At 38.4% G+C, this 72,089-nt stretch overlaps 2 protein-coding genes across 6 annotated transcripts; one reads left to right on the forward strand and one right to left on the reverse strand.

The window, feature by feature from the left end:
* Positions 1-1,672: 1,672 nt before the first annotated feature.
* Positions 1,673-18,971, reverse strand: GASK1B (golgi associated kinase 1B). Its single transcript, XM_009936928.2, has 5 exons — positions 18,813-18,971; positions 16,927-18,211; positions 10,198-10,412; positions 6,237-6,463; positions 1,673-5,964 (listed from the first exon to the last, which is right to left on the reverse strand). Exons 2-5 carry the CDS (start codon positions 17,921-17,923, stop codon positions 5,757-5,759), a joined length of 1,647 nt encoding a protein of 548 aa, XP_009935230.1. The 5' UTR covers positions 17,924-18,211; positions 18,813-18,971; the 3' UTR covers positions 1,673-5,756.
* A 4,947-nt stretch (positions 18,972-23,918) lies between these two features.
* On the forward strand, positions 23,919-43,417 carry TMEM144 (transmembrane protein 144). 5 transcript variants are annotated; one of them, XM_075421626.1, is made up of 13 exons: positions 23,919-24,006; positions 26,098-26,183; positions 27,334-27,530; positions 28,725-28,847; positions 29,247-29,346; positions 29,876-29,956; positions 31,826-31,907; positions 33,097-33,170; positions 34,078-34,196; positions 35,281-35,400; positions 35,890-35,987; positions 37,909-37,962; positions 39,085-43,417. In XM_075421626.1, exons 3-13 carry the CDS (start codon positions 27,392-27,394, stop codon positions 39,166-39,168), a joined length of 1,074 nt encoding a protein of 357 aa, XP_075277741.1. In that variant the 5' UTR covers positions 23,919-24,006; positions 26,098-26,183; positions 27,334-27,391; the 3' UTR covers positions 39,169-43,417. The 5 variants fall into 5 exon arrangements, with proteins under 5 accessions (XP_075277741.1, XP_075277740.1, XP_075277744.1 ...); XM_075421625.1 differs by having other exon boundaries at positions 23,925-24,006; positions 27,334-27,367; XM_075421628.1 differs by lacking the exon at positions 23,919-24,006 and adding an exon at positions 24,478-24,571 and having other exon boundaries at positions 27,334-27,367.
* The last annotated feature ends 28,672 nt before the right edge of the window (positions 43,418-72,089 follow it).

A 72,089-nucleotide genomic window follows, 5' to 3' on the forward strand; every position in this document is an offset into this window, starting at 1 on the left:
ACTGTTCACTGCATTCTCTGTGTCAGTGATGAAGATGATAAATCATATCAGTCCCAGCACTGATCGTTGGAGGACCCCATTGCTTGACTCTGTTCCATTCTAAGAAGCTTTACCTTTTGCTTGCCATCTTTCAACTAGATGTCACTCCACAAATAAAGCATTCTTCATATACCATGGAAAATTATTTTTATAACAATGTCATTCTGAAATACAGTTCATATGTTTCATGACAGATAAAAGAAGATACTGCTACACTGCTTATTTTATTTATTATTTGAAACATCTCTGTTTGGCTAGGTGAGAGCTTCCCATGGAAATACAGGTGGAACAGGCTGATAGTATTCAAAGAAAACTTGTAGATCCTGCTTGGAGCTCACAGATATTTGTTTAGAGAGCTTGCATGCCAAGTTCTATAACCTCGCTCTATCTCAGGCAACTCTCCTTCTTCTTTGTTTGTCACCCCTCCAAGGTCTCTGTTTGACCTTAGGGTTCAGTTCTCCAACCTCTGAGAATACGGATTAACCTAACTGACTTAAACTATTTTATCTGGAAATCGGATAATTCCGTGGATTTGTAATGAATTTACACAAATGTATCTAAGAGAATTTAGCCTGAAGTATGCAGTAATGTGCAAAAATAAATCATTTTTTTGATAAAATAAATCACATTACTTTGTGTGGAAAAGAGATTGTTTTAAAACATTTCAACATCTTGTTGCTTCCCATTAGTCTCTCTTGGATCACAGAAAAAATGTAAACTTCAGAGACCAAAAGCTCTTCAGCTACTTTAACTCTGTGTGAGTCTCTATTCCATGTGGATTTCAGTGTCTTTCTCTTGTTCCTGTACTTGCTCATGGTCTGTTATAAAGTTTACCAGTCATTGATCAATACTTCTGGCATCATAAATGGACATGGGCTTTTCTGCTCAATGTTTGTGTAAGCAGGCATTGTCAGAATGGCTAAAGAAGGCAGTAAATACCAACGCTGCAGTAACCAGAAGCTCCACAGCTGAAGGGAATCGGGTTAGCAGGAAAGAGTTACAAATCTCATGACTAAAGAGCTACAAAAAATTTCCAGAGGAAGAACTTCATAATCTGTCTTGGATCGTTTCTCTGAAGAAGCAGTTTCAAGGCCAAAGTTCTTTCTGAAAAGTATCTAATGATCCACATATTACATTAATGTGTCTTACGGTTTTTTTCTTGCAGTTTAAAGATCTGAAGTGAAAGTCTGACTAAGATGCTGGGTTTTTTGTATATTCCTAGACATTATATGGCAATAGGAGCAGAGATTTAAACAATTCATTACTTATGACAATGCTTTTGCTGTTACTAATAAAAGGACAAATAAATTGGCTTTCAAAATGCACAAATACCAAAAGAAAATGGAAATTCAATGTCTAATATAAAACTCAGTTAAAACATTTGAATTCATATCACTCTGTTGTCTGGCAGTTTAGCTCAGATAGATACAAACATATTGCTGGTTTTCTCTACACTTGTAAGTAGAAAACTTTTAACATTATATGTGTTAGCAAGGGGAGAGTTAATCCTCTGAGAACAAAAGTTTTATCCATAATAATGTTTTGTTTAAATTTCAGCTGGCATATACCCCAAATTGGACTTACATTCACAAATACAATTCTACATGTAAACAGCAAATTGTATAAACAACTCTTTATTAGCCAAACGGACCACGTTATAGAAACAAGCTGAGGTATCTATACATATACAAGTATGTTTGTATTTGCATACGCACACATGCATGAAAGTGTTCCCAGCATTGCTACTGGAAGCTTGTCCCTTAATGTACCCTAAATCTGTATTTGCTCTTTTGAAACCATGGAATTTATGTTTTTTTAATATAGTGCATTATGGAATACACATACACAAAAAAAAGGAGGAAACTGCTCTCACAGTGCTTCAAAAAAGTTTTCATGTCCTCGGCTTCTGAAATATTTAAGATTATTAACTTGCTGGCAGGCTCCCAAGGGATTTTAAGGCATCTGTGCCTGTGCTACTTATTTTAAGCTCTGTCTTCCAATGTTATGAAATCAGCAAACTCTCTCGACTTTCTTAGTAACTCCATTTCATGTGGTTCTGGCTTTCAGGCAGATTCAAGAATGACATAATCATATTTTCCCACTCACAGGTTTTGGATGTTTCCGTTGGTTACACCCTTCCGAGTAATGTGCAGCATGAATCTTTGCCTGATCCCATATGCCCATAAACGGAAGACAGTCCAGCAAAGATGGCTAAAACACAGTTTCTTGGCTTTCTGTCGATTACCACCACAGGTAGAGCAAGGCTTCTTTGGGTTCTTTTCCTACTGATTTTACTGAGGCTTCAGTGCAGGAATGTCAGTCCGACGTCACGCTGCTTTAAAAGGAAGTGAGCTGACTTGCCAAGAAACTTTCTTTCCATAAAGTTTACGGAGAATGCAGTAGCTGCGAATAAACAGGCTCTGCAAAGTGCTTCTTTTGTATTTTTTACTGGAGCATTTATGCAAATGCACTCAGAAAATACAGTATTCTTCACTTATGTAAAAAGCCTAGAACTTGGCTCGTATGTACTCATAAGCTCTATCACAATCGTACTTTGTACGATTAACAGTACTGGATTCAAGTACCAAGTTCTACAGCAACAGGATAAACATTACAGAGAAAAGGCACTTTCCAGAGTTTGTAATGGACATTAGAGAATTAAAAGCAGTTTAAACCCCAGTCCCACTGCCCTGTCTCACCAAGCTTCTCCTGACTTCCCTGAAGACTATGAGAGTGGTTTTATGTGTAAGACATATGGCATGTTAACACAGCACAGAAAGCAAGGCCTCTAGCTATGCATAGTGCAATGCTAAGGCACCATTGCAAGGTGAGGGCAGGATGCAAAACACCCTGTCTCGGACACAAATTCAGAGTTTCAGTGAAAGAAGTATCCCTTCACCCTTGGAAAGTGCAATGTGGGCAGCAATGGCACAGCTCAGCCTGCCTGGGCCGTTGGCTCTGGAGTCACTGGTGCCTGCAGCAGTTCTGAGCAGACAGTGCCTTCGTGTGCCTGCCTGGTCCACACCAGGTAGCACAGGGAGATAAGACTATCCTTCCCCTTGTTCCTTCTACCTACGTCTAAATATTCTTTCGCCCTGCAGATTAGCTCTAATGACAACTTGATCTGTACACCTCTGCCACCAGAAACCTCTAGTAAAAAACACCATTCATTTCCCAAGGCCGCTCATTTGCAGGATTTGTCTCCAGAAGCTCTACTCTTTACAGTTACGCCCCTTGTGCTCGGTTAAATTTTTAAGTGCTGCACAGCTTCATGGCTATTTGGTCCTCTTCAGCTCAGACTACTGAGAGGCATTGCTCCAGGTCAGCTTCAGGGCAACTAGTTGGCGATTACATCACTGCTTTAAGAGCTGCCACTGAACTGCCAGGCAAATAAAAAAGCATGTAACATGCTCCAGGAAGCACTAGTCCATATCAAGCAGAAATGGAGAAGAATGCATCAAGATATCACCATAAAAAAAAAATTACCTAACCTAAAAATATTTTAAAATCCTGACTTCTGATTTCTTTCTCTTCTTGGGCAATGAGACAATTCTGGAAAAAACAGCTCCTGGGCAATTGGAGGCAATGACTTGGCATCAGGGTGATCTGTCTAAAGATAGAAGAGGAGAAGCTGGAAGACAGAGTCCTCATGGGACTTTTTTTCATGATCAGGTACACGCTTACATCTCCTCTTGGCCCTCTTCTAAGTTCAGAGCAGCTGAGAGTCGTGCCTTTCTCTTACTCCCAGCAGCGTGTGACAATCCATCTGAACAGGTATCTAGCAGGAAGAAAATGGTGAGATAGGCTAGAAAATGAGACAAACTGATTGCGACGGTCACCAGAGTGGAATTTACCACAACGGGAATTCCATGGGAAATGGATCCAGAGGATTCTTTCTCTAGGCTCTGTTCGCAGTTTGACCTACAGTAATATTTTTGTTTCTGTGATAGAAATTACCTGGCTAACAAGTTGCAACAGTTTAAGAAAGGGCTAATATGAAAAAAAAATTCTACTTTGCTGCTATTAAAACTCCAAAGCACTCTAAAAAATGTCCTTTCAAGGCATTAGTTAAGTTCTAGAAAGTTTTTACAAATTTATCTGCCCTTTGCTGACAGAATAAAATAAAAGATTATTTAGATGGCCAAGCACTTAAAATTTTACTAAGTATCTTTAACTCTGCCTCTAATGAGATCTATTTCTTCTAGTAATACAATTATTGTTCATAGCTGTTCTGATACTAGGAAAGAAAATCTCTTTTAGCTGCAGTGGAATTGTAGCTATTTAAAACATTAAATTCACCCATACACATTAACATCAACACAAAACAGTTTAGTTTCTCATAACGACAAACAACACCATTACACAAGCACTTTTAAAAATATTTTAAAATCTTCTATACCCTAAATTTTTTTACTGTACATAAAGACAAGAGTAGCTATGATATGCCATTATCTCATGGCAAGAAGATAATTGATATTTCTCTGGAAAGATGGTAAGAGTCTTTCTAAACAGATAGGTAGAAAGTGTATCTCATGACAGACTATACTGGGTGATATTTTATTTCTGGAACAGATGAAGGCTAAGAATCCAAAGTGCTTATTCAACCTTCTCTAAGAATCTTAACTGTGAGAATACATGGGTCATCAGCGAGAATCATCACCTCTCAGTGGTTCAGTCTTAATGGAAAACCAGAGCCTGAATTGCTGGCTAGAGCTGAGCACGCAGCATAAACATTTTCTGTGCCTAGTTTAACAACACTCATGTCCTTAGTAGGTCTGCTTTTTGATAATGTTCTAAAACAATATTGTCAAGAACGTTGCAAAACCAAAACGTGTACACTTATTTAGCAACATATTCACATAAAGCTAAGACTGAATTTCTTTTTAAAAAATAGTGGTAATAAAGGTCAATTCTGTGAGTGAGACCCAGTTAATTAATAGACATAAAATATCAGATCATCCACCCACACATCAAAACAACCTATACTGAAAATAGTACAAGTGACTCATGACGAATTGTACTCCATGTACTGGACAGATAAAAACTGTATTTGTCAAATCAATTATTATTGTTAAAGCCATGTTCTCCTCACTCTGTTTTTAAATTTCCCTCATGTCCAGTGTAAACACCCCTGCATCTAGAAGAGCTGAATTTAGTACTCAGATTTCAAAAGATCAAAATAAAATAAAAAAAAATAAGCCCTTGGTAATGTTGGCATTTTAGTATTCATAATCAAAAAGACAAATTCATGTACCAGATATGTTTCAGCAGGTAGATGTGATGACAGTTTTCATCAATGTATTAAGTGCTTACAAATCCCTGTTCCCATTTAAATTCACAATAAAGTTCTACTGACTTGAAAGAGGGAAATAAGAATAATCCAGGCTAATGTACTGAAAATCCTGTTGCTAATTTTCAAACAGTTTAACAGAAGGACTGTTCACGGTGCCTACATATTACTACATTATTTATTGTACCATTTGGTTATTTTACATCTCATTTCACTGGTGACATAGAAAAGACTGTACTGTGTTAAGCCGCAGCTGACATTTAAATGATGTTTCTAAACCATGTAAGATTTCTTATTTAAAAATAAACTTGAAATGTTGAAGAGAATAAAAATTAAATAAGCCTATGAATTAAATCCATTTTACTGTCATTTTTTGCCTCATACACATTTTTTTAAAGACTATCTCTCAGATAGAAACAAGACTGCTTCATTCATTCATGGGCAATACTTTGGCTCCATGTGCATTTATATAAGTTAGAAGAATTTTGGACCTCCTTTCTATTACATCAATAAGCTTTTCAATTCCTTTTCTGCCTCCTTGGCTCTCCCAGTATATTTTGTCAAGGAACAAAGACTGAAGTAACTTCTCACGTAAACGCTGGCTCCTCAGCACTGAAACTGCGGATTCAGGGAATCTGGAAAAGCACAAAGAGATTCATCAGTTTTGCCATCACTCTGAATTGCAATATTTAAGTTGTGGTTTAGCAATCAATTCTATGAACATAGACCACAACTGCGCAACAGATGCTAACAGTGTCTTTTACAGCAGTGGGATTACTCATAGATTTTTAGACACATCCTGTAAATGTCTTGGGCTAATGATATCTATTCCAGTAACTTAGCGTCTCATGCTCGAACTGGGAAGAAATTATCGATCTTTTTGCTAAATTAATAACTTAAAACTTACTCATTGATTCCTTGTAGTATTTTGAAGTCAAGATTGTCCTCATTTCTGTCGAAGAAACCCTTATTGTCTATAAAGGCCAAGTGCCTTCGGTCGTGCCTTCTCTGAACTATGTGTGTCAGGTCAACAGCATCCTGATCACTACATTTCAGCTTCAGTCCTTGCTGCACACAGGAATCCTCCTTGAGAGGTTTGAATCCACAGCAGTTTCTGTCTAGTCGATTATAGATCTAAAACAAAGTACAGCAGAGTGCCAAGTGAAAACAATATCAAAGTATTTGGGGCAAAGTGTGACTGTAAGACATCGCTCACTAACACAGCTGACAGGAAGGCAAGTTCAGGACGAGTACAATTAAAGTCAGAGGTGAAATGGCATTGAAGACCTGGTCCCCATACTTCACGTACTGTTAGAAGCAATTCCCCAGACTGTGTATTTTATCCATTTTATAGCCGTCATTTGTTATGCCACTAGAAATTCTTTGAGAATAGTGGACCAATACCACTGTGTAACTGGAATAACAAGATGGTGAATACAATTCCATTTTTTTCAGAAGGCTGTGGGTTTTTTATATTTTCTCTGCTGGAGAACAATTGAAACAGCACAGCCTGACACACACAGAGGGTCTTCATTTTGTGGGACCTATTACACTAATAGTGCACAAAATAATTGAAAATATTAGTAGGGGGCGCAGCGAACCATCAGAAGCTGCAAAACACAAGAATGAAGACTGCATTTATAATCACTGAGCAGCCTCCCTGAGTTGCACTGTGGTATGTACTTTAACGACATGATGGTCTAGGCTATTTTTTCCCATGCGAACCCTCGCTTATTCATCTCATAGCACTTAGCTGGAAGGAATACATCTGGTCTAACTTTAGCGGTGTAAATGTTAAGCATCCCTTCTGACTTAGTGGTTTATGTTCCCTTTCATAAACAATGACAAGAATGAGGCACCTCCAGAGCAAAGGATGCCATTTTAGGATAACCGTCTAATATGGGAAGGATAAATCACTCCTTGAACGAGCTTCTACCCCTGCTGACTAGATGAGAGTAAACGCACAAGATTGCTAGGGCCCTGAGTGCACGAGAAGGCCTTAATTGCCCTAAGCACCCTCATCTGCAACCTTCACCCACAGCCCCTCTGCCCCTGGGGCCACGAGCCCCATTTAAGCTCAGGCATGGCCCCTCTGAACCCTCCTGGGGTGGGGGGGTGTATCTGCTGCTTGTCCTGCTGGTTGGCCACCTCATCTGTGCCTGATGCTCGCTGGGCTATCAATGGGCCCTCTGGTTGTTAGAATCATAGAATCATTAAGGTTGGAAAAGATTTCTAAGACCATGAAGTCCAACCATCAAGCCAGCACCACCATGCCTGCTAAAAGGCATGGTACCATCCTTCCTGCTGTCTGTCCTGCCCGCCCAGCCACAGAGCTGCCCTCGGTCCAGCATGCCTCCCCAGGGACCAGCCCTGCTCCTCCTGACATGTGCTGACAGAGTGGAGGTCGGGTCTGATGCACCTAAGGCTTCGTCAGCAGCTTAGCAAAGGTAAATCATTCTTTCTGCCCTTGTTTGTTGTACGCTGCTAACACTTCAAACCACTCTAAGCATAAAAGCATTAATGTTCACAAAAGCCTTCTAAAAATACAGTTTTATTTTTGTGACACTCTAGTCAAATGAACTGTTAGGACTCCTCCTGATGTAGAACCACATCACGTGTTGAAAAGGCCTCCTAATTTTGTTCATCAAATGAAAGTCTGAGAGTTGTTTTGGTTTTTCTTAAGTATGTATTACCGGTGCCACGGGTCTTGGCGGCAGTGTTTGTTCTCAGCTGTGAAAATCCTGAGGAAAGGAACAGATTTATCTTCTTTTTTTCTCTTTTCATGAGCAGCATTCAGCCTCTGCAGGCACTAGAGCCCCTCTTTCTTGCAGTGTTCTAGCTCCTGGGATCTCTCACTCAACTCATCCAAAGGCTTTGCCGAAAAATGGAGCGGAGGTCTTCCCAACAGGCTCCTCTGATGTATAGCCCTAATTTATCTGCACCACACTTCATTACAGGAATTAAATAGATGAGGGGATCATGCTCTTACGGACAGCCTCTTCATAATATCTTGCATCATTCCAGTGTTAGAATGATGAGACACTCTGGAACTAATGCCACACCCTTAATAGTTTAGCATTGTTTTTTGACATATACTAAAGTACACGAGGCCCAAACCCCCCAAATTAAAGAAGCCATTTTACATTTCATGTCCTTATTTTACTTGAGTTCTTGCAGAGGCAAGTGAAGGTCAGCTATAAGCATTTTTCAGCCTGCTCCTATGTTTTACAGCATTTGAAAACTGAGATTAGGAACATCTATTATGGGCACCAAACCCATTCTTCTGAGGGAAGTATACTTAACGGAGAATACTTTTCCTCATTATTCTTTATTTCTGAATGACTCATGCAGCACAGATTCCTTTCTTGGTATTTTTTGTTTCAGAGTCTTCATTTTCTGCTGTCAATAAACTTTAAAATCAAGTCTGAGAGCACTCAGATAAAATTCTAATCTTTAAGAATTCACTCACTTTCTGGCACATACATTCTTGTCTGGTAGGCAACTGGAGGTATAAAGGACTCTGATACCAGCTGATGTTATAAGAATAACTTGTTTCTTTATTTCATGTACAATTCAATCCTGTTGTATATTAGTTTAACTGACCTCTCCTTTGGGTAATAGGAGTTCTATTATGAAGATTAAAACCTTGTCTTAGAAGACCTTAAGATTGGAAATCAACACAGAACACATGAGAACTTGTAAACTCTTCAGCACTAAGACAATGGCATGAAAACACTAACTGTACTATTCCTATAGGGGCATTACTATGTTTAGCATCAGAATAATCCACATATGACTTTATACTAGTTTCTAAGAATTACTTGCTCGTAGTGGGACTAAAGACAGAGTTACTAGACAAGTGGCAATCTATTCTTAAAGATGAGTTGAATGCTCTGTTTAACATAACCAGTCCGCAAAAATGTAACTCAAAAATAATTGGAAACATCCATTTACCCTATAACAGGACTGAGAAGGACAAGCATAGGCTATGCATAAACCAAGTCATGATTTTTATAATTTAAGAAACATAACTCTATAAAAAGCTGAATTATATGGACAGTTAAACACAGTGCATAAAACTAGTGCTTGCTGCAGTTTTAAATAAACCAGTAAGTGCTACAGGAGGCTCAGTCACCCAAAGTGTCTGGCAGGCAAGGACCACTGGAAGTAATGCCATATCTCAGGAAGCCATAAAATTAGCTTCCAGCCAGGCGGTTCATTTCAGTCCTTGTTAATACAGGGAGTGTATTAATATGCTACTACACAATCGTTCTAACTGTAGCCACACTTTTTGATAACACTGGGCAGAGCCCTAGCTTGGTGTTATTTGGAGAGCTAATGATTATGTGCCGTACCTGAGGAACAGCAGCCACATCATTCATAAGTTGCTGCTCTACTCTTGCCTTACTGAGTCACTGGCTGGTTTTTAAAAAGAGGGAATATCAGTCACTACAACTGCTATCCTGATCCATATTTGAGTGGACCAAACCCACTTAAATCACCCCTGGGGGCTGGGGAGGTGCAGGAAGGACAACACAGTAAAAAAAAGTGTTTTACAGTTGTGAACATACTCAAGAACTATGTTTGGAGAAACAGTATGTCTGCCTCAAGGTGAAGTAAAAAAAAGTCTTAAGACAAAAGCCTTTGTTCCTCTTTTAAAAAATGAGTCAGTTAGACATCTTTCCTTGATTATAAGTTGTGTTTGAATATTTTAATTGTAAGAAACAACCAGAAACAAGTTCAAACTGTGCAAATACATCTCTTCCTCATTTTAAAAAAAGGAAATAAACTAAAATGACTTTTCCAGGAGTCCCATGTATGCTCACATGACTTTTGAGGCAGATAGTTGCATTCAGTGAGTGTTTTACCTGCAGCAGAAAATCAAAGAGTGCCATCTTGGACCACTCATGATGATGGATTTCGGTACAGCCCCACTCAGCTTTGGGAACTTTACCATTCTGCCAGCATTTCTGCTTTAACAGCTGCTGATATCGCCCCCAGGTTAATCTCACTGAAGAATGGGTATTATTATCTGTTGGACTCAGTGAGGAATCCCAGAGAATAACAGGACACGCTTGGCCATCTGAAAAAGGAAAAATAGATCATCGTTATAGTGCAATACTGTCAGACTTAATCATTCTTTAGGCATTGCCTAAGTATCAATAATAATACCATTTTACAGATGTGGTAGGAAAAACTACTGGGGACTAATAACTTGACATCCTTTGGTTGGTGTGGTCTTATTCCACATACCACAAACTGCTGGAATGGAAGAAGCACAGGCATTATAAATTCCTTCAGTTTACAGAAGGCTTTCTCTGTTTGAAGCAAGAGATTAATGTACAAAATCACACACTAAGACTATTCAAAGGTTTACAGGTAGATAAAGAGCCCACAATGCCACTGTGATTCAACCATGTGATTTCCCTCTGATTCCAGTGAACAGATGGCGATTTACAAGCGCTAAAAACTTAAAGTATTTTTTTCTGCATAATGGGCATAGAAACACTACAAATCCTATACTCAAAGTGGATTTATTTTGTTGTCTTTAGTATTTTAGGCCTATAATGTCTGAATTTACAGCTCTGAAATTATATATGAAAATACTATAGCCTACGAGCTTAGCATGAATAAACATCTTGACAAGTATGTTTTCACCCAGGTACAACACGAGATCTGTTTTGAATAGCAGCTATTTTTTCCAAATTCTTTAATTATTCTGTGTCAAGAATATTCTGCTCTTCGCTAAAACTAAGTCAAGCGCCTTAGCTTTGGTGAATTCAAGTGTTCAGAGTTCTTGGTGGAAAGAAACCTCAGCAAGGAGTTTAAAAAGGGCTTTCCTATTATAAGAACTGGTAAATATTTCACACAATATCAAATAATAGGCATATCTAACTTCTTAGGCAAGTGGAACTCCTTTTCATTGGTGATGCAACGCTGCTGCTGTCTTAAACTGTCAAGGACCCAGCACTTGACTGTGGCTTGTATACACATTGGAACAAAGAAATCCTTTTTACTTTTGGGTGTAGACAGAAGACCGAAATATGATGTCTCAGTACAGAAAGGGGGAATCCTTTAACTGCAAAGCTGCTATTTACTAAATAGCTATTGTTGGAACATGTGTAAAGCTTTAAAATTTATTTATATTCATCTTGAAGGCCTATGAACTTAAAGCCCACACTACTGCACAATTTATCGCATAGTTAAATGCAACCTAAACTGTTTCTTTGTCTTCCACACACGCATGGAGCCAGAGATGCATCTGAAAAGAAGCTTTCAGAAACTCACTTGAAGGCAATGAGATTCATGGCATCTTCTTCTCCAGAGGCAAACCAGACACAGAATAGCACACAGAAAACAGGTATCAGTGCCGATGTCAAGGTAAAAGCTCAAAGTGAATCATCTCGTTTTCGCCAGAGCGGGATGGGCCCCACATGCAATCAAGCTGAAGAGAAAAACCAAACTCCTCTCCAAAACCAGAATGTACTCGATCTTCCTGCCACGGCTTGCACATAGAAGGTAGTCCTTAATTCAGCCCAATGTGCAGCTCCACCACCTCTTTAACTTCCCTCCCAGTTGTCCAGTGTTTCCTTAGGAATACAGAAAGTGTCCATCCACTAGGAACATCAATCTCTCTCTTTCACTAGGATCAGTACTATCTTCATCAGCACCATGCTCCACGCTCTTTCCTCTGCTGGAAAAAGCACTGAGCGCTCCTTAAAATCGGGCTTCTACTGAGGTGCCTGAATAAGAGTTTAGGATTTGTAAAATCCAGGCCATTTCCCCATCTCTCTTGCTTTGACTCTATCACCTACATTGTAGACCACTTTGGCCAAGTCAGGTCAACTATTGGCTAAGCCTCTTTTCCAAGCCAGCTGGAGAAAGTCTATATAAAGCGTTGGGAATTGTCACTAAAAAAGGACAGCTTTTTCTTCAGAACTAAGTCTGCTCTATTATTTTTGTATCTCCAGTAACAGCTCATGTAACTATTCAGGAATTCTTCCACAAACCAAACACATAAATGGTCTTCTAACAAAACAAACATCTGTCTACCCAAAAAGGATATGATAAACAATAGTAACATAAATACTTGAAAAATATGAATAATATCTTGCCAGTTTCCATTATGATACAAAAACATTTTTAAAAGACCAAGGCTAACTACAGGAAATGTTTGTATTTCAGGGGAAATGGGAGCAGAAAAGATGAGCCAAAATAAAATCTTTCAACTCTGTAATATAAATTGAATTACAGGAATATGACACAGCAGCTTCGGTAAAGAGCAGTGACTTACATTTTTGACACTTGCAGGAAAAACATGAAGATGCTGAATTAAAGCAGATAAGGGGTCTGATTCATAGCTGTGTGAATTGGTGTGATCCCACTGAAATCTGTGGAGCTCTTCCAATTCAAACCTTGTGAGGATGGGGCTGAAGTTAACTGAATGGTGAAAAGTAAGGCCTGGCTAAGAATCAGAGCTTCCAGTTTGATACAGCCAAAACTGAGGGGATTGACCACATTTCAGAAGTCGTCCAGTGTGTTCTGCATGCACTTCTTTTTCTATTCTGCTTTATATATTAATACAAAGGGTTACTGCTTTTCTGTTGCTGTGGCTCCATTGCACTGAATCTTGCCCAAAATTGACTTAATTTCCTTTCCATCTGCCACTTTAGATCAATATATTTATTTGACTATCTGAAGCTGATCTGCAAAATTGTATGGGGAAGATTTTTCAAAACTTGTGTTGGAACCAACTTCCTAGTAATTCATATAAATTTTTAAACATTGAAATATTTCTAAAAATCTCTTAGGCCCTTTGGAGCTATTGGCTCAGGATATCCCAAACCAAATAAGCTAACACAGGTGAAACCTCAGACTGCAGAGATCAGGCTACCTCAAGGTACTGGGACTCCTTCATGAGCAGTTAGGTAATGTATCACTGTACGGCTTCTTCAACATAGGCATCATCTTAAGATATCCACACAACACATTGCTTTGGAAATAGTCTGTGTGCTTCTTAACCACAAAGATGCTCTTGCAAAAGTTACTCTTCTACCTCGTGCTCTAGCTTGTGTCTGCAGCATTTTTTCTAACTTCCTTGAAAGAAAATATTTTCAAACATACCCATGAAAGCATCACTAAAAAGAGCAAATATTTCAGGGGGTAGTTAAAGCCCTTTCTCAAACTCCTCTTTGTTCACTGTAAAGCACTACAGCTTACCACTGCCACACTTGAAAGAAACAGTTTAGTTGCCCACGTACTAACAGGAGAGGGTAATTTAGTGTGGAAAGATGAGAGACTGACATACAGAACATTACTTGAATTTTAGAGTTTAAAATTAAGTTCTGAGAGAAAATACGAGGGACAGAAGCAGAAATCAGACAGAAGTTATGCCATTTATTTTTCTTTTTTCCCTCTGCACCTTATTCGCAGTGTTTCTGTTCTGTACTCATAAGGACATCAGAACTAAGGAATTCATGAAACATGCATCAGCTGCTCTCTAGGCTACAGACTGCATTATTGCTTATACATGAACTTCTCTACCAAACAGAATATTGGGAATACACCACTGGTACCCTTCTGAGAAGTACAATACTGTGGTGTAAGTTGTTTGGGTTTTTAGACAGAAAACAGGGCAGATAAATTGAAGCACTTTAGAGCATTCTGAATGCATAAGGCAGTGTTAAGTTTTTCGTATTCTTTGCCCTGACCTTACTGATTCATAACATCTTTGCCTGATTTTGCATAGCTTTTGGTGGGATGGCAAGGGCAGGCTGATAGTGCACGGTATAACATGGAAAGACTTATGGCTCCATATATCATCGTGCAGAGGCCAGTAAAGCAAAATGACAAGCACAACCAGTGAAGCTATCTATCGAATGTCATTCATCTATCTGCACTAAGCCAGCCATGAAAGGTGTTACTCAAAGGAAGAGTTTCTTGCCTATTTTAGGAAAAACTGGTTCTGGGCAAGTGGCAGGTTCAGTCTTCAGCTAAAAGAAAGCCCAAATGAACTGCACACACCTGTGCTTATTCTCAGCACAGGATAAAACATATTTAGCCAAACTTATATCAGAAAAGAGGGGTGGTAGTCAGCATACAGTAGTTCAGGCCCTCAGCCAGTGGCGCAGCAAAACTGCACAGCAATAGCTGAGTATTTTGTACCAAAAGTTGAGTAAAGAGCTCAGCCTTCTTGCTATGATCCAAGAGCCAGAGTCCTACTCCTGCTTGCGTATGCCCAGAATCATGTTCTCTTAGCCTGTAACACTGAACTCAAAAGGGCTTTGCCCACCTGTACTCCCCAGGTTTTTTACATTTGGCCAATTCATCACAAAAATATGAAGGAAAGTGTTATACCTGATTTTTCCGTCCATGATGGAAAAATGAGATAAAACATTTAAAAGAAAAACACAGTTAACACTTAAAAGTGTTTGCAATTAACTAGGGAAGGCAAGGGCAGCAGATAGAGGACTTGCATACAGTATTTCGTGGGACTTGGGAAAAAAAAAAAAATCAGTGAGGGATTTGTGGGAATAGGGGAAACAGAACCTGTCCAGGGATTTACTAAACAGTTCTTTGAAACTGCTTTTGACAAAATAAATGACAGTTTTGAAAAGCCCTTTTTTAAGATTTTAATGCTACATCAAACATGTCTTGTTAGATCACATCACAACTAAGGGACGCTAAAGGGATGTGTCATGGAGAGAGATATGTCAGCCCAGAAGTTGTGTACATTCACACACACATGCACAGTCTCTAATCCTGCATTGCTTGCTTTCCCATATGAATAACCATGACACACACAAGCCACCCTGGAACTTTGCAGTGCCCACCTCATCTTAACTTGAATGCATATGGGTTATAGAAATGAGCTCACTAATTGTTCACATCATTTTTTAAGAATATATTTTTGCTCATTTTCTTAACACAGATGTTTTCCAGATTATGCCAAACACAAGCATGTAAATAGTAATGAGCTCAAGTAGATATTAGGCATCTGAGCTCCAGCATATTTCCAGGGTAAAGAAATGGAGAAAGACAAGGTACGGTAACTATTCCAAATGCTCTGTTCACCCTTTAACTGGAAAAAATGAAGTGAGACCAAAATAATGTTATTTCTCCTCTCATCACTTAGCAACACTCTTCTTGCTATAGGAACATAGCCAGTTATGAGGAAAAGAAAATTAAAGAGGGCAGAATGACACTGTCCCAGACAGTCCAAACCATAGTGTAAAGTGACAGACACTGAGCAACACCATGCACAATTAGCCTAATAGCAGTTTTCAGAGGCTTGCAGTCTGTCATCTCTGCAGGCACACTGTGCAGTTGCTCCAACTGAACTACCTTAATTCCTTATGACAGCTTTATAGCAATAAATCTTGTTCCTAAAAATAAACTAGGCATAATGTATCTTCCATGCTCTGCAAGTATGAATAATATTCAGAAGCCTTCAAACTGATGTTCCTCAAGAATCATTCACATTGTTGTGCAGGCTGCCAAAAGGAAGGTTTACAAAGCAGGAAGAAATCAGATCACTGAGTCCTCTTCCTCCTGTCAGACTTTCAAAAGTCATTCTTGCATTACTTTTTTTCAGAAATGCAGACTGATATAAAAATATTATGTATAAGCTAATTTCAGCAGCAAGAAAGGAACAGCAAAAACATAGCTAGCCACTTTAGCAATGATTCATTAAAATGCAACATAGTCCTTTTTGGTTTGTGATTTGTGACTGTACAAAAATAGCAGTTAGGCTGCAGACATATTAAACAAGATAACAATGTTAGAAGTAGACTCACTTCTAACACACATTACATGCCTGAAATATAGCTTTAATTTCACCAAAGGACAAAAATCAAATTTTTAATTGAAAATTTTATACCAACCATGTAACAGGCATATTGAGATATTTACTGTGTATATTTCTTTTTCTGCATAATACATAGATGTGTGTAATGAACCTCAAAATGTATGGCAGAATTTACTTAAATGTAGGAGTGGCTTTCAGTTACCAGGGGAGACAGAAGCACTTTTTAAAAATTTTTCACTTCCCAGAGGTATTAGTACCATGAAAGCAGCATCAAACTTCTGCAAGAAGTTCCCCTGCCTCTGAGTAGGTTATCTGAAAAACCCCCTTTCCTACCATCTGTTTGAGAGGTGAATTCTTGTGCTCACTTTCCACAACATTTCACTAAAGTCAAATCTAAAAGATGAGAAAACCTTAAACTCAGAAATATCCATTGAATCACAGGGTATTCTAGAATTTCTTACGCCAGTTTCACTTCAGGCAGTCTGTAAAACATCATGCAATCTACGGATAACTTTTTTTCCTCATTCCAGACTCTCGTGGAAGAGAAATTGTTACTACCCTCAGCAGCTCAATGGTATTTGATTTAAACTTTGAGACACTGTGTCCTTCGAACAGGATAATTGCACTGCAGAAACCACACACGGATACCAGCTTTACTTCCCTGTGATGATGGGGTTAGTTTCTCAGGCTCACAGGAGTTAAAGGTGGCTGCTGCCTTGTGGTTAACACAGGAGGGGGAACGAAACCTCACCACCCCACCTGCAAGCTGAAAGACATAGGAATGTATTACCTGGGAAGAGCTCGGATCTCCTGCTTACGGAAGGTAAGGTCCTGTTCAGCCCCAAGATCCTATCCAAATGAAAGGCAAACACCTCGCTCATGTCGAGGGGTCTTTTGACGATGCCACAGTGCCCCTGATTACAAGCAGTTCCTGCGGTGTGGGGACTTCTCGCAAATACTACCAGGACTGCTTTGTGAGAGGGTACTTCTTGGATGCTCTCTATCCGAGAATCTGCCAGCATGCGCATGTTTAGGATGTCATCTTTGCTCAGCCAAGAGGGAGAGCTCTCGCTGTAAATCCTGATATTGCTTTCCTCAGGCTGGGGCTGTGCCTTTATAGCTCCAGAAATCCCCCCAGGTCTCTGGTTACCCCTCTCCCTGATTGCCATTCCTTTGTGCCTGTGTTCGTCCAGACGGTGCTTTCTCGCCTCCAGAGCCACTGCTGCTCCCATTGTGCCTGCAGCACGCGTGGCCCTTCCCGGCTGTTGGGCAAAGGCCTCTTCCCGGCCCATAAAAGCGGCTTTTGGAAAGTGCTGCCCATAGGACAAAGTAGTTGCATGCTTCTTCCTGCGCTTTGGTTTCACTGTGCCTCTGATATTGGCAGGCTTGCTGCGCTTGGACCGCAGCGTGATATAAACTACATTGGGTGGCAGCAAGGTCCCATTGCTACCAAGCTGGGGTTCCTGCAAATTGGGTGATGACAGGGTGCCATCCAGTGGGATGCCTAGAAGAGGAGTTTGGGCTGCATCCTGGAGACTTCTGGCACTGATCTTTTGGTGTCCTCCTTTGTGCTGGGGTAAAACATGCCCCACTTGACTGACAAGGAATCCCAGGTAGACCACGCAGGCAGTGCCCACTAGCAGATTCCTCCTTGTCCTTGGGCGCCTGCAAGTCCAGAGCCTCAGCACCCGTGGGGGGCACAGGCAGCAAATAAATAAGTTTTTGATTTTATTTGGCTGATCAAAGGTGGTCATTTCTCTAGTGAATCCACATGATGAAAACAGCATAAAGTCTTCTGTACATTCCAGCCAGGATGATGATGCATGATTTCCCTTCCCCAATTTCTGTTTCTCCTTTTCCAAATAGCTTCCAGCATGGGTGATGAACAGAGGCTATTGATATGCCTGGGAACGTGTTTAGCACTAAGGATGCTGACACTCCACCTTCTCAAGCCGTTAAATTCTTATCAGCCACCACAGGGGAACTGATTGGCTTCAGAGAATGAATGGAGCCAGCTACGTAAGCAAAGTTTACTGACTTGTAGTCTAAAATATCTGAAGTATCTCCTTTGAAAACTGCAAAAAGAAAAGAGTGGTAGCATTTCATTTTGTTACTCGCATATGGTATCTGTGGTATCTGTGGTTCTGTATTTTTGAGAGGTAAAAGCTCTAAATGAGACAGTATGCATCTAGAAATTTTTCAGGATACATCTTTCACTTTCTCATTGCAGTATAAATCGAACACAAAAATCATGAAATACAGGCTCAATTTGCAATCTCTGCTAGCTGTATTCCAGCATTAGAAGTTTGTCAAACTCCGATAATTATCCTCTTATTTTTATGAGACAGTCTTCACTAAACCACATGTTATGGAAGTGCTGTAAATTATACAATATTAAGCACCAGTAAATGTAACAGTTCTATGCACATATTCACCAGCAGAAAAATATACTAGCAGTGCCAAATTTCCTTAGCTGAATAAGAACACAGTTCACATTAATAAACACAGATTAAAGATGAAAGATGGTTAATTCTTTTCACTCTTGTGAAGCCATAAATAGGATCTAGCTATAGTTTTTTCAAATAAAATGAGATGTTTATATATCCTTTCAAAGAAACAAAGATAGAATAAGTGCACATTGTATATATATTGCTATAAAAATCCAAAATCTCTTACCTATTCAGCTTGATACATCCTTTGTTCTGGTAAAAACTCCTTAGGTTAATAAAAGTAACTTAGCAGAAGCTGACATTCTTAAAGTATCCTAGCACATATTTCAGTTTTAAGTATGGTTCACATTTAGGTATTTCATTGCAAGCTAAATACTGTTTGGAAGCTAACTGGCACTGAGAGGTGGTTTGCTTACGAACTGCTATAAACTTACATGAACCTCACATTATAAAAAAAAAAAAAGCAGCAGCAACTTCTATTTTAAATTCTGTAATGAAAAGTCCTGTGAAGTATGTGCCTTCCAAAAGTGCATTCCATCCATTTCTAACTCCTGAGGGCCCTCTAGTGCACTGCATGCAAATATACTGAAGAAATTCCCACTTTCCAATTTTTTTTTAATTTAGAGTAAAAAAGACCCTGTGAATTTTAAAACATTTGGGAATCATATGTTCCTTTGAGGAATACAAAACAGACAGTGGCTTTTAAAGTGCTGTTAATATGCTGTTAAAGAGCTCAGGAGTGTTTCCTATCTGTGCTTTCCAAAGCGAGGCACAGCATAGTCACTACACAGATGGAAAAGTTGAGGCAGAGAGAAGCAAAGGGCTTGCGCAGAGTTAAGTGAGACACTGGCAAAGCTCTGACTTCTGACTCCGCACCTAGTCTAAATACAAAATAATAAAATGTACATGTTCACTGTAATTCAAGCTAATGGAGATATTATCTTCTCTGTAATTAATACCAAGGAGAATGGACAGTTAAGGAATTGGTTTATGTTTCAGATGGGCCCAATTTGAATTTATAAAACTTTGTGAGGGGATTTGAGAGCAGCCCTGTGGAGAAGGCCTTGGGGGTACTGGTGGATGAAAAGCTGGACATGACCCAGCAATGTGTGCTCACAGCCTGGAAGGCCAACCGTGCCCTGGGCTGCATCAAGAGAATCGTGGCCAGCAGGTTGAGGGGGGTGATTCTACCCCTCTGCTGTGCTCTGGTGAGACCCCACCTGGAGGCCTGCATCCAGCTCTGGAGCCTCCAGCACAGGAAAGACACAGACTTGTTGGAGCGGGTCCAGAGGAGACCCACAACAATGATCAGAAGGATGGAACACCTCTCCTATGAGGAAAGGCTGAGAGAGTTGGGGCTGTCCAGCCTGGAGAAGAGAAGGCTGTGGGGAGACCTTATTGCAGCTTTCCAGTACCTAAAAAGGGCTTCTAAGAAAGATGGCGAAAGGCTTTTTAGTTGGGCCTCTTGCGATAGGACAAGGGGTAATGGTTTTACACTAATGGAGGGTAGATTTAGGCTGGATATAAGGAATAAATTTTTTACCATGAGGGTGGTGAAACGCTGGAGCACGTTGCCCAGAGAGGTGGCAGCTGCCCCGTCCCTGGAAACATTCACGGTCAGGTTGGATGAGGCTCTGAGCAACCTGGCCTAGTGGAAGATGTCCCTGGTCATTGCAGGGGGGTTGAACTAGGTGACTTTTAGAGGCCCCTTCCAACCCAAAGTATTCTATGATTCTATAACATTTCTCTCAAAGCTTGGAACCTATGTAATTTTTCTACTGCAACTCTAAAGATTATCTGGAGGAAATTATAAAAGGGTATGGAGGATCATTCTTCATTCCTCATTTCGTTTGTAGCCTTGACATCAAAATGTGGTGTACCCACCGACGTAGTGTTGACTGCTGAGGTTTTTTGAGGCTTTCAAAATGTGATGACAGGAACAATATTTCCTTTATTTTTCATGTTCAGAAAGGAGAACTCAGTCTTTACATGTTGCACCATTGTATTCTTTGGAATACATGGTGGTAAGAATTCAACTAGCTAGGATTCAATATCCTGTTAATCTAGCAGATATTTTCACCTAGTTTTTGTTCCTTAAAACACAACATGTCAAGACACATTCTTTTTTTCATCTCTTGTTGCGTACATCTCCAGTGCCCTACTAGATTTCACAAAATAATTAAGGCTGGAATGGCTATGGACTCTTTTTGAAAAACAAACATTTGTGTTTCAGGAAAGACAAAGAAAATGCTTGTTGTTCTGGTGAGTAGTATTATTCTCTCTGGAATCACTACTAACTAAAAGCTGCAGCAGAGCACTAAAAGGCATCGCTGAGCTGAAAAGGTACTTCCCCTGTGGTCATAAGATATTGAAGATGGATTTTCTCAAAGAATACACTGAACTACTTTAGCTGTCTGACCAAATTCTGGCCTAGGTTACTGCACTTTGCCTAACTATATTTAGCCTGTAATGTCAGTTAGAGTCTGCATTTATTTCTTGCTCTAGACTATATTTCTGGTATTGCCAACTGCATACGTTAAACTCTATTTCTGGTATTGCCATCTGCATACGTTAACCTCAACTTCTCATGTCATTTCTTTATATACCCATATTCCATAGTCAGCATTATCCCTTCCTAAGTTTAGGCATACAGGAATATCAAAACTAATATTGTAGAACAGCAATGAATGGAAGACGGGAATTTAAGTGGTATTTTCTAGTCCTTGTCCTCCCTTAGATATAGCTGAATTACAGATGTGCAATTATTTTCTTACTTTTTTCTTTTTTTTGCTGTTGTTTAACAGAAATTCATCTCCACCTGTACCTGCATTTGTAGAAGAAACCAGATCAACTTGTATTTGCAGGAAGGACTGCTACCCAGGGTGCTGCTGACGGTGCTGGACAAGCTACAGGCTCTGGAGCAGCTGGTGGGCAGCACTGCTGCCAGCCTCCCTAGCAGACAGTCTCCGGCCAGCCTGTGGGCAGTGCAAGCAGGACGAGCAGCATCCCTGACCAGCAGCAGCAGCATCCTTCTGCAGGAGATGGCTGGACTGAGCCAACGACCACCAGCCACAAGCTCCTGCGTCCTGACTCATGTGCAGGAAACCTCAGAAAGCACCATCCCGTTATTTAAATGCTCTGATCTATTTTCAAATCTCTGAAGGTGGGAAGGCAGTAGTAACCCACTTTTTAGGAAACAACAAAAATTCACTAATTCACAAGAAAGTTCTCAAAACCTCCTGGTCGCAGAGTTTATACGTAAATCATCCTCTCCTATGCAATCTCCTATAGCCTTTCACATTCGCATCCTTCTTAAATCCTACCAAGTACAGCGTCTTCCTTCTTATCTGAATTATTATTCATACTTGTTTTCTACAACTTCTTTCATAGGTCATCTTCCTTCTTTCATCTAGACTAAGTACAGCCTTTTGGGACAGTGAATACTACATCTGGAGAACTAAAGAAAAACACAGAGAAAACCATTTGTAACAATACAGTGATACAATATTATTATTAATACAAAAAGCTACCTATCAGCTAGTATGTTTCTCTCCAAAATGTAAGATTGGGTGTCAATTTTTACAAGTAACGGTGTTGTATTTTTAAGCAATACGTGTCCTATTTCTTCATCTAACCCTTCCTCCTTGCTCCACTCAGTCATTTCAGTATTCAGAGATACAGGATTTACAGACACTTACTTTTTTTCTTTTTCCAAGATGTCCCAGTTTGGTTCTTCCCACTGTAGTTACAACTGCAAAAGTTGCTGGGATTCAGCAAAGAGCAAAATATTTTTTGTGGTGGCTTGTAAAGCATTTTGCAACAAAAGATGCTCTTTAAGTGGACATGTTATATTCATAGAAGGCTCTGAAATTTGAAATATGAATGTTGCCAATTTTAGTAAACACTGCACATTGATGGACTGCCTTTCCCATATACTTTTCATCTCCAACAACCTATGGTTTCAGTGAAGTCAAACAGCACAAATCAATGAATTAGAATCTGCCTATATTTGACGTGTTTCATATGTACCATCAGTGCTGTTTCAACTACTGTGTTAATGAGAAAAACAATGCTCCAGAACAAGCATAGTCTGAAGAAATAATGAGGAATAGATGAAACAGTGAGGAATAGCCGAGCGTCAGTTCAGGTGGGACAGAGACAGTAATTAGAAGTGATTTCTGATGAATTCTCTGAGACCCATCCACTCCTCCAAATGAAACCAGAAGAGGAATTTTTGGCCAAAACGTTTTGTTCAATGTGAAGAGTCTTCTGAAGCCAAAACTCAACACCCCTCTTTATTCCTGGATGCTTGGGAGGGTGTAGTTTCAGGCTTGGCTCCTTGTTGTGTGCGCTCTTGCTTTTTACGTGCAGGCATTTCAATGTAAAAGATTAACATGTTTCTTAACGTACTTTTTTTTCTGAAATAGAATAATGTAACATGTAGACTCGCGATACCTTTAGCATAAAAAGCACTCTTTTTTTTTTCCAGGCTACACTTGTGATTATCTTACGGGACGTTGCTTCTCTCACATGCACTGCAGCTGAACTGTTTCCATAGAGACGTTGTGCAGTTCATCTCTCTGAATGTCACCCGGACAGACATTGATGTTAAAATGATTGATAAACGGCGCACTCCTAGCTCTACTGGGCCCATGGGACTGAGAACTTATGTGCCAGAGGGAAAAAAAGTATGTCTTTATTATTGATAATACAATTTGCTTTGCAAACTATGAAGCATTACTTTAGGCGGCTTGTGCTGGGTTTGTAAGGAGCTCGATTTGGGCTGCCATCTGGAAACTACACTCCAGAGAGAAAATGTTTGCTTCGTGACTAAACACGCTGACTAACAGCCTGTGCTTCAACCGGTCTGGATCAAGTCCTTACAGGGAAATCCACAAAAATCTCGACATATTTTTCCGCATTCGCTTCTGGTTGTGGAACAGCGCAGGAGTTTGGAAAGCCAAAGGCGGTCATTTTTGTGCTCAGAGGAAAACAAACCCCACCGTGTGCCGGCTGCCCGGCCTGGGCGACCCGACCCGACCCGACCCGACCCGACCCGACCCGGCGGGGAGCTTTTCGCCTCACGGCCTCCCAATGTCGCCGCCTTCCCCGAGCACCCACTGCCCCTGCCCCCAGCTCGGCAAGGCGGTCGCGGGAGCGAGAGAGGAGCCGCGGCCGAGGCCGCCCTTTCCCCTCTGCTAGCGCTCCTGTCTCCAAAGCGTGCCCGGGAAGAACCCCGCCGCCGCCATGACGCCTGCAGGCCGCGGGGGAGATCGGGGCGGTGGTTCCGCTCGCCCTCCGCCCCTCGCCTCCGCCCGCCTCCTCCCCATCCGCCGGCCGGCGGATGGGGAGGAGGCGGGCGGAGGCGAGGGGCTGCGCAAGCCCGGGCGGGAGGCCGGAGCGGCGGGGGAGGCCTATGCGTGAGCGCTGAGGGGCGCGGGGCGGCGGGGGGAGGGGGGCTCGAGTTTCCCCTCAGGGCGCGTTGCCGGTCGGCGGGCGCTGCCTTCCGCGGTGGCCTAGGCCTCGGGCTGGGCCTTGCCCCGTCTGCGGGCCGGGAGGAGGCCTTTCCGAGGCGCTCGTCTCAGGGGAGTGGAGGAACCTTGCTCTGGGAGCTGGTCAGGGGCCGGGGTGTTCCCCGAGGACGTCACTCTGAGCGCCTCGCCGCTGACAGGAGTCCCCCGAAATAAGGGTGGAAGTATGACAGGGGAAACGTGCAAATAAGCAGTCGGTGTGGCATGCAGCCTCTCAAAATACCCGTTCTGTTAGTGCAGGCAGGTTCCTTTGGCTCTTGACCACGGCATGGATCTGCCCTGAGATGGAAGCTCTCAAGGGCAGGCTTCTTGGTTTCGTGCCTGTCTGCAGACACTGTAGCAATGTGTTGCATTAAGTGAGCATCATCATGTGTTGTGTCTCTGTGCGAAGGAGGAAAATGGCGGCATATTTCTGAGGAAACGGTGAAAATACAGAGCACAACCCTCCAGTGAGGTAAACCAGTGAGGTTACTAGGATCAGGGCGATGTGTGCCAACAAAATTTCATTGTATTTCGTCTACAGCTTGGGAACCCTGAAGTGCCCTTCAGTAAGGGCTGCTTAGTGAAAAAAGCCCTTCAATAACAGCAACAATTGTGATGTCTCTGCTTGTATTTAAGGTACAAGCACTATGTTCTGATATCTTAGCAGCTTCAGCAGGTGCTTCTGGTTTGATAAATTTGTTAGCTATAAACCTTTGGAGGCACTTATGCTGTTAAGTCCACCTGGCAATAACATAGGATTGTAGAGAACAGAAGAGGCTTTTAGTGAACTCTTTTATATGCAAAGTATGTGCAGGCATCTGCAAAAAACTATAGTCAGCACTGTCTACCAGTTCATTATGTGCTTGGGATCATACAGTCATAGAATAAATTAACTTGGAAGGGACCTCCTGGAGGTCATGTAGTTCAACTCCCTGCTTAAAGCAGTTCTGGCATCAAAGTTAGAGCAGGTTGCTCCAGGCCTTGTCTGGTTGAGCTTTCTCTTGAAGGCATTAAAATGGAGTTGAAAGTTGGGTTGGAAAGGTGTCCAAATTTGGGGACGAAGTGCCCCAAACATTGGAAAGTTACAGAGTTTTAAGCAGTCTGAATGAAGCGTACTCTTCCTTGGTTAACTGGAAGCTGTGTTTCCTTTCCATTTTTGGTATTATGATTCTGGTTCTCCAGTTGTGCAGCAGTCTTCAATGTGCACAATATAGAGATTATTGGATGATAAAAAGCAAGCAGAAAAGTATATTGCCCCGCAGCACACAGGTTTTCTCTTAGTAGATACAAACTGAAATATTTTTAAAGTAACATTTCTCTGTATATTAACAAAATCATAAAGGCTGATAAACCGCTTTAAATTTGTAAGGTGCTTAGTATTTCACCTGCATAATGACTTATTTATTATAAGGCTAAAGTACTGAGTCCTGCATTCATAGAGGTGCAGTGTAATCAGCTTTGTTTCTACGTCTTTAGCAGTATGAAGTTCTTCGTGTGCAAAAGCAAGCTCTTGTGCTTTACTTGTCCACTAAATGAATTAAATTTATTCACTCAGTGAGTCAGGTTTGATGGAATGAAGATAGATGATGTAAGCCTTCACCTATCTTAATCCATTCTTGTGGTGTCACAGAGTTTCTTAGCCTGTGAAGTCAGTCTTTGAAGAAATCCCAGCATTATTGTTTGAGCTGCTCAGTGTCTACAGGCCCCAGGTAAAACAGACTTTATAGAAGAGTCTTAAATACAGGGAAAACTTTCTGCACAAGCTTATGCTCTAAGTAGGCAAGAAAGATGAAGAGTGAAGGAGAAAAAAATAATAAGATAAATGGAAATACCGGTGCCATTGTACCTTCAGGGTGCATCTTCTAAATATCATCTGTGTTTTTACTAAGTACTCAAAAATATACTGACATCTTTTGAGGGAAAAAATATCGAAACTAAATAGTTGTATTAGTTGTGGGATTTAACTTTTCGCCTGCTAATTCAAATAATTAATTTCAGCCAACACTGATGGCCCTGCTGAAGCTGTGGATAAAATCACAACTTCAGCAGGCATGGTTCTCAGTGTCCTAAGGACCCCAGAGAAGGTAAGACTGGAGGGTAAAATAAGGTGAAAGAATGTGCAGCAGCTCAGCGCTTGCTTTTGTGTAGAGTGTGTAGTCACAGCACTTCTTACAAGACTTGGCAAAATTTCCACCATCCTATTTCAGCTTTTTTTCTTTCAGGCAGTAGCTAGTCCACCTGCACTGGGGAATGTCAAACTGCATTAGGATGTCATGTGAATCAGTATAAATAGTATTACTTCAACAACAGGATTGCATGCGTATCTCTAAAAATATGCTCCTTTATACTCACAGCATATTAAGTATCCTGTTGCCATTTGAAGTTAAATTTCTGAACGCTTTTCTTATTTGTAGTCTTTTAAGTGTGGTGTTACGATTATGTGTGTAAAGATCATGTTATTATAGTTGTTGTCAGAGTCATAATATCAAAAGTATGTGTGTGGTACTTCTGTTGAATGTAACATCAAGATGAATCTCCAGCTAAAAAAAAAAAAGGGGGAGGTATGGGATTAAAAAAAATCTTTGCCTTTCTTATTATAGTTATGTGGAATGAACGAAGAAACTTTAGAGGCAGCTTCTCCCTTTGTTCCCCACAGGATAAAATGAGCCTTTATTCATGTTTTGTATCAGATAGAACAATCCCTGTGTACCTTATGGTGCTATTTTGATCCCACTGTGGCATCTATAGAATCTCTGCACTTCTTCCTGACTTCTAGGCAGCAGGGCTGCAAATTGCTATAGCTTCTTCTGCCAGTTAAGATTTTGTCTAACCCCTGCTTTTTTACACACTCCAGTGTGACCCTGCTTTGACCATTGGAATAAGGAATATTCTGATAGAGCATCTTCCTAAAATGTCCGGGCTTCCCATAGGCCTCGCAGATTCAAGTACTGACAACCTTTAGGTGTATCTCTACATTCACATTGTTGTATGTTTTCAGATAGACTTTTCCGTGAGGCTGCTTATGAAACACACAATGATGATTTTTCTGTACATTTGTTCTTAAGTTACTTCATTCACGTTTTTTGGCAGATTTTCATGGGTTTCTACAGTGTACTTTGCAGTTCTTTCCAGCTTTTGAGAGATTGATAAGTAGGGTCCTCTAAGTTTCTGATTTCTGAACTACATTGGTATTGTTTAATACTCCGCACATTTAATTCCACTCTCTGATTGCAGAACCTGTCAGGACCCACAGCAAAACAACTGCACAGTAAGAGGCACCTTCAGAACAAAGATGGACATCGGGAAAGTTTACAGTGCCTTTAACATCAGCAATGGAACAGATCTAGCTATTGGCTTTACCTCTTCCACAGTAGCTGTCCTTCTATTTGGGACAAATTTTGTGCCTGTTAAGAAATTTGATACTGGTGATGGTAAACTTATTCGTATATTTTTGTTGGTTTTAGCATTTTTGCTAATAGGAATAGTATACCAGCGAATATGAGAGTTTCCATAGCTAGAGTTATAAATGTCATCACAGCCTATATCCATAGAGCATGTTTTAATTTTCTTTGCTATTGTTAGGGTATAAAGCAATAATGTATTGGTTCAGCATCTGGCAAATCTTTAAAGAGCCTTTTTATGTGTCATTGCGCACTTGAACAGTGTAGATGTGCATTTCATGAGCATTTCACAATGGAAAGTGAAATGTCCTTTCTTCTACCTTTGGGAGGATTCTCAAATACACACAATATTATTTATGCTCTAAAAGTTGTTGGGCTTTGGAGTATTGCCTTTCAGTTGTGAACCTAACATAAAAACAAATCAAAAATTAAAATTTTAATACTGTTACCTGGTGACTCAGTAAGAGGAAACAATGGCTTCTGTTTCCTACTTGGAATTTTATCACTTTATTGTACTAGGTTCATGTTGTATTTGCACATTTATATGAAGCATACTCAATTACCAGATCCCTGGATGAATAAATCTGCTATTATGTTACTGCAATAATAGTGTTTGCATTACAGGCTACATATAACCTCTCGCTTCTTTGTGCCAAATGTGGTCCTAACAAGACAAGGCTAGACTTTAAAGCAAAAGTCTTAGCTCAGCTGGCATAAAGTAAAACGAGTCTGCCTGGCTGACCCTTAGAGAATCTACAAAGGTAGAAGAGATCTGTCTGAAGTTTTTATCATCCTCAGTGTCCTGGATTAGTGAGAAAGCCTGAGCCCTGAGCTTTGAAGGAGTTTTCTCCTGTGCAGTCATCTGTGTCCACTGCTGCTAGAGTGGTGGGAGAAGTTTCCAGTAACTGAATATGCTCTTTGTCAGAAGCCTGTCAAAATTTTCATGTGATTGAGAATCAGGGCTTGTGTAAACTTTGTCCAGCAAAGAGTCTTTTGCAGCTGTGTATAAAGAATGCGTGCAAAGTGAAAGGCTGACAGAATTATAACACCCCACACTAAAACATATCTTTTGAATATACTGCAATGTGGTTCCCTGAAATTCACAAAGGAGGTGGCCACCTTTCAATTTTTTATGTACCATTTTACCTAAAACGTAGTATGTGAAGAGATTCACACATGCAATATGCTGTAGTTCTCTATTGTGTACATGTGATTTTTCCACAGGCATGTTCTTCCAGTGGATTCTCTGTGCCTCCATATGGGTAGTTTCTTTGGTGGTCAATTTAATCCAGAATTGCCCCCGGTTTTGGCCTCTGGCTATGGTTGGGGGTTTTTTGTGGGCTACAGGTAAGGATAAAGAGAGTCTGTTTCTTGAAACACAAAGTAATCCAAACTCTTAATAAAAAAAAACAGTGATAAAAGCTTTTCCATGTAAAAGGTAGTAGTTATTTGGTAGTTATTTGGCTTTTTAAAGTCTTGCTATTAATGGAGCTGTACCCTTGTAGCAAGTATTACTTTATTATGCTTATTTTATAAGCAGCAAATTCACACCAAAAATAACTTTTAGAGCAGTATTGAGGAAAAGTCTGTGCTTCATATATTTATTTTTAAAAAACACTATTTCCTACCACCTTGTAGTTGCCTAAATTTCTTTGCCTTCTGAGCAGTCATACAATCTAAAGCAAAAATATACAATATCACAGTCTAGGTTTTAACTGATTTTAATTTTGGTTTTTTGTATTTCAGGCAATGTTACAGTTGTCCCTATTGTTAAAACTATTGGTTTAGCTCTTGGTCTTTTGATATGGGCTTCTTTTAATTTGCTGACAGGCTGGGCAAGTTCACGGTGAGTATGTTTAAGTCATACATAATTAATGTTGCCAATTCTTCATTATAACTGCAGTGAAAACACTATCACAGATACAGAGCCTTTATCATATATATATAAGATCTTTTTCCCCTCTCAGTGGATAGTTCTCAGGTTAATTATTTTGTCTTCATGTGTTTCCTCTATTTCGATAGGAAGAAGAATGCCCAGTGATGTTCATTAACATAATTGAGTGAATAAATAATGTATTTGTTAATGTGAAACTAGTACACTGTTTGTATTTTTTCTTCTGCAGCATGAGATGATAAAATAATTTAAATCAACTTCAATTTTTAAATACTCAGATTAAAAAAAATCAGTGTAAATTAAATATTATTTTTGTAAAGTAGACATAGCTTTTTGCAAGCTAACTGAAGCACTGATCCAATATTGCAAATATAAACTTAAGCAGAATAATTTACATGAGTAAAGGTTTCCAAGACAAGGTTATAATTTAACTATTTATACGCAGTCAGTGTAACTAAGTGAAACCGGTTAAATATTCCAGGTTTGGTTGGTTTGGAATTGACCCAGAAGAGGTATCAAGACCAATCTTAAATTATATTGGAGCTGGACTTTCACTATTAAGGTAAAAATTTATTCTTAGAATAAATTTCTATAATGTCAAATATGTTTTTAATTACCACAGGGATGATTTAACTAGAGTATTTTTTGCAAATTGATTTACTGCAGAATTCATGAGCTATCCATACCTAGCTGGTCAGTGTTGTTTCAGAATAGAAACATACATGATACCCAATACAGTGGTGAAATGGTTATTGATAAACACAGAAGTATATTTTTATGCTGGCAGGCATGTTCAAGGCAAAGCAGTGATGCACTCATGTTGGTTATTCAAATAGTTCACTCTCCCCAAATTTTGTGATAGAGGAAAAACTGACTAGCAGAATCTTGGTGAGAAAACCTCTGTGAGATTTCCGATCTGACTTCACTCAGTCCAGGGTACAAATCCTTGCTCTTAACTGTAGAATATGCTACAGGACCCCTTCCCAGATCCTTCAGGGTCCATGAAAAGCCAGAGGCTTTGCATTATCTCCTGTCCTCAGTAGCTCCTAGAGTCTTGTAACTCTTAAGCCACACTTACAACAACTCCCAAACTGTAGCTTCTTTCGAAATCCGCAGCAGGACTTCTACTCTTATTTTTTGCTTGTTATTTGTATGAGTGTACATTTTGGTCCAAACACAGAGGAAAGGAGGTCTTTGCTACGTAGCAGTGTTCTTGCTTTCCAGCGGGGTATCTAGGAAGGTCTTTCTAGAAACAGAACAGTGGCCCTAAATCCCAGGTTTGCCATAAGCGTGCTAAACAGCAGATGGACCTAATGCCTCTAGGAAAGAACGGTGTTAAGGACATAGAGAGGATTGAGCTGTTCTTGATTGCTAGGAGAGAGCTGCTGCCTTAGATTTGTGAATTTTGCATTTACTCTTCCACTTTCCTAAGGCTCTGCCGCTTTTTACCCGTTGCCATTGCACGTAGCACATGATTTTGAGGTACTCACAACATAGTAGCAGTGTTGCTATTCCTGCCTGGTGAACTCATTCATCTCTGCACCTGCTTCCTGCCTGCTTCTGAGCTTTCACGAAGAAGTGATCAACAGGGAAAAAGATCCTGACCAAACAAGTTTTCCTGCCAAGCTGCACAAAGCCTGTGTACGTTGCTCTGCAGAGCTCAGAAGTGTGTATTTCATCTTATCCTCCTCTGTGGAACCTGTGCGTGTTTGCCTAGTCCCTCTGGAGGAAGCTGACAGCCTTTTGTATCTATCCTTATTCCTTCAGCAGGAGATGAATCACTCTTTAAATGGAGACATTCTGTTTACAGCTGTGGAAAGGAATTCCTAAATCATTAAAATATCTTGCATAAAAATAAAGAGCAGGTCCTGCTAGTTCTGGTTACATGTATTTACCTGATTTACTGGAGCTGGGGATACGAGTAGTAATGTTACCTTTTCTTCTTCGTTTTATTTGCTTAGTGCACTGGAGCACCACTGAGCCCTACCCCTTCTCCTTCCACATAGGCATGAGGCTCAGTAGGAGCAATATTCCCTCACTCGCATAGGATAGAAGACTAAAAACTGACAGTTTTCCTTGAGCACAGAGCCAGTTCTGTGCAGGTTTAAGATGTTCCGTACAGAATTTTCATGCGGATGTTCCATTGTATGTGTGGCTTAGTACAAAAGGACACTGTTAACTAAAGCAACTGTTAGCATGTGGTTGTAACTACACACTGTAAAAAGGAGACATTTCAATCCCATTACGTAGAAGAATGATCTATGAAGTGATACAAAGACTGATTTACTTACTTATGTCACAGTTAAGTGACTCTAGGGTGATAATGAAACTAAAGTAATATGCCTCCAGATAAAACTGCTGTCTCTGGACGCTAAATGTTATGTCCTTATGAGCTGACATGGAATTTATTCGTGTATTTTTCTCTTCTGAGTGCTGTCATATTTCTTTTTATAAAAACTGAAGTCCAGAGTTCTTCAGCTTCATTAGAAAGTACGCCTTTACTGAGAGAAAGTGTAAGTACTCTACAGTTGTTCTTTTACAGCAGTGAAAGTGCATATCCATTTAAAAAGAAAAAATTTTCTTAATGTTAACCAGATTTGCTAGGATTTGTGGTAAACTACATAAATATGCATTGATTGTATTTAACTTGTAGTTCTTGTATATCCAGTTGACTGTGAGCAACAAAAGTTTTTCCCAAGTGTTCTTTCTCTATTGTCAGCTTTAAATGGCTTAGAAATGCTTTTTCATTATGAGAGAGGTTATATAAAAGACCGTGTATTACTTTCCTACCTGAGAAGAGGAAGCAATTTTAATTAAAACTTAACAATAAAACTAGGAGGGTGCTTAGATGAGAGGCAACAGGGTGTATAACTCTTGTCCACCAGATTTTTGCCACGTTACAGAGCCAGAAGACTGTCGAGAGTCGACGATTCTCTGCGTCAGGTGTGGCACGGGTTGGAGGCCAAGGAGGGGTGCCAGATTGGCTGTTGCTCCTTCGGCAGCCCAAAGTATGCAACAAAAGCTGGAGAACAGTAGGCTCCTGCTACCGTTGTACCTTACTCTTGTAGGTCAGTGATGCATCAAAACTCAATTGCTCCCTGAACAGAGACCATCTCAGAGTTTTCTGGCTGTGCTCAATGCTTGCTAGAGGTTCCTGTCTGCCAGAGCAAATCACAGAAGATAATCTCATTGGAGGATTTGAATAAAAGGATGTTGCAGTTTCTCTGTGCTGCAGACAGGAGTGTTAATTTCCCTGTTTGCAAATAGTCCTGATATTCTGGTAGTAACACCAGAGATATCAACAGAAGGCAAAAACACATCATAAGTAAAATCTATAGATTAAATCAGTCATCAGTTTAAGGAAGGATGAGTTCTGAAAGTCAGATCTACTTGCATGCAGATTTAAGAAAAATGCTGTGCTCTAATATGTATATAATAAACACAAAATCCGTATCCAAACTTGTAGTGGTAAACTTGGAGGTAGGTAGATCATTTTATTATTTTGTTATTTTAAAAAATACATATTTCGCCTTTCTTCAGACTATTTCTGTAGAGTCCTTTTTTCTCCTTCCATTTTAATTTTCTTTTTTTAGACCAAGACTGTTCTGTTTAATACAATGTTTGAGATTTGAAAAAAAACCACACAGAAAAAAACAAAACCCAAAAAGACAAACCTGAGTGAAAACTCTTCATTTTTTGCAGTCTGTTAATGTTTCTGAAGATACTTCTGATGACTCATGGGTGAACAGACTTTCTCCAGCAAAAAGAAGACTCATGTAAGTTGTTAACAGTTCTTTTACTGGTGCAGGCCAAGAAGCCAGAGAAAGTAGCTGAACACAGAGGAAGAGCAGTATTTGTGTCCTGTGTTTTTCCTAGCACAGTTGTGCACTAACAGTTTTTGAAATGCTAGTCTTAGTGTGTGTATCCATATATAAATAGCTGCTCAATTTATTAGATTTTTTCCTTCACACTGTTAAGTGTGCTTTACCTGATCAAGTAAGTGTTAGTTACTACTACAAAAGAACAATATTTGCAAAGTAAATAGCAACTAAGTAATTACAGAGCTGTTTTTTATCACCTGGTTGATTAGCACTCCAGCATAGAAGGAGCCTATTCTATTAACATTCTTCCAGGTGTGGTTTCCAAGTGAATACATCTGGAGAAGGCATGTCAGCACAGTAAGGAGGCAGCAGAAGTGCTCCAAGGTAGAAGCGGCAGCTAGCAAGGGGCCAGTGTGGGGAGTGGAGACAGCCAAGAACACAACGATTTGGAGGCAGGGAATGGCACTGTGGAGGCAATGAACCTAGGAATAGTTATATAATATATAGATTGCAACAGTGAAGCTGATGATAGGAGCATTTTAGCTATATTTTGGTTGGTTTTCTCCTAGCTCTGCCTTTAGGAAATTCTAGTTAGTTGGTTTCTCTTCTCATTAATCTAGACTGTAGGCTCTTTGGGCAGGAATTGTCTGGGTTACCTGGCCACAAAGTACAGGAAAACTAATTTACTGTGTTGAACCATTTGCACACTAGAAAATAAAGATGTGCTGAAATGTATTATTTTTATAGTGTTGCTAGCAATTTTCATATGATACACAGTCTTTAACTGGACTTGTCTTAAGTGTATTATCTACTTCCCTAATTAAGGCTAGGCTGTTTTCTCTGATTTTTTGTCTATTTAAAGAGGATGTAGCCTGGCTGTAGTAGCTGGAATACTCTACGGTTCCAGTTTTGTACCAGTACTTTACATCAAGGACCATGGGAGAAGAAATGAAACTATATATAAAGGAGCAAGTCAATTTGGTAAAGGCTAATAGATCACTTCTTTATTTCATCAGTATATTGTGGTCTCCTGCTTTCATAAAGGCATAGAGTGAAATTCTTGGTACTCCTGGAAATACACTGTGACAACTTAGCAGTTCTGTAGTGTTATACGTTGTCATAATTATAGTACTAGTACTCCTTTTTTCCCAGAGGTCAATTACACCATGAAAAGAACAGTGAGAAACAGCCCAGAGGCTACCATACTTAACTCATAGTATTTAATACCTTCTGAAATACAGCTGGTATTCTCAAAATACAAACCTCATATGCCTGGAACATGAGGTAAACAAGGGCACAAGCTGTACCAATTGTCTAATTAGTGCGCTCGTAAAGGAAGAGGAGAAGCTTGATCATAATTGATGAGCAGAAGAGATATAGAACAATGTAAGTAATTAAAGCCTTGTAGTTTTTGAAATGGAAACCTTTTAATTTAAGGCTAATCACCATTTTCAAACATTTCCCCAGAAACATTTTCCTTAAGATTTAGTGTAGAGTCCTATTAGGTAGTGCCAGCAGCAGCTTAGTGCATACCATGTCCATAAAATATTTATTTTTGTTAATGATTATAGTGATCAAAATTGTGATACGTTCTTCAAGATTAAAAGAAAAGACAAAACTGTGCTGTGTTTAGCTTACACAGTACATGCAGTTGTCTTGCCCTTAAATGTACAGAAAAAAACCAAGGCTGTATTCAGGAATACAAATGTAGGTGGTCAGGAGAGGATGTAATTATGTAAAAACCCCACCCCAGTTTTGTTTTTAATAAATTAATTCAGTAGTTTGATTAACAGAGTTCTGAAAATAGCTTGCAGAAATGCATGAAAGCTTGTGATAAATTATAGGGTCAATGCAGCAGTTAATTCATGTTTAATATAAGTGTGGTTGACCAAATCTGTCCACAGTCAGAGCGGCAGCTGTAGTTGTCACAGTCACAATTGAATTTGAGTTGTTAGCAGTAGCTCCTGATGTGTTTTTGTCTATGTGAGTGCTATCAGTGAAATAAATTTGGTTAGAACTAATAACATGTTTTAAAACTAATACAGTTTGGTGATTTGTCTTTCAGATTTAGATTATGTTTTTGCACACTTCAGTGGAATATTTCTTACAAGTACTGTCTACTTTTTGATCTACTGTGTGGCCAGGAAAAATAAACCTAATGTTTATCCCCAAGCCATATTGCCAGGTATGACTGTTTTTTAAATTAGCAATTAATTTCAGTTATTTCTTCTGACCGTTTTGCAGTCATTAGTTCAAGCTATGTGTTAGAATTGTAGTTTGCCTTTCAAGTCTTCATTTGTCTTTTTGCATCTTTTGAAAGATCGCTCCTATTAGGTTAATTCATTAAGGTTAGGAAACAATGATAAATTTTCTTCTAATGTGAAGTTAGAACAAAATGATACTGCATATGGTGGATTTTCAAAAACTGACTCTGCTAGAATGGAGAGTACATTACCCAGAAAATCATGAACTTTAATTAATTTGCTACTTTAGTTGGAGTAGCTGATTTTATCCCTTGAGCTTTGGTTTGCATTATCAAAACCAGCTTGTTAAACTAGTTAACATACTAAAATACATGACTACAGTTTCTGTATTATACTATAAATATAAATGTTCCACAAATTGCTCTCTATACCTTGCTGTGCCTGTTTTTGATTGGGATTTATTTTTCTAGGGTTTGTTTCTGGTGTGCTTTGGGCAATAGCCAATTGTTGCTGGTTCATAGCCAATCACTATCTCAGTGCTGTGGTCAGCTTTCCAATAATTACTGCAGTAAGTATATAAAAAATTAAAATCTGTGATTAGAATTAAAAGTGAAGGGTTTCCCCCACACCACCTCATTTGTGGAATTAAGTCGAAATTATGACATGCACCATGTTGATAAATGCCAATCATAAAAAAACAGAGGAATTGAAAGTGTGAGTTTTTAGATTATGTAAAATCCAAAGCTCTGTAACCAGAGCTATATCAATATTAAATGGTAAACTTAAGTGATTAAAAGAAGAAATGTTTTGTGCTTTCATCCCAGCAAATACATTTTGTTCTGGATGTTTTCATTCATAATTTTTATCCTCTAGCAGTCATTTTGCTTAATTAAGTCACATAGTTTTTCTTTTTACAGTTCTTGAACATGCAGAACAGATTATGTATTGCTGAAAATAGTGTTCTTATGCAAATGAAGGAAAAATAGGTTGGCCCTTTTGTCTGTTTTATTCCTATTTATGATACTGTACCCTTAAAGCGCTGATAATTTCCAGAAGCTGCATAAATTGCATCACTAGGTAAAAATAAACTTTGCATTTATTCTCTTGCCAATCTACTAGATGGTGCTGCAAAGGTAGATAACTTACAGCAAATGAGCGTTCATAAATATTAAAACCAAAATTTTGCTGAACAACTGTATTTCAGGAGCAAACTAATGAAACAGTGTTAATAGGGATTAAACTTTGCGTCAAGATGCAGTAAATCAGAGTAAACTCTGCAGTATACAATGAAAAAAAGACTTAGGATCATTCTAATTAGAAATTAAAGGATTAATGGAAAGCAGCTTTAGTAACTCAGTTATCAGTATGCCTAAAGGGCAAGGATATAAAGTGACAAAATGAAAAATTTAAGGACAGCACTGATAAGAAACTGGCTGTCTGGACCACAGGTTTGCAACTGCTGCTGTACTTCATCCTAGAGAGAATTTCAGACAGCTATTCGTCACATCCCTTTAACAATTTGCTTCATTTTTAAAATGCATTCCTCTCACAGTGTACATTATCTAGAAAGTGGAAGAACACCTTAGCTATTATTCAAATAATAGTTAGCAATTTCACTAGAAAACAGCACCCACAAATACATTCAGCGTGAGACACTGTTTCCTGCTGGCCTAAATCTGTGCCCTTTAGCGGTACTGAAGATGGAGCGAGGAAGGTCACTGTCCAAACCCCTGTCAAGTGTATGAGAGCAGCTCTAAGGGGAAGCATTAACAGAGCCAGTTTTCGCTTCGTATTCAGATAATATTTTCTCATCAGTCATGAAAATTCAGATCATTGCTCCCACAGGGGAAAAACTGTATTACCAGGAGTGCCTGGAAATTACCGTTCTATATCACTGTTTGCTGTTAGTTAGGAAGTCTGTACAACAACATCACAGATAATCAGTAGTTTTTCTGACCTGGCTGGCTGGCTTTATGCTTTGTCCAGATGCCTGCTATACAGGAAAGACATTCATGTTCCAGTCTCTTGCTGTCCCACTGAGCAATAAAATCAAATTTTGTCTAACTAGTTAGTCATGCTAATAAAGGAAATGTTAGGAATATCCATGGTAGCTGCCAATAAACCTGAATAGTCCTCTGAAAGGTGGTAACGTTGTGGACTGTAGTTTAAAGTGAGTCATGTTATTTGGAGCCTAATAAAAGAATGTATAATAGCCAGTGCAGGATCCACAATGTAATATAGAAATAAATTCTGCCTTCTCTGGAAAAAAAAGTCTCTTGCCTCTTTAGCCCTTCTTGAATATGTTATTGTGTCTTACTTTGTGAAGATTTCAGTGATGTTTATGCTTTTGCCATGAGTGCTGTAATTATACAAAATAGAAAGGCCTAAATTGGTTATCCAGATAAAATTCAACCACCTTGAGAACAGTAGTGAGAAGGTGGCACATATTAATGAAATGTTGTAATGTACAAATGAATCTTATTCTTTAGGGTCCTGGCCTTGTTGCTGCAATGTGGGGAGTCCTTGTATTTAAAGAAATCAAGGTAATCTTGTTAGGTCTCTTACCTAATCTCTCTTGCTTGCCTCTAGCTCTAGGAACAGTAGGGCTTGTTATACAGCTGTATCTCTTAGATTTCACCTCCTTACAAGTATTGCGTTGTGAAGCTGAAAGTCATATCGTGCAATACTAAGTTTTCCAAGAAAGATGAAGAATTGTGAACAATTTTTACAGGAATGCACATTTGAATTCCATAACTGTATGAGCAGCAGTGGGATTAAATGAAGACTGTAGCAGGGCCAGGAGGCAGGATGCCAAGCACAGCCTGAAAACTTTATTTGAGCCAGTTCTTTCAGTGGGGGCAAGGGAATGAGCAGTTGCCCTAATAATCACACAGACAAATAGATTAGACTTTTAGGGTCAGATTCACCGAAGGACCAAAAAGGTGAGACAGAGGTTAGTGGCCCTTGCTAATTACAGTATAATGTAGAGATTCCTAAACTGATATGGCAGTGATTGCATAGAACAGGCTAATTTTCTCTACTGGATGTTAACATATATGGCAGAAATTATTTTGCTAGTGGAATTTGAAGCATTGAATGCTGGCAGTGTAATCCTCAGGTTCCCTTAGCTAGTCTGTCCATGATCTGTAGACACCCAATTTGCTATTAGAGATCATCTTTCTCAGTGTTTTTGGTGACTGTGAAATGCGTTAGGCATCCTTGGATCAGGAGGTAGCAGTTTTCTCTCTCCCACTGCAGATTAATGTTACACTACACTAGGAGACCATCATGTTCATTATCCAAATCTTTGTGACTCGCCAAATCTTTCATCCTTTTCATACATTTTACAATTGTCTCTGCACAAGTGCATACTGCTTAAGAATAATCTGAAAATAGACCTTTATAAATATTTTTTTAAATTGTTAAATTAATTTTGTATTTTACTAAGTGCATAACGTCATTGATAACTTGTATTAAACAGTTTTGAACAGCAAATATGATAAAAACATATGAAAAAATATGGTACAAAACTTATGATTTCATGTAATGGATTTATTAATTTTGTCATAAAAGGAAACCCTAGTTCATTATTTTACTTTTTTTTGTGAAGTGGTATCTATTATGACACATGGTATTTTTCTTTTTCTCCCCCTTTGCCTATCCAGGGACTGAAAAACTACGTGTTACTCTCAGTAGCGTTTTGCATCATTTTGTCTGGATCACTATCCACGGCTTTTTCTAAAGTTTGAAAGGATCTTCTGGACCAGTAGATGGTGCTACTGTTTAATATAATCAGAAAGGCAATATTGGTATATTGTAATACATAATAATTTTCAAAATGTATGTCCAGCACTTACCCTAATTTGCTTCAAGCAAGTGAAAAAGAAAGCCTTTGCTAAATGTTCCCATTTGGCATGAAAGAAAATTTGGAAATGTTTGGTTTGCATTTCTTGGAACATTAAGAATATCAAAGGATTTTACTAAACAAAGCTAAATGATTATATAGTTACTAATTCTTTTTTTCTGTTTCGGGTAGTAAACTTCATGCCATTATAAATTGCAGTTCACTGTTATGATGATGGATAAAGGGATTTTAATTCTTAGTCTGTAATACTGTGTGCATTTGCAAGCCTATTTGTTTTATTATATCATTCTGTCTTACTGACTTGGGTATAAAATATGTCTTGGAATATTTTTTATGGAACTGTACACATGAAGATGTGAAGCATTTTTTATTTAGAGGCATTATTCTTTAGTCATCAGTTTACATGAAAGCTTTATCTTCCAATCACTTCAGAATTTTGAAGAAAATACAGAAAAAAAAGGATCCTGTAAAATAAATTATTTGTGTTTGCTGCTAACCTATTTGTTTAGTTGCAAGAACATTATGTAGAAATTATGATCAGTATACAAATAGTTGGGGAAGTTTGGGGTTTTTTATTTCAGTTGTATGGAACTTTGCAAGTAAACATTACATTTCTGCCACTTGTGTTGCAGTATGAGCTAAGTATGTGGTTCAAAGTTCGTTTCTGAATAACTCTGGGCATTTTCTTAATAGTTACTTTTTCTTCTATGTATGGCAATATTTATTAACTGAAGCATCATGCTAAAACTACCCAATCATTGTTCTACCCAAAGCAAAGCCATCTATATGTAAATCACTCTGACAGTTATTGTTGAACTTGTTTCTTTAAAAGAAATGAATAAAAGAAGTAGATTTCACAACCTTTTTAGGCAAACTAACCAGCTTCTAACTACCTGTCCTGCTAGAAAGCCTTAATATCCAAAGGAAATTCCCTAGGAGGAGTATTATATTCACTGTTCCATGACCGCCACTAATGTGGAGAACTGTTTATTTTCTTATTCACGGCAGCTGACCTTTATATGTGCAAAGCATGTTGTATGAACCTCCCCTTAGTCTTTTCTTCAGTGGATTAGACAATCGCAGCTCCTGCAGTCTTCCCTGTTTGTAGTGTGCTCATTTTTCTCTTTCCAGAACTCTCACTAAGTGGACTAGATCTGTCTAGAAAAACTAGACGTGGCAGTCACGCTACAGTCTTACAAAAAACAAGAACAGCAGCAGGATTTTTTTTCATCCGATTTGCAAGCTCTGTTCATAGTTACATGTCACAGTATGACACTTTTTGCCACCATGGTTTGATATGGTAACATGTTCAGATTGCAATCAGAAGTTCTACTTTTTCCATTCCACCCTTCTTTGTCTGCTGTTTATCAGATTTGATCTTAGAACTGTTACTTAGCCCACTTTTTCCCTGTCCTGTATTGTTTTTCCTACCCAAGTGTCAGAACTTGGTATCTAACAGGTTTTTTCCCCCTTAAGGCATTTCTGTATTTTGCTCTGTATGTTAACGCTGTCCTCCACCAAGCTGGAAGAATTTTCCAGCCAGATGTCATCTGCAAATGTAATAAACATACTCTCTAATTATTGGAAATCGTTTATGAAAATGCCATACGATACTGGCCTTTACTTACATTTTGGAATCTAATACAATATTTCTTTGCACTCTGACAGAGAACAGTCGATTACTCTTTTGAGTACAATTTCATTCTGTCTTACAGTGGTTTTTCTTTAGACTGGATTCTCCCAGCTTTTATGTAACATCTGATACAGTTGTTCAAGTCAAGATACATGATGTGTACCACCCTAATACCTGATATTGAAAGAAAACTGACCTGTTTTCTTTCTAATAGCTGGGTCCAGTTTCTTCTTGACAGGTGCTTGACTGTTACTTACCTAGCCCTTACTCTGTTGACTCAGACAAGGAAGAGTAATTTGTTCACATTTTTGAAATAACTTGAATTAAATTGGACGTTTATAATTTCCCTGGATCAATTTCCCTTCTTCTTAAAGATCACGAGAATTTCTATGTTCCTGGAATATACCCCATGCCAGAAAATTGCTGAAAAGCAAAGAATTGGCAAAATCAAAATACGGTGTTCTCAAGTTCCTCTGCTTCACAGATAAGCTTTAATATGTCAGTTCTTTCCCAGTCAGTATTAGTTGTTATTCCTATGTCAGTGTTCACAGTTGTCTTAACACTGACTGTAATCTGTTTAAGTAAGACTGAGGGAATAAGGGTACTCTGCGCTTCAGTTTATAATGTCATTGCTGAATAGTGGCAGATTATCTCTTATGTCCACACAGTTACTGACAAAAATACTGGTCTTGTAACTCACTGCTGAAATAATTACAATGCAATACAGTATTTATAGAGAAAGTGTGATTAGAGCACCAGTCCGCTTTGACATACCAATGCAATTGCTCAGGAAGAATGATCTGATTAGTTTGCTACTACCTGTAGGCCACCTTCCACATTCAGTTAAGGTCTGCGAGTACAGTTTACACTATTCAGTGAGGTATACTCCTCATTGGTTTACGTTAAGTGAATTACGAATGCCTCAGTCTGGAAAAAATGATTGGAAAATACTCAACCAGAACTCTCGGGGAGAAGAACTGTGTCTGTGTGGGCTTGGAAAGGGAGCTAGCCAGCTCACATGACTGCTTCCAGGGCAGAACTAGCTTTTAAGGAGGGTGTTAAGGCCCATATTGCACAACCAGTCTCCTAGGCCCCAGAGATCCCTAGAGAACCTTCAAGGGAGCATAGGAGCAAGCAGAAACAAAGGTCAGAGAATCAAGAGATGCAAGAATGCATGGCGTGATTAAAAACCAAGCTGAGCATCAGGAAATTGAAGATGCCTTTTTTTAGCACAGCAAAACTCTGGGAGGAAAAAGAAGCCAGAGAGCAGATGAAGCTGTGTGAAGATGTTACCAGGTTAGGTGCATCGCAGAGCAGAAGCAGAGCATGGTGTTTCCTGGTTGTTTTTCTTCTGCAGCTGGGCAAGCCACAGTACTCACTGCAGGGTCACTGCAGAGGGGCCATCGTGCAATTGGTGGTGGGCCTGCGCCAGCTCTGCCAGCATCCCCAGCTGTGCGACAGATTGCTGTGGGGCCTAGTTTATCCCTAACCGTGGTCACCAGTTTCCTATCCTACACTACAGAGAGTGCAACAGGCCTTGTGTGCTACTGCAGTACCCTGAAGCTTTGTTTTGTCAGGTGCTGTGACTATCCCGAGTGAACACGTTTTGGGTTTTTCAGATTTTTAGCCCAGAAGCTTAGTGACAGGACAAGCTGGCTACTAGTGCTGTACTGGAAGTGTTTTGACAGGTTAGCAAGCAGTGGAGAAATTTTTCCTGGCAGTGCCTGGTTTTACTTTCCTCAGTTCAGATTCTGTTTTGCTCGCTGTATTTGTTATTTGTTGTGATTTAAGATAAATCTGAAAATGGACAATGAGACTGAATCTGCTTCTTCCATCCCATATTAGAGGATTGGCTCTGTCTCGTGCTGGTTGTGCAAGAGAATGAAGCTGGCTTATACCTTGGCAGTTGGGAAGCATTTAGGTTTAGGTTTTGGGTTTAAGCTGTTACCGTATGCTTCAGTTTGCTTAAACTGAAGAGCCTGCTCTAATGTTATCTTATTTCAACTATCTCTCTTGAGTGATGCTCTTAAGTTAATCTCTGGTATGAGCCCAGCGTCCGTCTGCTGGATGCGATTAGCGGGAGCAGCAGAGTCTTCCAGGGCAGGAGCACCTTCACATTTCCTGCTCTCTGTACGAGGTCGTTGGCTTTCTGAAACGAACAAAAAACCTGAACTCGCGACTGTAGCAATTGCCATCTAAATGCGTGTAGGTCGGTGCAGTTGTCCAGTCTATATTGTAAAGCTATCAGATGTGCAAACTTAATTGCTGGCTGCTATGGCATTAATTAAAATTCTCGTTTGTGAGGACTCAGGTATGACCTTTACTAAATGCTGTCTTAGCAGCTATCCTATTGGATTTGTGTTGCCAACAGCAAAAAAAGAAAAATCCACCTCTTGCAGCTCTTTTCTGTGAAAAATTCCTTGTGGTAATTCATCAGGATTTATGGTTTAAATATGTATTTGTTCCAAAATATTTTCTTATGAAGTTCACTTGGAATGTATGGGATAAATATTCCACTCATTTCTGAGATTTTCTTGTTCTTGAAGTTTCAGCTTTGAAGTAACACTGGTACTTCTTTCGTGTTAAATTGCTGGATTAACAGATATCTGTTTATAGAGCTGTTTATACAAAACAGTCTGGCAGCAACTGATTTAATAAGAGAAAATTCTACAGCTAATATAAATTACCATGGCTCTGTTTATATCAGCATGTTTTTATATCACTGTAAGAACTGACCCAGCATGTTTCTAATTTACTTTTTAGGGGCTGGTGGTTTTTTTAAATTTTTTGTGTATATAGCTAAAGGAAAAAACAGAAGTAGAACCAAAGTGGGAGAATCAAATTTCTTGGAGAAAATTATATGTTCATGTATTGGTTTGTGCCTGTTTAATAACTTCTCAGAAAATATTTGATCTTCCTTGAAGAATTTTTCTCTGATAATGCTTAAAGGTAATCTAGTCTTTAAAATATAGGTAGACTGGGAGTTTCCAAGTAAGATTTTTGCGCAGTGTTGGGAACCAGGGAACTCAATGTCACCTTTTTTAGATTTCCCTTACCTGTTTATTCTTTTCCCTATGTTTATTATCAAGTAATTTTCTGAGACTCACTGGCCTTCTTCCAGAGTTTTATTCCCTCATATTCTTAGTAAAAATGATTGTTACCTGGAAAAGTAACTTAATTACATCAAGTCCTATGTCTTCAAATGTAAACAGTGAAAATGCATTTTTAAATCTCTTTATATATTTCTCTATTTTATCTGTATCATAATTTTCTTTTTAACCAATATTTAAGGTTGATTGAATGCTAATTCAACAGTCTGACCTAATCCTTGAGCTTTCTTGCATCTGACTGAAGTGTTAATGCTGTACTCCATAATTACTGAATGACTTACAGATTCCACTTTCCTTTAGCTATATACAAAGTTGATAGATAACGACTGTGGAACATTGTATTTTAGCTGATACAGCTGAAGTGGTGGTTCTTACATTTTTCGTGCTTATCACGCTTAGGGAAGTGATCGTGCCCCTGTAGTCGGCACTGGTGAGGCTGCAACTCGAATACTGTGTTCAGTTTTGGGTCTCTCACTACAAAAAGGACTCTGAGGTGCTGGAGCCTGTCCAGAGAAGGGCAACGAGGCTGGTGAGGGGTCTGGAGAACAAGTCTTATGAGGAGCGGCTGAGGGATCTGGGGTTGTTTAGTCTGGAGAAGAGGGGGCTGAGGGGAGACGTTATCGCTCTCTACAACTACCTGAAAGGAGGCTGTAGCGAGGTGGCTGTTGGTCTCTTCTCCCAAGTAACAAGTGATAGAATGAGAGGAAATGGCCTTGAGTTGCTTCAGGGGAGGTTTAGATTGGATATTAGGAAAAATTTCTTTACTGAAAGAGTAGTCAGGCCTTGGAGCAGGCTGCCCAAGGAAGTGGTGGAGTCACCATCCCTGGAGATGTTCATAAAATGTGTAGACGTGGCACTTCAGGACATGGTTTAGGAGGCATGGTGGTGTTGGGTTGACGGTTGGAGTTAATGATCTTAGAGGTCTTTTCAAACCTGAAAGATTCTATGACTCTTATGATTTTTTAAATATCTAAAATATATTTTCTCTTTAAAGTAAACACTAAACATTTCTTGTGCCTCTTATTGCACCAAAGGACCTGTCTGAGAGTCTAACCTGAGAGAGGAAATAAGACTCAAAGGAAATGGGACCTGCATTGGTCCTGCTGGTATCAGTGATTCAGGCAGTCTAACACCACCGCACGTTTTCAGATTGTGTAACTTCTAATGATCTTAGGGTTTGCTATTTAATAGGAAGCAATATGCTAGTAATAAAATAAATTACACATAGAGGTACATTAGTTATTTCCCATATTCTAGCATTTTTCATGCTGTGACTCTCTAATAACATTTTCTGTAGAACTGGGAGACAAACCATGCTGTTTGAAGGGCCAAAGCAGGGGTGGAGAGGGAGACAGTCTTCATCTCACTAGCTAATGAAATGGGAGAACTGGTGGCATTAATGTTTCTGTGCCCTTTGGTTTGCTAGTGAAGGAAATAGCTGTGTCCCAATACTCTAAGCTACTCTAACTGAGTCCATAGGCAAGCCTTAAAGGACGTTGTTTATTGTTACCGTTCATGGATCAGAGAAAAAATTACAGCCTCTAACTGGTGAGTCATTTTTCCTTTGTATTGTTTGCGGATGGAGGCTGGGGAGAGGAGCACTTGTTCAGGAGTTGCAGAATGATAGCTGCTCCCACCTGTATTTACATATCTGACATTTAATCCTAGCTGAGGAAGAGCCTCAGGAAAGCAGAGGTCACAGGCTCTTTACAGATCCAGCTTAGGAGAAGGGCTGATCTGGTGCTTAGTTGGATAGTAATATTTCACATCAAGTGATGCCTTGACTGCAGTTCATTTTCCAGTTGATTTCGTTTGCAATTGAAAGGTTGGAACTTGTATAAAATCGTATCATGGCTTGTGTTCCTTGAAGCATACTGTGCTCATCAAGTTCAGAGGAAATAATATAGACTGTTGGCTTGTTATGACTCCTCCAGATGTACTTGCAGGGAGCATGCATAACCTCATCTTCAACTTCTGCTTCAGATGTTTGTGTCTAGCATTTTTAAATGAAGTAGTTGAAATTTAGGTCATAAATCCATGCAAAAGCTACTATTTCTAGATAACTAAAGCTGTATGTGTTTAAAAAATGTGCTCATTTGAATATTTTTAGAGGTTGGCAGCATTTCATATTATGTAATGTTTCTAATATGTACCACAAGATATTTTTAAAAAATAAATTAAGCACTTGTGACTTATGACTCTAGCAGCATACGTTGCATTTTCTTGGCTTTTGAGAGGCTAGTCACCACAAAACCTTCTTGCACTCTAACTTTCCAGACACTGGAGTAAAATGCTTGCCTTTTTTTCTTCTCCGCTGATTACACTTATTATAGTTTAGTACCTGATACTCTCTTTTTTGTAACTTAGTGAGCAACAATCCATTCAATGAAGCAACAGTGAATGTCACAAAAAGGAGGATAAGCTGAACTGTGTATAATGCATGTACAATCTTATGGTTTTGGTGATATCAAGCCATGCTATTCTTTAGCAGATCACTTCTTTTGTTTTAAATTACATTTATTTGGCAATTGCCAATCTTCCCACATCCTCTGCATCTCTGTTGTTTAGTGGAAATAGCGGTACCATCAAGACGGACTGATCCAGTTAATAGACTTCTGCCATTGAATCAGGATTTCACTCGTATTTCTCGTTATGTGAGTCACATTGATTTAAGATGCTGCCACCACCTGACTGTTTGCTACTAACAGACACCTCACAGCAAAACCAGTGGATAGGATTGCGAGGCTTTTAATGTACTTACAAGTGAAAAATCAGCTACATTAACTTGCTTCACGGGGAAAAGGTTGCCTGAGAAATTCTGGGAACAGTGAAAGGTATCTCAGCCTAGCATGTTAAGAAGAGTATGTCCTTGCTACTTTCTGTCTGATTGTTGTGACAGAACTGCTGTTTCCTAAAACCTTTTTTCTTTTTGTTTTCCTTTGGTGAGAAGGTTTAGCTTTAATTTGTACCTGAAGGTAAACACTTTGCAAACATCTGTAAATTTACTGTGCCCTGCTAGGTGTGCAAATTTATTTGCTGCCTGTCCGATTTAGCCTAATTTCCTTGCCTTTACAGGTAACATCTTGAGTTTACTAGACATTTTAAATCTTGGCTGCTGTAACACAGTTTTTCATATGATTTGTTCTTTATCAGCTATGCCTCGCATATTGCGTGTCAAACATTGTCTGCTGTTCATGGTTAGGGCTGTTTAACGATACTGTGTGTAAAGTTTGGTGGTCTCTTTCAGTTTAAAGTCTTCATAAAATGCCCATGTGATAACTGGAGCTGAAAACACAAGAAAATAACTGTCCCCTGGGCCTTCATGAAATATGCCCTGACCAGGATTTGGAGGCATCTTACATTTCTTTCGTGAGGGAGAACCAAAACAACATGGTTGGACTCCAGCAATGGATGTCTGTGTAGCTAGAATGCATAAAGAGCTGCTACCTCATGAAATCACTTCTGAAATTTTAAAAGGGCGAGAGCACTTCGGCATAGCCATTCCCCTCTGTTTTACATTAATGTGTTATGTCTTTGTATCTGTTGGTAGAAGCACTAGCTTTTAGATTAGTGACAACTTGCTGGTGGAAAATTATTCAGAATATCGCATTTTAGGGCTGCTGTCAAAGCATTGCAGAGAATGTCACATATCCAAGTGACCGAGTTGTGTGTATCTGCAAAATTCAGTGATCCTAAAGGTGGAGATGTCAATATGTGTATGTATAGACACATAGGGACACATTCTAAATTAGGTGCTTATAATTAAGAAAGATCTGGGAGTTGTTGGAAGGAGCTGTCTGAAAATGTCAACTCAGTGATTAGCAGCAGTTGAAAAAATGCTAGCGTGTTAGAAATTATTAAACAGTAAATGGAGAAATATCACTATGCCACTGTACAATTTCAGTTCACTGATCTCAGAAATACATGTATAATAGATTTTTAAAAGTCATAAAGAAACAACATAATCTTCCCTTGTACAGAAGAATTCCTTATGGAAGTAGAAGACTCCTCAGCCTGAATTATAGAACCAAAATGTGAAAGTAACATGCCAATACATTAATTAATAATATGAAGCACGTGAATAAGGAATGATAAGTCACTATGGTTTGCAATGCGAGAACAATTGAACACACAACATTAGAGAGGAGGTTTAAAAGATGAAGGAAAGCAACTTTTTCAAAGAAAGCAAAACATTCATTTTTAAGCTTATTTAAGAAGGTGTAGTATACATTAGTATTATAAATAGGTTCTGAAGCAATTGATGAAAGACAAGGCCATTTCTGACTATTAGTCACTACAGGTGATCTGAATGGAACCTCTGACTCAAGCCTTTAAGCCACCTGGTTTCCAGGAGCAGGTATTTCTTGATAAAAACTTTTTAGTCCCAGCCATAATCACTCAAAGAATAGTATTTACAGACTTCAGCTATTCTACTGCATATATAGAACACTTGATATTCACTTAATTAAGGTAATCATGTAAATTTCATGGCTAGATTAAGTATATAAGCACCTTTTCAGTGTAATTTTTTAACAATTTGCATTATTGGAATGTTCCCAAACAATGTAAATGTCATGGATAGTACTGACATGCAGTGCTTAAACTAGAACTTAAACTTTACAGTCTAAAATCTGCTTATGTTGATCAAGAACATTAAATTAAAAATCATAGTTTTACTGAAAACTCTGAAATATGCATTCTAACACAGAACCTGACCCATCCAGAGGCTGTTTCTAACAGGTGTGTGTAATTCAAACTACTGTGCCCATTAAAGCTTACACTGTTTGTTTACATTGCATCTGCTGTGGCTTCTGTCCTGCTTCTTACTGCACAGCAAAGAAATTTCTCCATGGAATCCCCGTGTGATCTCTTGGTACAGGTAGGGAACACTTTTGATTAGGGGCAATTACACTTTTTCTGCAACTTCGGTCCGAATTTGTGACCATTGTTTGTGTTACTTGTGATGGCAAACACAAGTATGAGTCAAATGGCAAAACTCCGGAAGGCAATAAAACAGAAAACATAAAAGAGAGATGGTTAAGAGAAGCAGAAGGAACAAGCTGGTAGAAATAATGTAATGAGAGTTATAAGCAGAATATTTATGTAGGACTTGCAGTAGAAGGACAACGAGCTTTTAATTAAGATGCAGGAGACAGGCAGGAATTCAAGAAGTACGGATGACAGATCACACCAAGAGCAAGATGAGCATCTTTTCAGTTCCCTATAGTAATAAAATTACAAAGCAATGAAGTTAGAATAACAGTTACTGATTACCTGAGTTGATGGGACCTTCAGCAAATCAGTCTGATTCTGGCCTACTGAACTGACTAAGCTTCTAATCTAGAGACTGTGTCATGCGTTAGCGTAACTGGGCTCAGATAACAACTCAGACTCTGTCTCTTCTAGCCTTACATGGAGAGCTCCAGGGTGTTGAAATAAGCAGAGTCTTTGTACCCTTCTGCTGTCTGAGAACTCTTTCAGTATTGCTCCCCAACCATTGTGGTATGTCACCAGCATAAATTATTTTCCTAGTTACTCAAGTAATAATTCTGTTATTTCTTCCTGTGTCTGTTCTCAAAAAACAGGACTCGGCGCAAATTTCCATTGTGCTTTAGAGACTTCATTCAGAAATCTGTAGTCATTAAGGTTGGCTAACAATTTTTGAATCTATTAGAGGAAGGACATAGCAGAAAGGCATAATAGTATTTTAGTCCTCTTACAACTATTTAAATGACTGTCAGATGCACATTTAATTTGCTTAGAAAAACATTCTTGTATGCAACTGAAAACATTAATTCATAGTTTAGTAATATTTCTGTCAGTTTCATAATGGAATTAAATGTTCTGCTCACTTTACCAGGAAAAGAATCTTTCTATTTAAATTAAGTACTGTTCTTAACAAATAGTATTGAACTGATTCATGTACTAGCATTTTATTGATAAGGCAATATCTCATGTAGCTCTCGTATTGTTTTCAGAAAAAAAGTAGATACAGAGTAGAAAATACTTCTACTGCTGGTGCTATGACCTGAACTGGTGCTTTTTTAAAAAATAGAGAAGGCTATGCATGAGGAATGTTAAAGAACTGGTCCATTTGTCAACCTGCCTTATCTTTTAATTCAGGCTCTACTGCTTTTATATAAATTCTGTACTTCCGTATCCTGGTGAAGCTGTTTGTCAGATTTTTAAGTATGTAAGTCCAGGCCCATAGTCAGTTCCTAGAAACAGCAATTCTGTGTCTGTATACCCTGTTGATGCCAGTATGAGGGGATAATCTTGTTTTTCAGAATCTTGTCTTCCACTTTAAAGTAAGATTTAAAAGCATGTCCTTCAGCTGGAGAAGTTTCACAAGAGGAGCCCTGATCTGAATGAGCTGTGTGACAGGCGCACCAGTGGATGAAGTTGCAGCCTTCCAACAGTGTGCCCACAGGGACATTACTAAGGGAGGCAAAGATGTGCCAGTCTTGACAGGAGTGAGTCAGGTGGACAAAATGCATACGCCTAACCAGTTCCTGCGTGCTAAGCTGGAGTGTGAGAAGAGGAAAAATAATTTCCTAAGAAAGGATGCTCTCAAAGCAACTTGACTAACAAGAAGCAAGAGCTAGGTAATTTTAAATAGTAACAGTGTGCTTTGGTCAGGACATTATAAAATATCTCTCTCAGTATCAGGGATGCTTTAAATTATTCGATAAAATATTCTGCCCACACGGCTGTCTGTAAACCTGGGCAGGTACAGGACAGAAGGGGTGGGTGATCTGCCTGTTCCTGTAACCATACCCTTATCCTCACTTCTGTACAAATCACTTGTAAAGAAAATCTGAACAACTCATAGCATCGCTGCCTGTTTCTGAGGTGAATCTTAAAGAGACTTCTTTATTGTATGGGTTTATTCTGACACCTGCTCCAGTATTTCCCTCTTATATATGGATAGGGAAAAACATAAAACTGATTGCATGATACTATAACCATCATTGTTTTGCACAGCATACACAGCAGAACTCACTGAGGCAACAAAAGAAACCTTGTAGTTGGTGACTACTACAGGCTGCCGGATCAAGGGGAACCTATTGATGGGGCCTGCTTCCTCCAGCTCCGGGAGACTTCGCACTCTCAAGGCTCTCATCCTGCTGGGGGACTTCAACCACCCCAACATCTGCTGGAAAAGTAGCACAGCAAGCTGTAGGCAATCAAGGAGACTCCTGGAGTGCTTTGAGGATAACTTCTTAAGCCAGGTAACAGACAGCGCCACCTGAGGGGGTGCAATACTGGACCTGTTGGTCACCAACGCAAGTGAGCTAGGCGGTGACGTCAAGATTGGAGGCAGCCTGGGCAGCAGTGATCATGCAGTGATGGAGTTGGCAGTCCTAAGGGACATGGGTCAGGCAAAGAGTGAAGTCAGGACACTGAATTTTAGGAAAGCCAGCTTCCAGCTCTTGAAGGAGTTAGTCAGTAGGACCTCCTGAGAAACTGCCCTCAGGGACAGGGAAGCAGAACAGAGCTGGCAGATCTTTAAGGATGCTTTCCATAGAGTGCAGGAGCTCTCAGTCTCCAGGTGTAAGAAATCAGGCAAGGAAGGGAAGAGACAGGCATGGCTGAGTTGAGACCTGCTGGTCAAACTAAAGGGCAAGAAGGAAATGCAAAGGCAGGGGAAGTAGGGACAGGTATCCTGGGAAGAGTATAGGGATGCTGCCCAGTTGTGTGGGGCAATTTAAGTGAGCTGTTAAAGGTACAGTTTGGAATTAGGATTACTTCTCAATTAGGCTTTTCTACCCACTTTAATTTTTCTATATTTCTACGTTGTTCAAGAAGGAGTAAATGTGGTTATCTGCTGCAATACTTATTCTGTATTTTAGTTGAAAGATTTTGCTGTCAATTGCAAATAATGAAGGTTCAGAGTAATTATGTCAACACATCCTAACCTGTGCTGAGAGTAGTCAAATATGGCTTAATATGAATGATTAAAACCAAACCCACATTTTTACATTTTTTTACATATTTTTTATGTTTCCCATTTGTATTTATCTTCCTTTTGAAATCTGTGGTGTAAGATGTGAGTAAAAAACATAGATGTGTATATAGATTTGTATCGAAGTATAAAAATATATATAAAGAAAATAAACTTATTTGGCTATGTTAAATGTCACAGCAGTGAAAAACTGCATAACAGCATTACACGTTCAGGACTGCCAGTTATCATGAGCCCAGATTTCTAATGATGTGGTGTTCTCAATAGTAGAAGTAAAATCAAAGGCATCTTGTGGCAAATAACCATTCCAGATTTACATTCTGGGTTGCCTTATCACACTGGGGAGGAAAAATTATTCTGGCTTTCCTAGTAAGGTAGAAAACCAACCTCCTTAGCTCAGATTGTGCAGTGTTGGAAAAAGGAAACCTGCAGGCACTGTCCCAAAGCAATATACGTAGGAATGTGTTTTAAAATACTTCAGCAAAAGTAGACATGTTTAATCTGAAATAATTTTTCCTCTTTAGCAGTGTGACCAATAAGCAGGTCGAACAAATAGAGAAAGGAGTATTATTCACAGATAGTTTTGCTTTTCAGTCAGAGGGAATCAAGGTATCACTGTCTTGGAAAGGGGTTTGTGGCAAAGTATCAAGAAAAATAAAAACAGGCAATGAAACTTCAGTTTAAACTTAGTTATAAGGTGGTTTGTTGTTTTTTTGTTTTGTTTTTTGCAAGAGGTATCCACGGCATTCATTGTGCTGGAATGCAGGGGCAAATAGTAAGGCCCTCCTCGAGGAAATCCCCATGGAGGCGTTATGAGGAACCTAATTCCCAGCCAACAGAGGACCCAGCCCTTGGGGAAGGGGAATAGGTTGAAGGTGGTAGAGGAAGACTTTTCTGGTAAAAGCAGAGGTTTTTAGTGTCTGAGTGTGAAAGAGGATTACAGTTCCCATCCTTCCAGACCTGATGAAGCTGGAGGGCTGGTTAACTCACTCATTCCTAACCTCATGAATTTGTCTCACGATTTGACTTGCCCTGCATCTGTTGTTTGCCTATTTAACATGACAGCAGTTTGGTGCTGAGGCAGTGACTTCCATATAAAAATTATGACTTCTGTATTCACTGAAGAACCTAGTAGGTTTTTTTAATATTACTAAATTTTGTAATAGATGTGTGACTTTTAAAGGCCAAAAGGGAGTTAAATTAGTCTGTAGAAAGTGAGTAGAAGTTTAGTATCTTAATTCCCAAATTCCCATATCCTAAGTAAACAACCCTATGAATAGTTTTGATCTGTTTCCTACTTGCTTTAACATAGAAACAGAGTTAAAGAATAATAATTTTTGGCCAGGTTGGTGTCATCTTGCTCTGGCTATGATTAGATCAATGTGAAAAATAACCTTTTAGAAGGACTCATGTAGAACTGTTTATTGAAAATGAAGAGAACTATATAGCAAGTGATAAACAGAATGTGCAGCTCTAGGTTGTCCATTTTAATTACAAAGTTCTACAAATTAAAAATTCTTCTATATTAACTGCCAGCACCATTAATAGCATCATATGAAATAATAATATAATTGGTTTATACCTGCTTTTATGTCTTATCAGATATTTGTTGAATGCATTCTAAGCATTAATTTTCTATCTGATCTGATTGCTAAATTAGTGGAAAATAGGCCTTGTGCCTTACTGCATTAGTAAACTATATATAAAAATTAAAATGAGATTACATTTACTGATGACTGACACTAAGAAATTTTAACAAAAGGGAAACAATCTGAGGATATAATTATTAAAGGATCCATGATAAAATAGAATTAAAAACATTTGGGGTGGTAGATATGTATAAAGGCTATTCTGGCCTATAAAGAAATGCCTAATTTTAGTTACTTGTGTGTCATTTTCACGTTTAATTTTTTGTAAGAGTTATCTCCTTACAGCAAATAATCAGAATGAAGGAAGAAGTAGGAAGGAAATGAATGTGCTATCAAGAGGTGCCTAACCTGCGAAACTGCCAAAACATCAATGCAAATATAGATAGTTGTTTTCATTATATGTAAAAAAAAAATTTATTGAGCTAAGAAAATTTTTATGTTTAACTTACTCCAAAATGCTGCTACAACATGGAAAGTGTCATGGTCATAGGAAAAACAATGTTAATGTAACTCAGAAGATTCAAATATTATTATTACAGCAAGGCATAACAGAGGCTGTAGAAGAGTTGAGTATTCCCCTATTATTGTAGTTTTATAAATAATACATATTTATTATTTTAGGTATGTAGGACTACCACCACTGACTGGTACTCCTGATTCATGGATGTTTTTTCTGAAGGAAATATGGCTAACCATTCATGTCCATGTACAGTCTCTTTCCTGTGTCAACACTGATAATCAGCCATTGAAAAGTTTGTCACTGATAAAAAAAGGGTGTGCAATTGTATAAAGTGATAACTTGGTCGAATTCAAATCATACTCAGTCCAAGAGCTCACATGGCACAATTGCCAAAAAAAAACCCAGCACTGCTTAAGGATCTGAAATATTCTCATTTTACGTGGGTTTCCAGGTGGAGTTGGGTGAGTGCCTGAGGGGCAATGCACAGACACCCTTGCTGTTACTTGATACTATGTTTTCTTTCAAAAATTTCTGCTCTAAATAATGGTATTTTGCCCAATGATTGTGAAATGTCCATCAATTAACTCTGTCGTCGTCTGTAACAGAAAAATCTTGCAGATGCCAATGTTGATTTGGAAATGTTAAGATGATATAGACAAAAAGCAGAATAAAATGTTAATCTAGAGAGAGGCAGGACTGTGGATTCTCATCCTGAGATATAAGTGAGCTAGGCACAAGGAGGCCAGAAAAGGATCTTTCATTTCCTTAAATGGCCGCCAAAATGGGGTTGGATTGTTCTCAGCAGTGCAAAATAGTCAAGTAGCAGAAGAACATGCAGGAATAGGTCTGAGAGTATGAAGATTATAACTTAGAGTGCTAATGAGCACTATAACATGATCTACTTTAGGTAAATCTTCTCAACAAGCCTTAGTCAAGAAAAGAAAAGCCTGTTGCTATCTTGAAAAGTTAATTGCCATTGACTGGCCTTGGAAGCCACACTGTGGGCTTGCTAAGATGTTTATCTGTACTGCCTGGACAGGACGGAGAGTGTATCTGAAGATTTTGACTTGTTTTCCTGCTAGGAAACATAATAAAAAGAAAAAAAACAAATGCCCTAATTTTTTGGACAGAATGTGTTTGAAACAAATAGAAAAATAATTGCTGTCACTGCTGTTGATTAACTAAGAAACAGAAGCAGATGAAAGCTAACACATAAAAGAGAACACTGTTCACACTTTTCCTTTGGAAAAGAGGTGCACCTGCAAACTACTCTTGTCTGATGAGTGTAATTAGTATTATACATTGTTAATTAACTATAATGAAGGTGCTGGTAGTATAAACCAAGAGACTAGCAACAGATATGACATTTGAATTTCTAAGGAGTTTGATATTCAGTAATGATCCTAAAAAAACCTAAAAAGCGTATTTCATTCCATCTGTATTTCAGCCAGAATTTTATGAATTGCAGATGTAGATACATCTGAGATATCTAAAAGGATTCTAAAAATTGAATTCCTGGTTTTAGGTTTTAGAAGGTAGTAGGTGCTGAAATCAACAGAAGGGTCTAACAAGCTCTGGTACTCCAGAAAATCTTAGAAGAATCTGCAGAAGTGCTTAAATACCCTTAAAAAATAGCTATTTCCTGCCTCTCAGTTCCTAAATCTGTTTTGCAAGTGGGAATTCTGAAGAAAATTTGCCTAAATACACTTCAAAATATGGTGCATCTTAATTTGGACAAGAAAGATCAGAAGCCATCTCACTGAAAAGGTGATAGAAGTTAGACTCCTAATGATTGAACTTGTCTTTGAGTGCCCTGTGTGCAATTTCATAGTCTTCTGCATGCAGCAGACCAGAGTAAGTGTGTGCTATGGTTTAACTTGCCAGGTAATATATGTTTTATGGACTGAAATAGCACAGCTTCGTTTTTACGTTGTTTTGGTTTCCTTTTTTCACGTAGAACTGTGCTGTTCTGTTACATTTAAGATTAAATAATTCAGATCAGTTCAAGAATAATACATCTGTTTAGAAAAACCTTCTTTTTAAACAAGCATTTCTGCCTTGAAATTGTCTTGATTTTCAGAGGGTGGGAGACTGATAAAACTTCTGATGACATAATACCCCCTTAAAAAGCTATTTTTCATTTTTATTTATTCAGTAATTGATGCCAAATAAAATAGTCCTTTTTAGGAGACTGAAAATCTTAGAAAAGTAGATTTTATTTTACCATGTCATCACTATATAAATTGCAATACAAGGTAATGCAATAGCCATGTTACATTATCTACTGTCCACTGAAAGAAAAAAAATGGCAAAGTAACTAAAAGCTCTTTCAGACTTAAACTTAAATTTTCTTTGTATTTTGGTGTTAAATTCCTGGTATTAGTCAGTAACGTTTTGTGATTTAATGTCTCAGAGTAAGTTTTCTAGTTTCCAACTGTTTGTTTTCTTTCTTGTACTCAGTGTGCTATGCAAAAGCTGAAGTGAAATAATCTTCAATACTGATTTTTTTTCCTTATTGTAATAGATTTTCTTGATTATTAAATCCAAAGAAATAACAAGAAATGATCATGCAGAGAAAAGACAGTATAGTTACAAATACTAGTTACTATGCCTATTTTATAATCAGCACATCAAAAGGAAAAAACAATTTACCTCTTGATTCTTGTCTGCTTCTTCTGAGGAATGACTGATAAATATTGATAGCCAGGTCAATTCTACTTGAATTTTCCTGCTCAGATAAATGCTTAACAGTAAGAAACAACAGGAGCAGAGACTCCTGTGGTTAACTGTGCTCTTATAAATTTCTTTTTTTTTAAAAAAAGTATTTAAATACCAAAGAAAGGATCTGTGATTGGAGTACATTTTTTTGTGAGGCAAAAAGGTGCTGAAGATACTCTACATTAAAAGCTGTATCTCTGCTGGCTATTAATTGAAAACACAGAAGTATTGTTTTTTATTTTGGAAAGGTTAGTGTTCTCCCCCTAAAGTTAACTAAAAAGAGGGGGGGAAAGCATTTTTATTGTAAAAGAAGTTAATATATAGACAGTATTCAGAAGGCATCAGTAAACCTTGATGTTGCAAGTAGTATTAACTCTTGTTCAGTCTTTTCAGTTTATGGGGTGGAAAAGAGAAGGGTAAGTGAGAATACTGTCAATATTGGAATACAAATCTATCAGAACATCAGATTTTCGAATGAGTGATATAAGTTTCATTGCTGGTAGTACATGTCATGTCCCCTCAGTAGATTTGCTTTCAGCATTCTCCACGAAATACCGTTGCTTGTGAAAGGTACATCTGTCTTCTGCCAGAGCTGCGGTGCAAACCTCTGGTATTCCCTCTCCTCCCGTCCCAGCACTGGAACAAGGGATTCAGTTAGGGGCCAGCTGGTTCTCAGTTGTCACGGTGTTATCCCTACAAGTAAATAACAGAATTTTCTTGCTGAGCAGCATTTGAATTCACATACACATACATGGGCAGTACTTATAATTTAAAAGTAGAGGAATGCATGAGACTATCATGTGCTTGAGCACGTTGTAGGAATGAAGCGGCATGTCTGTATGCACAGAAAAGTTGTCACAGAAATCTTAATGGTGAAGTATTAATTTTACTCACAAGAGTAATATCATTTATTAAAATTGAAACAATGTAAGTTAGTGGGGGTTTTCTTGTGACGGAACAGCTAGCTTTGTGACACCGTACCTGGCTTTTTAGCACATCTGGTGCGAGTTGAAGCCTCACATCATGTAGACAGGCTCAAAACCTCACTCACTGAGTGTTAGAATGAGATATGGATACATGCAGTCCCACTGCACACCGTTGATTTGTTTCTAAGGAAACAAGGGTAGATAATAGGAGCATAACTAGGATGAAGGAACCGGGACTGCATTTGGGACAATCTTACTGTCCAAGTCTTGCTGTTATCTGAAGCAACTGACAACTCAAATACTTATATCACTGAAATTATAGTTCTCATGCTAAGCCAGTAAACATGTGCTAAGGCTGAAATTTCGGGTGTCAATTGCCTGTCAATCTGTATATGCTGTTTCCTTTAGCTGATTTACAGACATCTCTTGAAGAACAAGTGATTGAAAGAAAAATCTTTCCCAGGTAAAATATGAGCTAAAAATCAAAATGTCATCAGTAGAAGGGTGTCTGACTACTACACTTTGACATGTCCTTTCTCATTCAAAGCCATCACCTCAAGAAGAGGATGTGTTAAGCTGCTGGCTCTTGCTTCTAAGCTTTTTCAAGTCATAGATTCCCAGATGTATTCCTCCGCAGGATTTTCCGATTCAATAACTTTCAAATTATTTAGTTCTGAACAAAACATGAATTTTCAACTATGCGTAACTACAAGTGCTCTTAACAGTGAAAAATATTCACTTCAGCAGATTCTCATGAATGGAACATGAGCAATTACCAAAAGAGCAACTGCATTCCTGTTGAGAGTCTGCTTTAAACATCTCTATTTCCGACTTTCACCTCCGTTCATTGTCAACCTGATTTCAGGTATATTGTGACCTTTTTATTTGTTTGGTTTTGCTTGTAGACATGCAATGTGGTTTAAGATCATTTATGAAAATGTAAGAGAGTTTAGGACAACAGAAAATGTGCTGGAAAAGTGTGGGTGTTTTATTTAACCTAGGTGTGAAAAGGGCTTGTAAGGTACAGTGTTGTTTGGTGAGCTTCTAACTAAAGATATAATAGGAAAGCATTGCAAAATCATCTGTTGAGGAAACATAGCATTTTAAAGCTCAGATCTCACAATGCAAATCCTGACAAAGGGGTAAGTGTGTGAAATATGCCTTCTCATATGATTAGGGAAAAGGAGAAATTTCCTGGGGAAATTTATACTGTTATAGTTTCAGAGGCCAAGGCAATTGGGGATGCAAACTTTGAGGAGAGATAACTTTCCTCTGCTCTCGTGGTGTAAATAAATTAATGGAAGGGATATGAACTGAAGTAGCATAGGGCTATGTTTCTGAAAGTTTTTTCCCTCACTGTCTTTCAAAGATTTCATAAAGATCTTCCCTTTTAGGTCACACTTACTAAGATTTTTATTTTACTTGAGGCAATATGTTATTTTCTCATTTACACAGTACATGATGTTCAGTTTTTAGAGTACTTGTATACATGTTCCAAATTAAAGAGTTGTTTATTGCTCTGTACTTTTCAGATGTTTCTCACATTAAAAATTCTTTTGTTGTAAAATCTGCAAATATTTGTGCATTTATGATGAAGGAGTAGAGATCATTATCCCTAATATTATTTGCTTAGAATAATTTATCTAAATATTATTACAAAGAGAACTGCAGTATGTGTGTCACTTCTTTCTTCTTAAAGGAATGCTTTAATTATCCACTGTGATAGAGAATAGCTGTGCTATAAGATTTTAGAAGATGTATGAAATTGCATAGATAGATTCAAACTTCTAACTTTTTGCAAATCAAGGACAAGCCCATTTTGTGGATTCAGAATCAAACTTCTTAGCTGATCCTTCTTCCATGTAATCAATAATATCAAAACACTGAATCTGAACAACTGCCTTAAAAATCAACTCTCTTTTGAGACCTATCCATAGTACTTCATGGCCGCACAGGTGATAGTACCACAGGTGAAAACACTTCACCTGGAATTGATGCATATCAGTTACAAATGGTTCACATAGTACTGACTGAACTCAGCAACAGGGAATGGTGTCGTCATGAATGACACCGTATTTAAGACCAAAAAAGTATGGTACTCTAGTATTTCAAAGTAGATGCACACAAAACAGCACAACAAACTTATTATTACACTTTTTATTCAAAAGCATTAGAAAATAATGGTAAAAGTGGTAAAATTCTAAACAAAAGAAAAACCAACTGACTGATGTTGAATAGACTTTTGAAAGATCCTCTTTCTGCTGATGGCTGAGCACCATGTTCTTAAACATGGTAACAGGGGCACAATGAGGAATATTCACTGGTTGATGTTGTTGCCAATACTATCCATAAAAAGTAAGTAAGAGATCATCTGCAATATAAAAGAAAAAAATAAAAGCATACTCTTTGTGCTCTTTTTAGGCTGATTCATGAGCTAATATAATCTCTGTAAAATTACCACCCACCACACCTCCAAAGTAAGCTGTCCTCTGAGGTCAAGAACTCTCAATAGAAAATTAGTATTTTACAGTAATGCAAATCTACCTCGAAGATGAATAATGTTACATATGCACAAAGTAATTATTATTACTGCTTTAAATCCTTAAGGTTAGTATTAGACAGCATTTGAGAAACGAAGTCAAACAAATTATTTTCTATAACTTTTTTCATTTCTATTTTTATTACACTGAAATAGTGACATCAGACTTCAGTGATACATATACAGTTACCAAAATAAAAAGTTTCTTTTAAACATTGTAACTTCTTTTCCAAAGTTCAGTCTCTGCTAGATAAAATAAAAATGTGCTGTATTCAAATGGGAAGAAGTTGTTTGCTTGGAGTAATTTTTAAGACACAGTCTTAAGTAACTGGTGAGAAGTAATCAGTCTGAAAACTGAGTAAGCTAAGTTGTAAGTAATGACTTCAGACTTCATCCAGCGACACCTTTATCATGGGATCTATACTGCAACCACAGACTCGCCACCAAGATCCTGTGCTCGCTGCAGTCAGCAGCAAGGTCGTTGTTTTCAGGAAAGCTGTAAAACCTTGGGTTTGACTCACAGGCTCTTTGTATATCTTCAGCCTTTTGTGATTAGCTAAAAGTGGGACAAGTCTTCCAAATAAATGATGGTTGATAGCTATTTTATTGATGATTTTATTTGTAACTCTTATCAGATTTGAACTAGATTTAACACTGGGAGAATCAGATCTTAATTTATCAACTGTTGAGTTTACCAGTTCATCAGTGAAACTGCAAGGTAACTTTTGCATCCATCCATTGCAGGGCTGGTCAGGTTCTTCGTAGAAGAGTGTTGCAGGATGCTTTCTGTCTGTTGTGAAAACTCATAACCAGGCAAGTAAAACAGGAGTTGTAACATCTGGTCTGAGAAGAAAGGTGACCATTCAGTATCATTCAGAGCTGTTGTGCCCCTTCAATTTGTGCACCCTGACCTATTGCCTTCATGCAATTTTGTACTTCTAAAATGTATATCTTGAAGGGATGTATAATTCCAAAATACTTTGTACATTGAAGTGGAATGTCAGGGGGGAGTATTACTTAAAGCCAACACAAAGAGGAAATTCCTGGCAAGTCACATTCTTTTTTAACATGACATAAAACAATGTTTGATTGCTGTGCCTTTAATTGTATAGAAGGCTTACTTTGCCAAAGTTATTTATCTATCTAGATATTATTATTGCCTTTGGCTTTGCATTTAAAAATTAATTCACTGACATCATCACTGCAGAGGCCTTTGATGAATATACTCTAAGGTCTTCCAGCTGCACAAGCTTTAAGCATTCTACCATCGCGTATGTCACAATGAGTCAGTCTCTCTGAGCTGCACTTTATTTAGCCATTTATTTCAGAGAAGTGTTCCAGGAATTTCTAAGACAGTAATTAAAAGTGAACTTTCAGGTTAATTTTTTTCTTTCAGCCTCCAGTGTGCATCTACCAGCAAAATCTACAGTCAATATATGTGTTTTTTTCCTAACATACTGGAGCTAAAACTTTACTTACGTACAAGTTTTGAAATGTGAACAACAACTTGTGGAACAAATGAGCAGAAACTGCTACACAGAAAAAAGCAGGTGTTGGAAATTAGACGCTCAGTATGCTTCACAGTTCAATATTATTTTTGCATAGGATTTGGAACAGCTTTTAGCACTGAATTTTTTCCTCATTTTCTTTTTGTTTATTTAAACAGTGAAGTCAGAATTTTTGAAGACTGCAGCCCCTATAGTTAAGAGCAAAAGACAATATTTTGCCCAGCAAAATTAATTCAGTCAAAAGTTATTATTCATAATTACAGTCAAGCTTCTCTCCAAAAATTGCACTATTGTAGGTTGTTACTTGTGACACAGTGTTGTATAGAAAGAAAAAAATAGGGTTCAGATTTTATAGTGTTGTATATGCAGAACAAAAAGCCACAACCAGACAGATTGCTCAAGCTAGAAAAGCATCCAAGAGGGCAAGGAGAGTTTGCAGACTTGTCAGATGTTCATTGGCCCTGCAGTCAGAGCAAAAGATGAAGGCACAGACGCAGATCTGCAATGGAAGTTGTAATTTGTAGCTCAGATCTTTTATTTCTCTCTTTCTTTCTTCCCCCGCCAAAGATTTTTATCCTTTTTTTTATTGACAGGCTTAATCACTGTTTACCAAAAGAAGGTGAGAAACCTGCCTTTGAATCGATGCTAATATTCTGCCTGCTTTAACAGATATAGTTAGTCATCTTAGCTGCTGCCAGCTAAGACACAGATCTTCAAAAAGGCTGAAATCTCTGATTTTCCTGAGAAATACATAGGAAAAACTGGCACAGCAGGTTCCCGTGCCTATGAAGCCACCTAATTTGAAGTTTCCATCTCCCGGGGCATTAGACAGAAGTGATGGGATTACATGTCAGGACCCTGACAAGCCGCATTGGTAGAAATTGGAGGAAGGGGAAAGAGATCACAAGTGAAAAACAGAAATTAAGAAGCAGCACTACATCATGTGTTGTTTGTCCAGCAAACAATCCAACCCAGTTTTACAATTACAAATGCTCAGGAAGGATTTGTCACCTGAATGTAGAAATTACCAACTTACCTTTATTGGCCTCTTCTATTTTGAACTATAATTGTAGTAATAAGATTTCTTTGTCCTGATACTTTGTATGTTATCAGTTCCATCCCTACACAAGAAATCTTAAATGTATTCTACCTTCACTACACCATACGTCAGAGTGGGAAGAAGTTTATAGGCACAAAACATGGCATCATCGGAAAAGGAAAGAGTAATAATGTTATCCCCTGTGAAAGTAATAACCTACCTGAACCCTGACAGAGTTCCTTCTCTATTCAGTCAGTAAAATGGTATTATTATATATGGTAGGTTTACATAAGGGTGTGAGTTCTCCATCAAGCAAGCAAAATTCTGAAGCTTTTTTGAATTCAAACTGTTCAGTTCCAGCTCTGCTGTTTCTGGTGGTTTGAATTGAGCTCACTCGCTGGGATTCTGTTACACAGTGCTCAGACAAATGAACGTCAGAACAATACTCATTTGTTGATCTAGAGAGTGATTCAGTACTAGCTACAAAATCACAGTTACTTCTGGGGAGGCTCCGTGTTGTTAAAGTGAGACTCGCAGTAAGTACAACTGCTGAGGTAATTATAGTTCGGAACTTGCATTGAGGATAACTTCAGTACAAACACAGGGACTTGAAGTTTTGAGGCATTTATCTGAATGCACACATAATAAATAGAAATTCTCACATGCTTATGCAATTCAATATTTTTTAAGAAAAAACCCAAAACCCCCAAAACACAAACCCCCACAAACCTTGACTGGGCTAATACCATTGGGAAGGTAACTGGCAAAACAAGTATGTCTGCATCGTGCTAGAGGAGTAATGAACCAATAATTTTCTGTTTCTCCTAGCCCACTATATATTTCTCTCTCAAAACGTGGTTGCACCTGTTTCAGAAATAGTGAATCTGGATGTACCTTGGATCACTAGGAAAAAAAACAGAGGTAATAAGCTCGTGTGACAAATTTTATTTCAGTAATTAAAATGAATCATCTGTTAAACAATGTTCCTTTCGCTGCTCTTAATGTGTTTGCATCATAACTGCAGTATGATTTTCTCCATTGATTTTGAGAGTTTTAGAAAACTTCCTTGTTAACAGATGGGATTTCTTATATTTTAGTCTTCTGTTATGAGGTAATCTGATAAAATTAAGTCAGATGTTGAGTTGAAGTTATATGAAGAAGCTCATAAATTGGAGTTGCAGAAAAGTTTGCGGTTTTTTTCAGGTGTCTAAAAATATCTCTAATGAATTAATAGTGCAGCTGCTCCCACATAATAAATTAAAACAAATTTCTTACAAAGCTCTTGTGGAAAAAAAACCAAACCTAGAGTTTTAAGTGTATATCTAAAAGCCTGATTCCCATCTGTTGAAATTCCATACTGTGTCACACAGAATGATTTGCAGCCCATGTTATTTAGAAAGCTGCAATAGGAAGTACACGGACCAGTATGATGTGCTGTAAACTCTTCCACCGCTGGAGCAGAGGGTTTGTAAGTGGGACCTGTGGTGTATCAATCAGGTGCCAGTGACGGAAAAAACTTCCTAAGTAGTTATTTGGCCCTTTCTGGAGGAGTTTCTTTCTCAAGCAGCTTACTGACTTGATCATTTCTAGTGGCAAAGCCTGTGCCAGCGAATGTTGTTTCACTGGGTGAATATCCTTGGTCCTAAAAGATGTTCTCTCTAAATAGCTTAGAATTTTCTGTTTAGGAAGCAATGGTGAATCCTTTCAAAGTAATTCCTCATTTACCCTCTTTGATGCATCCTTCCATAAGGAATCTCATACTGGAGTGATGTGGAATTGAGCCCAAATTGGCATGGTAATTCCTAAATTTCTGTCCTTGGGGTCTCTTCTTCCACTGCGTAGACACGTGGTACATGACTCTTTTTCAAGAGACTAACTAGGCACATTCTACCGTTTCAAACATCACCACAAAAAGATATTTCTCATTATTGCTGTAATTTATTTTTAGTTGGGAAATGTATATGTTTTAGCATCTAATGCTGCTAGTAGATCAAACTGCTTGTGCTACTTACGAGACAGAAGAACACAGTACTTAATTTTACTCAGTTTGTAATAAGGGAAAGTAGTTTATTTAATCATTGCACAGCAAACTGTAGCATACTGGGAAGGTAAATTCGCAAGAGAAATATTACAGGCTTTCCTGTATTTCTGCAAAAATGCAATGCTTGACTCTGCAGATAGAGAACTTATGCAAGGTTTTCTCTGAAAAATCTACAGTCTGTATGTCAAATATGACAGTCTATTCGTTAACAGATTACTCATTTATTTGTAAAAGATAGTGTAGTATGGAAAAGCGGAACATTAGCAGAAGCTGTTCTTCTGCCCTGTTACCTAACAGGCACATTGGCACCATAGAGGGGAAGAGCAACAAAACCAAAAATGAGATGCTCCGCAGAGACCTTTAATATGGACATAAAGTGCTAAACATGGCCCATCTCATGCTGAATAAATCTAAACATACCAAAGGACTGACAAGAAGATCCAAAACAAATTGGTGATTTTACTCGAATTTATACTCCAACAATTTGTTATCAGCAGATTACTGATCTTGAAAACGAAGACCCTCTCAGAAAGAAAGAGAAATCTGACCAGTGATGTCTATGCCACAGAGGATTATTTTATTCATGATGCAAATTCTTCAGTTAAAAACTGTAAATAAAAAAAAAAAGTAAGTTTAAGTTAAATTCATGAAAGGGAAATGGCATTAGCAGACTATTGCTGCATTTTTCCAGATATAAGGACAAGCTTCAAGTTTGTAGATATTTTTTTCTTCTCAAATCAAAATAAAATTGTTTTGGCAACTTGACCATCCTTCTTTCCAATTCGTATCTTGTGGATAGGAATCAGAAATCCTATGTTCTTCTCAAACCATTCTTCTGCCTTTCCTCTTGTAAACTAAATTCAGTTATGCAATTTTATTTTGTTACCTTGCCTTTTTACCCTCTAGATCCAGCCTAGGTTACCCGGTTACCCTGAATCCTCTTCTAGCTTTCTGCTGCAGTCACCAGGAAACTAAAATATGAAGGTTTTATGAACATATTTGTTTCATCAGGCAGATCTCATGAGACAAATTCCCAAAGTGGAATGACAAATCGTGTCTGTACACTTGTCTATCCCTTAAACACCTGTTCTTTATTAGTATTTTCTGTTCTGTCACACGCATTCCAAACAAGGAAAATACTACAGCTATCTGTAACTTTTTAGGCTGATTCTTCAGGTTTCCGTGTGTACCAAGATACACTTTTACTAAGTGCAAAATGGACTCGCATTCTTTGCACTAGTGATACCTGTGAAAGTGCTGACATTGGCTCATACCACCCATTTGCTTATGCATTCCTATACACTAGAAGTGTCTTTCTGAATAATATTAAATTCCTCAACTCAACCCAACTTTCTGGAGTTTAGTCCTTTCTATATTTTTGTAGCAGTGTTTTCAAATTATGTATTTAGATAGCCTGCATGATACGTCTTCATTTTAAGATTATGGTCTGGATTTAGGTTATACTTATGTCTTAGCTGTCATGAACAATAGTTGAGACTTAAGTATAGCCAAAATCCAGAAGAGAGAGATGGAGTGATTTGTGAGAAGGAGGAGAAAGGAGGACACCAAACAAAAAGAAAGGAAAGAGTGCTGAAGAGAGAGAGAGAGAGACAGTGGTTAGAAATGGGCAAGAACAGATGAGAGTAAGAGGGGAAGTAAGAACAGAAAGAATAAAAATCATGGATGAAAGTCTAAGTGTAGAAGGAGGGAGCAAGCATAACTAGGAAAGAGACACGAAGTGATACAAAGAACAAAATTAGGGATTAAAAAGAAGCAAAAGATGCCAGGCTACAGAGAGGAACAGTGTTACAAAGAAGTAAAAAGAGGGACAATAGAAAAAGGAAGATGAGGAAGGATAACTGCCAGGCAGTTATCAGACAAGTGAATTTAGAGCCCTAACAGGATTGCTCGGTTTTGGCATACGCAACACAGCAGTGCACAGGTGCATGAATGTGTGACAACATGGATAAAATAATCGACACGTAAGTATTCTTAAATATCTTAGAGGTTTTTTGAAGTGAGAGGAAGCAACCAGACTATGCAGGAAATCCTCTGAAGAGTTCTAGATGCAAGTGCAAGAAGACCCAGGTTAGCCCTGGCCAGCCCTTGTACCACCCAGGGCTGCCAGAGATTTCTGGCAGAAAAGATTAGTGGCCTCCTAACTGTTTTATGTTCGTTCACTGGAACAATTTGGGGAAGGAAAAAAAAAAATAGAAAAATGTAAAAGAAACATACTGGAAGCCCATCTGCAATTCTTATATTGTTTAATTAGAACAACAATATTTCAGTGGATGGGGGCAGAAAGGGACACTGGCCTGGGAATGGGCAGCTTTGAACAGTTCTCAGAGCATCCATTTAGAAAAGGTCAAGCCTCAGTGGGCTCTGTGTTTCCTGATGGTCCATTTCAATGTTTCTCTGTGGTTACCACAGTGACGTAACTGTTTTGTTGTGGTTCACTAGGGAAATAAGTGACTTGCTCTCAGTAAATCCCTATTACCCATCTTTTATTCTTTTATGTGTCAACATCATCTCTTTCCTTTGATTATTTGAAAGGTGCTTGAAATTAAATTGAAGAAATAAATATTTCATGAGCATTTAAATTTAGTTGTGCAAAGGAATACAGAAAGCAAGAACCCCAAAAATGCATTTCAGACAACATCTTCACATTATTTTTAAAGAACGTGAGGGAAATTCACAACTCAGAAACATTATGGGCTAGAACCTATATAACCTATATAACCCTATGGGTTCCTTTGCAACAGTTGTGGGGTTTTGGCTTATTATGCAAAATAGAGGCTTGTCCTCTTTGTGTGCATCTCAAAGATGTAATAATACATCTCAAAGATGAACTCTTACTTTATTCTACCACTACACATTTCCTTCCTCTCTCTTTTAATCATTACTAGTGAACTCATTACTAAAGGTAATGTTGCAGACTGTTAAGTCGCAGTCTGATTACTCAAAGCAAGTTAATTAATCTTCAGATGCAATATTTAATCACACATCTCATGCATTTCAGCACAGCTCAAGCATAAAGTACATTAGTCATTACTTTTCATTAAAAGGTGAAATGAACAACATATAAGATTTGAGAAGTATGAATTTTAATCAAAAGTACATTTAAAGTATATCATTTGGGATCTGCAAGGCTGAACCTCCAGACGACTGGCTCCGTTACGGATCAGCATGGCTGAATGTTATTATTACTAGACAGCTGCTCTGTATCTGATGTGAATGAGTTACTGGTCACAGTTCACGTCAAGCTGGCAAGTCCCTACATAATAATTACTACCGAGTGCCACACATCTGCAATATACTTGGGCGATTCGGTCCACAGGCCAAAGATTAAACTAACAGCAGAGGGGCGAGACACAGGGGCAAAACAATGTGTGCTGCCTTTCCCTATAATGCATTTTCTCTTTCAGAGCTAATAACTTAGAATTTTTTTGAAATTTCTCATGGAAAATTTTGGGGGAACTTTGAAAGCTCCTAAATTACATATCTCTATTCAATTCACTTTAGCAAAGTACATTTGATTTGACGTCCATTCCCAATATATCCATTTACTTAATTCATTTGCTTTAAACAGGGACATTTCTACTACTGCTTGCTCTTTGGTTGCCTTTTATAATCTTTCTACTATTTTAAAGAGATACTATCAGTTTATTATTTTTAGGAGAACCAATTTCTAAACTCTGTGTTTGGCTAGAGCAACTGTTAAAAAGCATGTGTCTGTTTTAAAAAGTCAGTTACAAAGTACTTTCTTACCCTTACCATCTTTTTATAAGCATAGCAATTTTCTCTGACACTTTTAAATAAATAACAAGAATGTTTGATTTTCAGCTTGATGACGTCCTTCATAAAAAATCAGCTTTCAACTACTCTGTTTTTTAGTAAAATAATCTTGTAACATTTTCCATAGCAACATGCTATGATGTAATTGCTTTTGAATTATGATGACTGCAAGAGACTATGAATGAAAAAAGCCTCACAAGCAAAGTAAAGCAATAGCTAAGCATGTTTTATTTGAACAAATATAGTCTTTCAAAATGTTTCTATGTGCAAGTTTTCCTTTAATAAGCATTGTACTACAAATGTATGACACTGGTGGTGGAAAATGTGTTCATTCTGAGAGCCATGAATTATTTAAATTGACTGTTTCTTAACATAGCTTTTCCTTTAACATGTGAGAGAAATGAACTCCCTCCACTGCCAACTGGAAAAGAGTTAATTAGATTCTCATCCACCTGTAGAGCCAATTAGGCTGTTAGTTATAAATGAGGCACCTGACAATCACAAGATTTCTTCCTTCTCAAGACTTTGATTGAGAGGCTAATAGTGTACTTAAGAAGGTGGTGGTTCACAAAAGTCCCTTAAAACAGGTTGTTTAGTTTCAGCTCCTGGAGATTTCACAAGTTATCTGATGATTGGTAGGTATTATTTAGAAGACAATGTGAGCAGTTCAGGTTATATTGTACTATTCCTTTTGCTTGGTTGGAAGACTGAGGTATTTCAGTTGTAATATGTCTAAAATTCTGCTAGTAACCTACTATATTTTGCATACATATTGTAAAGAACCTGAAAATTGTCTGATGCACACCTACAATAAACAAAAAAGTACTGAATCCCATGATTGACTTCCTACTGTTGATGCCAGAAGAAATCGGATCTTTCAGGGTGCAAACTGAGAATGCTTTTAGTGTTAAAGCTACTTAAGTTGGAAAAGGAACTATTATTACATAGGTATGATACTTCCTTAAAAGCAAAGACAAAGATGAAAAGAGACAAAAAAAAAACCCCTTTATCTTTTAGCTAAAGAGAATTCAGCTAGTAATTATTAATAACAAAGCCACTCTAAATCTTGAAGCTCATGATTCTGCTGAATTTAAAGGAACTATCCCCAGAAAGGTATAATAGAAGAAAAGCTTGACTCAAAGAGGACAGTCTTTGAGAAGGATGAATTAAACACAAGTCATCAAAAATGTTTTCAGTCTGTACTGCTTATATAAGGGGTTATACTTGACATGCAACATAATTTTTTTTGCAGAATACTCTTTCACAGTTTTAAAGAAATAGGGAAGGCTAATCGTGTATGACAGCTAACAGGCATAACCAATGTGTTAGTTGTCACGATATTTTTTTCTTGTAAAAGGCCTTCATTTCATTTCTTTGCCTTCTGTCTAACCGTGTATTTTCAGGCATAAGTACTAGAAAATCTGGATTTTAAAAACTAACAGTTTTCTTGTGAATACTGAGATCAAATTATCAAATAATTTGAGCAGTTGCACAAGATCGTATACATAAATCTTGGACATTACTTGGAAACTCATTTGGAATTGGGTAATTAAAGTGCTTATGGAAAGATTTCCTCACATTTTTTCTAAAATATCTGGTGATGTCCCCAGAGGAACAAGTATGAGCTTGACAAGGTAATGATATAATTTAATTAGATAGCTATTTGGATGATCACATAACGTAGTCACTTGATAGCATTCCTTCCTGGAAGGAATTTAACCTGCTTGATAAAAACTGTTCTCTATGATTGCTTGTAAATCTCTTCCGTGAAAGTGTTCACCTTTCCAAAGGTGATTTGAGTATGAGTCGCAAAGCACCCGAATCTTCCTTCACTCTTATCAGAGTGCTACACCATCAGGTGTAGTTGAAGTTTTTTTGTATCTGAATCATCTTGTGGCTCAGGAATCAAATCTCTGAGATCTAGAGAGAACTCAGGCAGGATGAGTGTGGAAAGAATAGTTTACAGTTGACTATGAGAAAGTGACGTCTAAAGTTACAAAGGGATTTTTTATGAAGCAGTGAAGTGAAAGTATGCAAAGCACCGAGATGTTCAACATCTGGCAAAATTAGACTTTAGTTTTATGATCTACTTGTTTTATTTTTACAGGGTAAATGGGCATTTTTGTTTAAAAATCAACAGCCGGATGCATCTAGACCAGAGAATTATGACTTCAAAAGCCAAAATGACCCACCTTGGCAACTCATGAGGTTGATGTAAGAATTTTTTTTTCCTAGGAGTTGGATGTTAAATTTTTCTTGTGCATTTTATTTATGTTTTTGTTAACTTCACAGGAGCATCCCACAGACCTCAGCTGGAAGCTGTTCTAGCATTGTGTGGCTGTGTTCAGGAGATGCTTGATAGTGCTGAAGTTAGGCTCAGCTGAAGGAAATAACTAGTTATTGCAAAGTTTTGATTCAGGATAAAAGGAGGATTTTGGCCTAAAAAGGACACTTGTAAGTGAAGGCATCAACACTGTGCAATGTTCAGACAGTTTTTATTAATGTCTTTAGTTGCTGTAGTACAGTACATGATAACTTAGAGGGCAGCTAATTGTGGTGTTTAATCTGAGAGACCACCTAGTGTCAGCTATACAATCTTGCCAAAATGAAAGGTGGCAAGTAAAACATTAGAAGTTCTGCATAAGATTAATAGTGAGTGAAGAAAATTTTGAACAAATATGAAAAACTGAAAGTTATATTTGCATATTTATAAAACCACTTATTCTCACCCATCTGTTGTATTTATGTCTATCAAACTACATAAAAACAACGGAGTCTTAGCAGTTGGATTTAAACATTTCTCAAGGTTTTTAAACAGTTACAACAGAAATACCGGTACCAACACAGCATCATGTAAACATTGGCTGTGTGGGTAACCACAGGCTTCCTCTTTCACTGTTTAGTTTTACCACAGAGGTCTATTTTTCCACAATGTCAGTGTTACCCAGCCAGACAATCAGTCAACTATTTCCTTTGCAAAAGCATTTTCATTCTGTTCCTCCTCCTGTTATCGAGTAAACCAGTTTATCTCATTTATATAGAACGAAGGTTCATTCTGTTCCGTTGGCCACCAAGATGAATACAGTACAGACGAATCTTTCAAAGCATCCCCTCTTTGGGTGAAAGCCCAGGAATATGAGAACCAATCTCCAACAGCACTGGTCAGATCTCAGCCCTCTGTGGTACTTAAAAGCCAAGTTACCATTCCAACTAACAGCTGCTACCCTAAGACCATATTTTGAATGACTAAGAGGAAAAAACACCCCTACTTCCATCCCTGCAAACTGGCTGGAATATTGGCTTGGACTAAGCTGTTGCTATGCTATAAGGAAATTGTAGGTCAATGTCAGATATTAATTCTGAATCCATACATTTAAGGGAATATTTTTACCTATATATTTCTACGTGTATATAAAATTTG

Source organism: Opisthocomus hoazin, chromosome 5 (genome assembly GCF_030867145.1).
Source record: "Opisthocomus hoazin isolate bOpiHoa1 chromosome 5, bOpiHoa1.hap1, whole genome shotgun sequence".
Lineage (NCBI taxonomy): Eukaryota > Metazoa > Chordata > Aves > Opisthocomiformes > Opisthocomidae > Opisthocomus > Opisthocomus hoazin.

What these genes read in the sequence shown, in the direction of transcription:
- GASK1B (XM_009936928.2), bottom strand. Translation starts at nt 17,923, where the DNA reads ATGCTGTTTTCATCATGTGGATTCACTAGAGAAATGACCACCTTTGAT. An exon ending in GAGATCCGAGCTCTTCCCAG is followed by an intron (nt 10,413 to 16,926) that starts GTAATACATTCC and finishes TTCCTTTTTCAG; the next exon opens with ATGGCCAAGCGTGTCCTGTT. An exon ending in TCTTTGATTTTCTGCTGCAG is followed by an intron (nt 6,464 to 10,197) that starts GTAAAACACTCA and finishes ACTTTGTTTTAG; the next exon opens with ATCTATAATCGACTAGACAG.
- TMEM144 (XM_075421625.1), top strand. Translation starts at nt 23,931, where the DNA reads ATGGGGAGGAGGCGGGCGGAGGCGAGGGGCTGCGCAAGCCCGGGCGGG. An exon ending in GGGTTTTTTGTGGGCTACAG is followed by an intron (nt 28,848 to 29,246) that starts GTAAGGATAAAG and finishes TTTGTATTTCAG; the next exon opens with GCAATGTTACAGTTGTCCCT. An exon ending in TTGTATTTAAAGAAATCAAG is followed by an intron (nt 37,963 to 39,084) that starts GTAATCTTGTTA and finishes TTGCCTATCCAG; the next exon opens with GGACTGAAAAACTACGTGTT.